The sequence below is a fragment of the Glandiceps talaboti genome, chromosome 6 (genome assembly GCF_964340395.1).
Source record: "Glandiceps talaboti chromosome 6, keGlaTala1.1, whole genome shotgun sequence".
Classification (NCBI taxonomy): Eukaryota; Metazoa; Hemichordata; class Enteropneusta; family Spengelidae; genus Glandiceps; species Glandiceps talaboti.
In genome coordinates, this window is record NC_135554.1 from 18850850 (window position 1) to 18922938 (window position 72089).

General features: G+C 35.8%; 4 protein-coding genes across 4 annotated transcripts; 2 read left to right on the top strand and 2 right to left on the bottom strand.

The window, feature by feature from the left end:
• Window positions 1-2696: 2696 nt before the first annotated feature.
• Window positions 2697-26161, bottom strand: LOC144436556 (protein wntless homolog). Its single transcript, XM_078125374.1, has 12 exons — window positions 26054-26161; window positions 12387-12659; window positions 11230-11366; window positions 10225-10386; window positions 9580-9716; window positions 9014-9054; window positions 7485-7612; window positions 6757-6854; window positions 6278-6341; window positions 4886-5029; window positions 3901-4150; window positions 2697-3149 (listed from the first exon to the last, which is right to left on the bottom strand). Exons 1-12 carry the CDS (start codon window positions 26157-26159, stop codon window positions 3025-3027), a joined length of 1665 nt encoding a protein of 554 aa, XP_077981500.1. The 5' UTR covers window positions 26160-26161; the 3' UTR covers window positions 2697-3024.
• A 3754-nt stretch (window positions 26162-29915) lies between these two features.
• Window positions 29916-44077, top strand: LOC144436256 (sodium-coupled neutral amino acid transporter 7-like). Its single transcript, XM_078125001.1, has 7 exons — window positions 29916-30466; window positions 31575-31773; window positions 34111-34249; window positions 39516-39669; window positions 40572-40834; window positions 41356-41555; window positions 42146-44077. The coding sequence occupies exons 1-7, from the start codon at window positions 30140-30142 to the stop codon at window positions 42301-42303; spliced, it is 1440 nt and encodes a 479-aa protein (XP_077981127.1). The 5' UTR covers window positions 29916-30139; the 3' UTR covers window positions 42304-44077.
• A 3345-nt stretch (window positions 44078-47422) lies between these two features.
• On the bottom strand, window positions 47423-48277 carry LOC144436739 (transmembrane protein 53-like). The gene has a single exon (XM_078125593.1). The coding sequence runs from the start codon at window positions 48275-48277 to the stop codon at window positions 47423-47425; it is 855 nt and encodes a 284-aa protein (XP_077981719.1).
• Window positions 48278-48590: 313 nt separating this feature from the next.
• Window positions 48591-57555, top strand: LOC144436243 (armadillo-like helical domain containing protein 1). Its single transcript, XM_078124984.1, has 11 exons — window positions 48591-49052; window positions 49559-49627; window positions 50419-50585; window positions 51015-51211; window positions 51942-52026; window positions 52582-52701; window positions 53343-53415; window positions 53959-54088; window positions 54853-54930; window positions 55411-55492; window positions 56200-57555. The coding sequence occupies exons 1-11, from the start codon at window positions 48847-48849 to the stop codon at window positions 56217-56219; spliced, it is 1227 nt and encodes a 408-aa protein (XP_077981110.1). The 5' UTR covers window positions 48591-48846; the 3' UTR covers window positions 56220-57555.
• The last annotated feature ends 14534 nt before the right edge of the window (window positions 57556-72089 follow it).

Genomic DNA, 72089 nt, shown 5'->3' on the forward strand with positions numbered 1-72089 from the left:
ATCGTGACTGGGTTGGGTTCTGATTTTAAAGTGGCCATATGGATGAGAATTTGGTATTTATTTTGGATATTTATTTGATAAAACAGCTTCACTACGTTTTTCTCCTTGAAAAAATAACTCAATGCATTGCAAAATGATGCAAAAGTGTAAAAAGTTTGTTATTGTACATATAATAACAAACATTTTACACATTGTTTAATGTTTTGCCGTTTATTGAGATGTGAACATGGACTTGGTATATGTTATTTCACATTATTTTTTTCAAGTAGAAAAACATAGTAAAGCTGTTTTATCAAACAAAAATCCAAAATAAATACCAAATTCTCATCCATATGGCCACTTAAGGGGCAGACTCAAAAATCAATTTGAATGGATACCAGATTATATGTACAGCTACACAAATATGTTTACCTATAGGTGATTCAATACTGTTCAGGGTGTACGATACTATGAGTAAGTCAGTATATCTAACAAATACTTTTTAAAAAAAAACATTCCAGTTGCAGCTAGTGCAGGTTTAAATCTCTATTTCACAATGAGTTGTGCAGGCAAACAACTGATTTTACTACAAATGCCAAGACTGGCAGAATATTTCTATATTTCTCTATATATATATAATTATATATAATATACTATAATAGGAATCTGTAAAGGAGGTGGGTGGAATTAATTGGACAACTTTACCCATCTCTTTCTCACAATCTCATCCGATAAAGACAACAAATACATCCACACTATCTCCAAATATCTAAATAATCTCTACTACATGACAAATATAGAAACAAACAAACAAACAAACAAACAAAAAATGACAGTGTCAGTGGGAGTGTCACTTTAACCTTTGACCAAATTGTATCCACGTCAGAGGAATTGTCAGTTTAACCTTTGACCCGATTTGTACTTATGTCAATGGGAGTGTCACTTTAACCTTTGACCCAAAACTATACTCATGTCAGTGAAAGCGCATGTCACATTAACCTTTGACCCAAATTGTACTCATGTTAGTTGAAGTGTCACTAACCTTTGACCCAAATTGTACTCACGTCAGTGGAAGTGTCACTTTAATCTTTGACCAAAATTGTATGTATCAGTGGAAGTGAATGTCACTTTAACCTTTGACCCAAATTGTACTCATGTCAGCAGAAGCATCACTTTAACCTTTGACCTAAATTGTACCCATGTCAGTGGAAGTGAGCATCACTTTAATCTTTGACCCAAATTGTACCCATGTCAGTGGAAGTGAGTGTCACTTTAAACTTTGGCCCAAATTGTACGTGTCAGTGGAAGTGAGTGTCACTTTAACCTTCAACCCAAATTGTACTCATGTCAGTAGAAGTGTCACTTTAACCTTTGACCCAATTTGTAATTATGCCAGTGGAAGAGAGTGTCACTTTAACCTTTGACCAAAAATTGTACCTACGTCAGTGGAACTATCACTTTAACCTTTGACTCAAGATATGCTCATGCTCAATGGAAGTGTGTGTCACTTTAACCTTTGACCCAAACTGTAATCAAAATCACTGACCCAGTCAGATTGCATTGTCTTTAACACACAAGAAAGTTTATCATCTGAGAATATAGGAGTTGTTCTACCAAGTTTCATGCTACATTTATAAACATATTCAAGCAACATGTCAAGATATCTGGAAAATATGTCCAGTACTTTACATTCTGAAATCTTAATTACATCAAATTACCAAGAGACACTTTGACACACTCACAGCTCTCAATCTGAGTAAAACAAGCAATGTGCATATGTTAACACAGTCACTGAACATCCAAGTCACTCCCCAGTAATTGAGTACCCAAGTCAATAGTCACTGAACACTCCAGTCACTAAACGGCCAAGTAACTGAGCACCTTAGTTTACTTCCAAGTCACTGAACACCCCAGTCACTAAAGATCCAAGAACTGAGCACCTAAGTCACTCCCCAGTCAATGAACACCTAAGTCACTCCCCAGTCACTGAGCAACTTAGTCACTCCCCCAGTCACTGAACACCCCAGTCACTGAACACCCCACTCACTAAACACCCAAGTAACTGAGCACTTAAATCACTCCCCAGTTACTGTGCATCCAAGTCACTGAGTACCCGTCACTTAGCAACCCCATCACTTAACACCCCAGTCATTAAACACCCAAGTAACTGAGCACCTTAGTCACTCCCCAGTCACTGAACACCCCAGTCACATAGTTCAGGTTAAAGGGACATGGACCAGATCTGAACCTTTTTCTGAGTTATTTTTCTTTCATTTGAGGTATTTCATAACGTGATTCTATTTACTGAAACATTACATATAAGTTTATAACATCATATATAACACTGTGAGATAATATAGCATCACTGTTTGTAAATGACAAGTATGTGAACAAGTTTATGAAATATTTCTAGGGTACACCCAAAAAATTGAAGTTCAAATCGGAATAGTAAAGAAAAACTTCTCAAGGATAAATCATTTAATGCTATGCAGAAATTTCATACTCATTTTACGGCAGAACTTGACATAAATTCAAGACTAGATTTATGAGATAGATAGATAGATAGATAAAAGTTCTTGATAAAATCTGTGTCCTATGTTGGCGCATGCCCCTTTAAATAACCTTGATGGCCACTTTTAACATTCAACTTTGGGTGAAATGGTCTGTTCTGCATGCCCCTCCCCAGCAGACTTCCCATCCCCCAATAATCCCTCCTGGTGAAATGGTCTGTTCTGCCATCTCCCTGTCAGACTTCCCATCCCCAATATTCGCTTCAGGTAAAATGGTCTGTTCTGCCCCTCCCCACCAACTTTCATCCCTCGATACCCCAACCAAAGCAACCCATCAAAAAATGGTTTTGTCCTGTCAAAAAAATCTTGTACTGTTTATTGACGGTGGGTTTATTTGGAATAGGCAATCTGGACATTAAAAGTTTTTGAAATCTTTGAAATCGTTTTCTTTTGAAACACTTACAGGAACTGACAATTTGTCGTTTCTAGTGTAGTATCAACATGAGAGTGTGCATGGTCAGTACTCAAAGTGTGGTTAATCCTGTGCTGTTTTACCAGTCAATCTGTACAGTTCTGATGGTTCTTCCATTCCGGCTGTATCAGTCAATGTTGTCGTGTGGCGCATTTCAAACTCATCATTGCTGGACCCACTAACGTTTCCTGTAAAAGAATCCTAGTGTTAGATACTAATAATAATTTAGGTTTTTATAAAGTGCTTTCTCCAAAACTATGCTAAAAACACTGTACATACAGTACAATTATAACCCCAGTTAGATATATCACAGCATTGTACATCTCCTTAACCCCATGGGAAGCATATGATGCACTGCAACCATGAGAAGTGCATAGGATTAATGCATTCATGTTGCAACTTCTGTCCTATCAGGTCCCCAATTATACAGCTGGGTTGACTGGGGCACAATAGTAGTTCAAATTTTACCCAAGGACTTTTGCCATTCAGAACCAAATGACACTGCACCGAGGCTCGAACCCACAACCTGCAGATTCCAAGCTTGTGACTCTAACCATTCACCTATCATGACTCTATACAAATACAGTGTACTGACAGCAGAATCTCTCCTGAAAAACTTTATACATACATGGAGTTTGATAATTCATATTTCAGACAATTCAAGAGGTTTTTTAATTGAATAACAGGTAAATCCAATATGGTCTAGAACTCTATCGAGAAACCAAGAAACAATACATAAATATAGAGAGTCCATACTACGCAAAAATACAAAATGTTGCAAATTTATGCAAAATAACTTGATCGATATGCAAAAGACAAGAACTTTATGCAAATGAATACATAAATTATATGATTAAAACAAAACACATCGGATGACCGATTTCATTGAGTTCTTTCCTTCTGCAAGAAATTCCACTGTGTACAAATAATAGCACTCACCATTCTGAGCTGAAGTTTCATTTTTAGAGTGGTCCTTATGTGATGGTGCATACAGACTCATTACAGCAAACACATAGATGTTCCACATTCCATAGACACCTGTAAAAAAGGCACTATTGATCTCAACGGTGTGCTCGTCTCCCCAGTTCCAACGTCCTTCATTGACTTGAGTGATGATGAAAAAGATGACGGTCATGGCAGCACAGAATAAAGTGAACACCATGAAAAACTTGAAACGATAGATCAAGCCCTGCAATAAGACAAGATTAATACAAGTTTTAATTTATGGTGTGAGCACATATTGCTAGCATCTTCATGTAAATATTTGCATCAAAACTGTGTGGGCACGTAATGAGACTCTGTGGTGGCTAGATGCAATACACCATCCAGGCATAGTGTGGGCTTAGTGCGGGTACTTTGCAGGCACTGACACATGCTTACAAACATATGCACCCAGTTTGGGTATTGTGCAGGTACTTTGCAGGCACTGACACATGCTTACAAACATATGCACCCAGTTTGGGTATCATGTGGGTACTTTGCAGGCACTGACACATGGTTACAAACATATGCACCCAGTTTGGGTATCATGTGGGTACTTTGCAGGCACTGACACATGGTTACAAACATATGCACCCAGTTTTGGTATCATGTGGGTACTTTGCAGGCACTGACACATGGTTACAAACATATGCACCCAGTTTGGGTATTGTGCAGGTACTTTGCACCCAGTATCATGTGGGTACTTTACACATGCACCCAGTTTTGTAAACACACCATCCGGGTATTTGCTGCTTTTCACAATTCTAAACTGCCAAATGGGTAACTTTCATATCACAACACTAAATATCAACAGTATACAGTCGACATGACTGAGTCACAGTAAGTGAATTTTTTTTGACAGTTTTGTACCGGCTAATAAATTATCATGGAAGAAGAATGAGTGGATCTACATGTATGTTAACCTGTCACTATTAATTCTTACCTGGTAGTGTAGTTGTCTAGCCTTTGCCATGGCTGGCAGTGCTGTCCTTTTAACACTGATGTTACGGAACACTTTGTACACCATGTAACACAAAAACATGAAGTAGATACAAGCACAGATGCCAGCTACAATGATGAATGCCATCTGTAGAATATGTCAAGGATCACTGTACATCTATCTCATTCTAACACTCTGCCATGATACCCCTAGTTATGTTGCTATGGGCATGGTATTTATGGTTGCTATGTTGTTTTTTGCCTTATTTTGTTGCTATAGACATGATACAGTTATGGTTGCTATGTTATTTTTGTGTTTCTAGTTTAGTAGCTATGGGCATGTTACAATAATGATTGCTATGTTGATCTACTGTGTCTAACTAAGTTGCTATGGGCATGGCACAGTTATGGTTGTTATATCGGTTTCACATGAGCAATAAATTTCTTGTCATGGCTGCTAATCAGATTATCTTATGGCAATTAATGCATGAAGCTGTGAATAAAATGTGTTAAAGAACTCAATGAGTTATTTAAAGAACATCACAATAATAGTTAGGCATGTTTTGATTACTGGTAGTTGCAAGTATAAAACAATGTGGAAAATGACTGTATGCTGTCTTTTTGTCACGATACTCAACTATTCTGACCCTCACGTCCTGCCACCAAATAGCTTGTGAACAGCACTCCTAGTGGCCAAACCATGAAATCTTTTATCTTTCCTAAAACCTGAATATGGCGTATGTACTTATGTAAATAAAGTATGTCTTTTAATACAGAATCACATATTACACAATGCACATATCTATGACGAGATCAGTTTGTATCAACAATATCAAAACAAAACTTAGTCTAGACACCCACAGTAACATACTAGACAAGAACCAAAGCAATCAGTCACTGTGCAAATCAGAGCTCAGGCCAACCACGTGGTTGTTGTTAGCACCTTGACATTCTATTCCTGAATAATTAAGAGCAATGAATAGTAACGGTTTTCCAGTACGAGTAACGAACAAACCCAAGTTTGATCATGTTTTGTCCAAAATTGTATATACCATGTATAAATATCAACTCTCTGTAACAACACACACAATGCCAAGACATTCCACATATACCAAATTTATTACCAAAATCACCACCTGCTCATCATTGTTGTCATGGATTTTCATAGAGGAATTGTTGCATTGTTCACTGTACACATTCAAGTTTGACAATAACCCTCACGAAGTTAAGGGGCCTTTTATACCCATCTCACCTTTTAAACTGAGAAACCAACAGACAGACATTTTGCTATGTCTGCAATACTAAACACAGTTCAACCTTGTTTATAAAGAAATTGTTGGTTGCTATATATTTCAATCACAAACCAACACCCATCACGTGAATAGTTAAAGGATACAGCCAAATTCTTACCAGTATCAGTCACCCAGATACTGTAAAAGGGATTAGTTAGTTGCACACCTCTGAAAAATGAAAAAAAAAAGGGAGATATTAAAGAGTTGTGGGGTTCTTGGCAGGACAAGAATACTGACAGTAGGTCTACACAAGAGAGCTTTATTATTGGTACAACGGTCTACTAAAAACTCTAAAAATACACTAAGTTTCTCTCTTTACATACATGTATACAGGATTCAGTTTTGGAAGGGAACGTTTTGATTACATGAGTCTGATTGGCTATAAATCTAAAGATTTGATTGGTTACTACCGGTAAGACTAGAAATTTCCTTGGTTGCATAATCAACTTTATTTAGTTAACTCAGCCCTTGTCTTTGACAACCGTCTGAGCACAGATCCCAGGTCTCTTACTACCAACACACAATACTACTGAGTTGATATACAGAGAAATCAGAAGAATATTTTTACAGATCTAAAACCTACCTTTCACACATATCGAAAACAAACAGGCAAATACATCCAAAGGCAATCGCACCAACTTGAGTCCAGTACACAGACAATCGGTTTCTCTGTGTTTGGTCCTGGAATAACAACGTTACATCTTAATTTACAGAAAAATAATCAACTTACAATACAACACACAAGCAAGATTGTGAACACTTTCAAACAAAAAATATTGGTTTATACCCTGGTAGTTTTCCATCAAAACAATTCTATGTATGGTTCTGCAGTCAAGTACAAGTCAAAACATTCTATATCACCATTACTTTTCCTGATTTTTCATAACTCATACTTGAGGGGTATAACCATATTATTCCCAATACTTTCCTTCATTCAGCTGATAAATACTTGTAACCTAAGGGTTTTGTCACTCCTCATCTTTCGACTTGTTGTGACAAGGCTCCTTAAGTCACTCATATTTTCTCTAAACTTTGCCAAATGAATTCTTGTTCTTGGTTTTAGAGTCGTGTTGACTTTTCCACAGCATTAACACAGTATGGACATACTGGATTCTAAAATGTACATGTCCTAATTTTGACATCATTCTGATCAATATTTGATCAAGATTTTTTTTCTGTTCTTAACTAACAAAAAGTTGGAGTTTCCTTGAACAAAGTAACAGCAAAAGATTAAAACTTTTATTTCTAAGGTGCATTCTATAGTAACTTGTTTGGTTTGAGTATGTAAAAGGATGGAATGTGACTACTTACCATCAAATGTTCACCTGTAAATATTATCCAGAATGACAACAGCATGGAGTAAAATATGCCCTGTCTAATATCACCCATCAGTAACATAAACGGTATGTTGGACCACATTGTAAGCCACTCTAGAGGAACTGAAAAATAAACAAGATGTGCTAAATTAGGATTAATACACTCACATGCATCATGGTTGGCACGCTGTTCAAATAATATCACATCTGGTATTCTTTCAGTAACATTACACAGTATAAACCACTGTCCCCAACCAAATTGATTCAAAACCGATTCTAACTGAATGAATTCAAAATTTGTTCAAAACCAGTTTTTATCCCACTGAGAAACCTGAGCTATTATGCATTTGAATTGATAAACCGTTTCAACCCGATTTTAATAGTTTGAAATGGTTCAAAGCCAGCCCCTCAAGTGGTTTTTCAAACCAATTCAACTACATGAGCTCAAAACTGATTTCCATGAGTATTTGCAATTTTGAACTGATTTCACTATTCAACATGGGGACAGGCTTATAGCATGGTCTAGTATATTTTATTCTCTTTTACAAGAAATAATGTATACAAACATAAGTATCTAAAAGTCAACATACACAAATGATACACACCATAGACATACATGTATTCATTAACTTCTAAATCACCAAGTACAAACACACAAATCTATTTTCTAAAGATCACATTTCAAATGCATAAAACACTGCATTATATAATGACAATACACTCTTGACAAATATGATGACAAATCAACAGAATTTATAATTTTTCAATTCAAAATATTGGCTCAATGCAAAAATAGAAACATTATAATACACTACAAATATTTTGTGGCTCAAAATATCTTTTAGCACTATATTTGTAGGTTAGATACTGCTGTAGTAGATTTGTCTCCATGAAGCCCTACACTGCTAATTGATAGGCCATAAAACTTTATGACTAAGAATAGGTAATAAAGCTGTCAATACCAGCAGCATTAAATCTGTTAACCCACAACTTACTGTCTAAATCAATGCCTGCTACATTTGTACCATAATATATTTGTCAAATTTTTTTCTTCAATCTTGGGTTCACCCCAAGGTGCAAGGTCATCAAGTATTTCAGCTATAAATCTATTAGCCTGGAGTCTTTTACTTAATACATACATACGACAAAGACAGATGGACAAGCGGATGGCTGGACAGACAGACAAACATATAGCCAGACAGGGCGGACAGACAGACATGCACACACACTGTACTACTGCACACACACACACACACACACACACACACACACACACACACACACACACACACACACACACACACACACACACACACTGTACTACAAAAACATCTTTCCATGTAAGTTTTACTAAATTAAATCCTTTTTAGATCTTTAATCAAATTTGATTCTATGCCTACACTGTCAGTATTTTTAAACAGTGCAATCAACGTAGGAAGGGAATTTTTATTACGTCTGAAGCATAAAACAGCAATAAATGCAGACAAGGTAATAAGAAGACATTAAATTGACCATAAAACTTACAGTCTAAAAGGATAAGGGAAATTCCAAGTGCCAGAATGGTTCTGAAAAATGAAAAGCAATCATGGTGACAAAAACTCATGATGTGACACTGTCAATATGTCTGTCCGTTTGTCTGTCAAGGTCTGTGTGTGTGTGTGTGTGTGTGTGTGTGTGTGTGTGTGTGTGTTTGTCTGTCATCAGATGTGACCTTTCTGTTCATATCTTAAACCTCAATCTTGACCTTCTGGGTCAAAATGTGAAAAAGTTCATCAATTAGTCACACACAAGTATTGATATGGTGGGGGGGGGGGTCGCTGGTTCTCAGTTAAGTTGTGCTAAAATCATTAGGTTACAAATTGTGGGTGTTTAATTAACATAAGAAAATTATAACTTTTCTTTTTTAACAAATTTCATATCCATACCTATAATTATTTTGTGCACACCAAAAATTATATATTGATGGCCTTTTTGTGGTATGTGAGCTGACATTGAAGATCTGTGTGATGACGGAAGAAGTGGAATTTGGGATTGTTAAAATTTACAATAACAAGAGAACTGTAAGTGAGAGAAATGGAAATATAACTTACCGCTCCATCAGTACAGACTTTCTGCTTAGTTGACATACTCTCCTCCAAAACCATATCGTTATCATTAACATAAATGGTGTTACAAATGTCTTCAAAGCAAACCACACTTTAGTAAATCCTCCATTCTGGTGAATTTCCTGTACAACAAGACAAGGTTACACATCACTGTTACAAAATGTACTACCAACCCTACACAAGACAAGGTTACACATCACTGTTACAACATGTACTACCAACCCTACACAAGACAAGGTTACACATCACTGTTACAAAATGTACTACCAACCCTACACAAGACAAGGTTACACATCACAGTTACTACCAAACCTGATAGACAACAGAGTTTTAATTAGAATGTAAGATATGTTTGACATCTCACACAACATATTTGGCTACAGATCACACAAACACAATACGGCCATTGATAGAGCACACACACATTATATGTTACATTTAATCTTGCTGTGGACACAAATAAACAGTTTTATGTTTGAATCTTCCATATTCATCTGAGTGATGTTGATTTGTGTTCACAGTGAGATCAATTCAAATGTATCATTTTATATCAGTGTCTGTATTCTGTATCACTCTGGGACTCTTGTGTTATGTGGTTCTGTTATAATCACATAGAATTACACAACTTACTACAATAGTAATATCTTGTAACTTTCCAATATTTGTGTTGATATATTTATGTTCATGGACAGGTAGTCTGATATTGATCAGGTAATAAGGATGATGGGCACTTCCTAACTCAAAGAATGGCAGCAAGTCACAGTTGTATGTATAGCCATTGCTCTCAACCGCCTGCAAATGGAACAGAAATGGACATTGTATATTATTACCATGGAAATACATTTAAAGTTTCACTAGCTGCAAGTGGAACACACTTTTTAAAACTGTCTTGTTAGATGTATACTATGTTCTGACTACAAATGTGAGTTTCCCTTTGAGGTGACATAAAGTAGTAAAACTAATAAGCTGGATTTGGGACTCCATTCACACTGAATTTTTGTACTTGACACAGATCACATACCAAAGTCATCCAATATTAGCATAGCCTTCATTTGTTCCAATCATTTAGCAGCAACTCTAAACTTTAACCCTGGAACCCTCCTTATCTAGGAAACTAAATACACTTACATAATCAAATGAAATTTTGTGTCAGACACAAATTATATGTCAACTCTAAACCTCCATTTGCATCTTGACATAAAGTTAACCTGACTCAAAGTCGACGTTAACGGTTTGTATTTGGGGGTTTTATACTAGAGTCAACTCAACTGACTAAGTGAGAACCCCCCCCCCCCCCCTAATGATCATACCTGACTCGATATTAACTGTTGGTATTTGGGGGGGGTTTTATGCTAGAGTCAACTAGAGTCAACTCAACTGACTAAGTGAGAACCCCCCCCCCCCCCCTAATGATCATACCTGACTCGATATTAACTGTTGGTATTTGGGGGGGGTTTTATGCTAGAGTCAACTCAGAGTCGACTCAACTGACTAAGTGAGAACCCCCCCCCCCCTCCTCATAATGATCATACCTGACTCGATATTAACTGTTGGTATTTGGGGTTTTTTTATGCTAGAGTCAACTCAACTGACTAAGTGAGAACCCCCCCCCCCCCCCATAATGACCATACTTACAAGTGGTTTGCTGAATGTACAATCCAATTTCCTGGACTCAGTAGATTTAGCAATCATCTGCCATTCTTTGTTACCGCTTACACTATCATGGTCACGGTAACCAAGGGTTACATCTAATGTCATGACTGGGTCCGGACCTACAAATAAACCAGGTCAAAGGTCAAACAGAAATTATGATAAATTAAAGTACTAAAACAATAGTGGGTGCCTCAGATGTAGATTCACACAAAGCTTTTATGAGTTTGTTTAAGTCTATGGTATACGACAATATTGCTAACTTTCACAGACATAAGCAAACTGTTAAGAAAATGGGATGAACCTACATCACAGACTTGTCGGCTTGGTGTTTCACTCATTGAAAATTACAGCTAAAATGATGTAGGCTTGGTGTTTCACTCATGGGACATTACAGCTAAAATGATGTAGGCTTGGTGTTTCACTCATGGGACATTACAGCTAAAATGATGTAGACTTGGTGTTTCACTCATGGGACATTACAGCTAAAATGATGTAGGCTTGGTGTTTCACTCACGGGACATTACAGCTAAAATGATGTAGGCTTGGTGTTTCACTCATGGGACATTACAGCTAAAATGACGTAGGCTTGGTGTTTCACTCATGGGACATTACAGCTAAAATGATGTAGGCGTGGTGTTTCACTCATTGGACATTACAGCTAAAATGACGTAGGCTTGATGTTTCACTCATGGGATATTACAGCTAAAATGATGTACGTTTAGTGTTTCACTCATTGGACATTATGTTTTTGACACAGAGCTCCTGAGACATATTTCAACTCTAGACTAACAATAACAGAGACACAACCAACACACCAGGATCCTTTGCCCAATTACACTTTGTCCGAACACTGATAAGCATTGCTATTCTTTCACAGTGCAGTAGAAACAGGTTTCTAATGAAAACATTACACATGGACTTGATGATTTTAATGGCTGCAATTGTTTATTTTCTACCTGATAATCATCATTTCAACTTGACCACTACTTCTACATCCCCACTGTGCATGGCACCTATGGAATTGTTTCTTTTGTATTGGAAGGTGTCTGAGGGTGTGTATTAAATGTCATATCTCATGTGAGTGAAACACCAAGCCCACATCATTTTAGCTGTAAGTTACAGTATCGTTCAATACTTACCTAAGGGATTTTCATGATCATACTCAATAGTAACATCAAGAACAGTGACAATATACTGAAACCAGCGTGACATCTGGTATGGCTGGTTAGGCATCTCTATCGCAAACACAATCTGACTTGCTGTGATTTCCTTTTGAATGGCTTCATCAAAATCTTTTACTTTTTCACATTTATTTTCACCCCATGGTTGGTACCATTGACTCTTGTGTCGATGTCTTCCAGTGTCAATACATTTATTGGCAATGTGTGTAAATGCAGATGTCGGAGAAGGTGCTGTTGAAAAATTTAGAAACAAAGGAAAGTACAAAATTAATGTATGAGCAAACCATAAAAGACTGTACTCATGACAATTTATACTTATACATAACGTTACATTGGGATACTGTCTATAACGAATATATCTCGGTGAATGATACATTTCTATATTCTAATATTTCAAAAGATTGAGCTCCCTCTTCAGTGGGTCTCTATTTCTGTCAAAGAAATCAAGTTATAGTGTGACAGAACTTGATTCATCCCGCTGGTTTGACTTGTTTACAATAAAGTACCAAATTTTGTAAAATTTGGAAACAAACATTTAACAAAGAGAACAAAGAATTTTGGTGACTTAAGTACATAATGTAGGAGTTGAACCTAATGTAGTACAGCTTAAGGATAATGGTATTAAACAGAAGAATTGCTAGAATGACTTTATTTCACTTTTAAACAGACTAATACTACACAGACAATATTCTCTCTCTCTCTCTCTCTCTCTCTCTCTCTCTCTCTCTCTCTCTCTCTCTCTCTCTCTCTCTCTCTCTCTCTCTCTCTCTCTCTCTCTCTCTCTCTCTCTCTCTCTCTCTCTCTCTCTCTCTCTCTCTCTCTCTCTCTCTCTCTCTCTCTCTCTCTCCCTGTTTCTTTCTACCTCCCTCCCTCCCTCTCTGTCTGTCTATCTGTATAAATAAATAAATACATTTAAATAAATAAATAAATAAATAAATAATATCAAAAACCATTCAAAATCATCTACATTTTGTAAAGAGGTACAGGTAACATAATTGCTAGAATGGTTTATTTAAAATTTTAGACAGACTATGATAAAATAACATGTTGGAAACTATACTCATACACTGTACATGTACATCAACAGTCAGCTACAGTTGTACATGTAAGGATACAGGTAACACAAGAAATGTTACAATGGCTGTATTTTACATTTTAACTATCACACAGACAGTATTCTCTCATCTCTCTTACTTTCGAACAAAATCTTGGCAACACATATATCAAAATAAAGTAGCTTCAGCACATCTGGGGACTTCTCCTTAATCTTATGAGATACCAAAGCCATTTACATAACCACTGGTGCAAAAAGATGTTACAAATCGGGTAGATTCATATGTTTCCATTAGATCCGACTAATTTCATCTATTTTTCACAAACCAGAAAAGGATGACTCATCCTCAGACTTTATCAGCTTCAGCTTGTCCTCACTCAACTGAGTTTAATAAAAAAAAATATTTTATGTTCCATTGCCCTTCCATGACGTTTGATGCTTTAGGCACTCAGTGTCGGCAAAGATCAAACAATGATACAACCGTACAAGGGGAGACCCGCCGTCACACATCACTAATTGTGATGTCATAAACTCATATCTTTTATAGTCTACGAAATTACTTTTCTTTGTTGCAGGGTGTAACCATGGCAACCAACTTCCCAACGGGGATGGGAGAATGTGATCACCATAGTAATTGGGATAAAACAATACAGTGAGAAGCGTACTCATTATAACTCACAATTATCAGATTTCCTGGCGAATGTAGAGTTTATAACCTCTGTACAGCTTGGAATTCAATCGCAGACCTACACCTACATGTATACAATTTATGTAGATCTACTGCTATAAGGTTCAGAAATAACATGATTATATGCTGATGAACAGAAAGAGAAAACTGTAAAATTCATATTTGGAATTTGACTTAATTCATTTCTTTTGGCTTACATTGTATATTAATTACATTTTTATGTATATAAACATGTATTTTATTGTGTGTGATATAAAGATTAGAGAGTCTGGACAGAGATAAACAGATAGAGATAGACAAACTGACAAACAACTAGACAGAGTCAGAGGACAACTAAGATAGAAAGAGCGAGACAGGAAGAGGGAAAGAGAAAGAAAGAAAAGTGGTAGAGACAGACACACATACATGTATATAAACATATACACACACAAGTGTAGTCAAATAGAAACACACAAGATAGTGGGATAGGCTTACAAAGCCTAATACACTAAGAGAGAGAGAGAGAGAGAGAGAGAGAGAGAGAGAGAGAGAGAGAGAGAGAGAGAGAGAGAGAGAGAGAGAGAGAGAGAGAGAGAGAGAGAGAGAGAGAGAGAGAGAGTGTGTGTGTGTGTGTGTGTGTGTGTGTGCGCGCTCAGGATAGTATCATGAGAATTACTCAAGAATATTATATTCATCAAGTTAATTATTGATAGTAGAAAGGAAAGATAAGTGCATGTTTTGCGGTTAAACTTAAAAGTATTCAATCTCCTACTCAAAAATTTACTATTATAGTGCATGAAATATACTCATAGAATTATTGACAAAATTTGTTTCTGAATCATGGATATAAGAAAGAAAATTATTAACCTGCATAAGATGAAGTGAATTGGTTTATGACAGAATAGAGCATCTTTTGAATTACTGTATTCATTTTTGGGTTCAAATTACTCAAAGGCACTTTCCATTCTACATCATAGTATCTTCCAAATGTCGGGGGTTTTCACACTGAAGCTAATTGATACTGTTTTCATTCAAGTCTCTATTCGTGGATACAGGATTTCCACTCAATTTTATCAGATATCCTTGAAACTCTGTGTTTGTGTGTGTGTGTGTGTGTGTGTGTGTGTGTGTGTGTGTGTGTGTGTGTGTGTGTGTGTGTGTATGTGTGTGTGTGTGTGTGTGTGCACGTGTACGAAGTAAATATGTACAATGTTCATAGGGTTTGATCATGAGGTAACCTCACATTCAGCAGGGTTTGAACGTGACATAACCTCACACGGAGCCAGGTTTGAATGAGGTAACCTCACATGTAGCAGGGTTTGAACATGAGGTACATGTACATTTGTACATGTAACCCCACATGTAGCTGGGTTTGAATGAGGTAATTTCAAACATAGCAGGGTTTGATCATGAGGTATTAAACCTCACATGTAGCAGGGTTTGAATGAGGTAACCTCAAACAAAGCAGGGTTTGGATCATGAGGTATTAAACCTCACATGTAGCAGGGTTTGAATGAGGTAACCTCAAACAAAGCAGGGTTTGATCATGAGGTATTAAACCTCACATGTAGCAGGGTTTGAATGAGGTAACCTCAAACAAAGCAGGGTTTGGATCATGAGGTATTAAACCTCACATGTAGCAGGGTTTGAATGAGGTAACCTCAAACAAAGCAGGGTTTGATCATGAGGTATTAAACCTCACATGTAGCAGGGTTTGAATGAGTTACCTCAAACAAAGCAGGGTTTGATCATGAGGTATTAAACCTCACATGCAGCAGGGTTTGAATGAGTTACCTCAAAGATAGCAGGGTTTGATCATGAGGTATTAAACCTCACATGTAGCAGGGTTTGAATGAGTTACCTCAAACAAAGCAGGGTTTGATCATGAGGTATTAACCTCACATGTAGCAGGGTTTGAATGAGTTACCTCAAACAAAGCAGGGTTTGATCATGAGGTATTAAACCTCACATGTAGCAGGGTTTGAATGAGTTACCTCAAACAAAGCAGGGTTTGATCATGATCACCTCACATGTACATGTAGCCTGTTTATGCAACTGTTGTGTTACTTACTCTGTTAACCACCATAGCCTGTTTACGAGTGCTGACTGTGTTATTCTATCATACCACACATGCCAGCAGTCAGTACAACCTTTAAATAACTGGTCAAAATAGGAGGGGGGGGGGGGGGGGGGGGGGGAGATACATGTACAAAATTCTATTTTAAAAAATGCTCTGGTTACAGCTACTGGAGCTTTCACCAAAAATTTCTTAAAATTGACCATTTTAGTTACATTTTAGCAGAGCATCATGCACATACAACGTTTATGCTACACAGCAGAGACAGGATTAAGATTGAAGATCATGTAGCGTCCTATCTGTATGTACTTGAATAGCCTACAATATCATTGTCAAGTGTTTTGTAGTTATTTAAGACAAGTACATGTAATTGTAAGCTACAAGGATAAAATTGGACCCTTAGGATTTGGACTGGATTGTGAGAATTATCCACGTAAGATGTGGTTTATCGATTGGAAAGTGTAATAACACTACAGTGGATAAAATCGACTGAATGCTAACAAATCCCTGATGTCAAAATCAATGATACAGAATGACTCATTCTCTACCTCACTTTACATGACCTGACTACAAATTCTTATCCTCATGTTTCTGGGTTTTTCCCAGTCAATGTTGCATACATGTATATCTGTATAGATTTATTTAAACACATGTCTGGGATTCTCTGAAGAGTGATTGTAGTATTGGGTAACAGTTCCAAACATACATGGTGAATGATTTGTTTGTACTAAATAATGAAGACAAAATTTGCATAATAATACCCAATTCGTCATATTACATATTCTGAAACAGTACATATTTGTGGTTGTCACTGCTTTCAGTAAGATTACAACTTTATTTCATTTCCAATATTCTGTACATAGGTTGTACATCGTCATGGTAATTCACATCTATACATGTTCTGTTCATTTCTTAATTATTAGCATGTAGAGAAAGCCATCCAACTTTCCATTTCATTTCAATGTAGGATATGAATAATAAATACCTAATTTGCATATCATTGCAATGTAAGATGCAAATAATACCTTATTTGCATTTCATTTCAAAATAGAGATGAATACTAAATACCTGATTTACATATCATTGCAATGTACATGTAAGATATGAATACCTTATTTCAAAGACAATATAAATAATACATACCTGATTTGCATGTCATTGCAATGTGAAATATGAATAATACCTAATTTGCATTTCATTTCAACATAATATATGAATATTAAATACCTGATTTGCATACCACTGCAATGTAAGATAATCAACTACTTACAATTATAAATTGAACACTAGGCTAGTAGGCACCACAGTACTGTTTCAATATGGAATTTTGAATCAGTTCTAAATCAAATCAAAGTGGTTCTCCTGTCCAAACACGCACTAAAACTGGTTTGAACCATTTTAGTTGAATTGGTTTGAAACTGGTTTCTTTCTCCAGAACAAAAATGAGCAATAGATTTGAATAGATTCAATAATTTTAGCTTTTGTGTCCATTTTGAACAAATTTACTTTGAACTGGTTTGAAACCATCTCACTATAAAAGTGATTTTGAAGCAATTCAACTAATATAAATCAGTTCAAATTGCTTTTCAGTTATACATGTACATGTAAGTGAGTCGGCTTCAATTCCATTTCAAATGTATTCAACATTCCAAGGATACTGTAAATTACAATGAAACTACATGTAAATTCACAAAGGGCATATAAAATGTTGGCACCATGACATATGAAATATTTCACTTGGTAAAGAAACTGTCAGATTTAGGAGTTCTGCTATATAAGTACAGCAAGGTCATATAAAAAGAGAAGTCATTTCCTTTCCTACACGTACCTACATGTATCATGTTGAGACAAATTCAGTAAAATTGTGTGCAAATTTCTAATCTTATATTTAAGAATTTCAGACAGTATCATGGTTTTTTTAACTCAGCATATGTCAAAGGTCTAATGATTATGACAAATACAAAGAATATACCAGCAAAAGAAGAATGCAAAGAACAATGAGATTATCTTATGACAATACCAATCTGAAAACCAATATTTTAAGTTTACATTTTTGACCAAATATCACATTTTTAATTCACCAGAGGCCCTTCATGTAACTATGAAAATCCCTACAAAATATCATTCAGACTGATCTGCCAAATGGCTTTCACATCCCTTCATCCAAAAATTCACTCTTTTCACTCAAATTGTAGGGCTATACTTTCACTAGAAACCATTTTCTGAATCTTAATTTAGACTTTTTTTTACTAAAGTACAATGGTATTAGCCAAACAGGTGTCCCAGGTTCTAACAAGAATGCCACCCTACCCTACATGTACCAGTGGATTACATGATTTTCTCACCCACAATCCTAATTTTGTGTCTTAAAACACAGTCATACAGTCTGAGTCACCTAATAAAACACTACTGACCCTAATAGTTGTTACAAAGTATTTTAAAAATACAATATGCACCTTTTACATCTATAGACTGATAGAGATTCCTAGATCTGATCAGTAACACAGAAATAAACTTTACACCAACTTGATAGAATTTAAAAGCTGTAAAACATGACTAAGACATGATGATGATGTAGCCTTGTAAATCTGTCTCAGTAGACCTTCACTGCACAAACCAAAGATAATTAGCAAACAAGACAGGCTTGAAAACTTTAGTACAGCTTTCACTTGCATGATAACTCATTCACAAACATACTATCGTCTTTAGCCTGTCTAATCACTACATCTCTGGATCTATGACTCAGTTACAATCCCTCTCTACCCAGTTTATCCTGGACACAACTTAAAACTGTTATTGAGTTTTCTCTACCTCCACAGAATGAACTTGATCTTTCATTCTTTGTCAACTACAGTCCAGTTCAAGTTACCATTCACCAGCTCTGTTTCATACAACCATGCAGAAACCAATAAGAACTACATGTACATGTACATATTCTACACATCGATAGCAAGATCACAATGTCTTGCTTCATTTTGTCTATTTTGAAATACATGTCCATTGTAAACCTTTCAACACATCATATCGACACAGACACATGGGTGCCAATGTTTTGATGTCAGCATTTGACATCATTGTGATGGCACTTTAGTTCATTTCATTTAGACACAATGTTGCAAGAAACTGTATACATTCAATCTTGCTTTCTTAAAATTTAGCAGTTTTGCATTGGTTTCTGCATGGTTGTATCAAACAGAGCTGGCAAACAGTAACTTGAAACAGGCTGTATTAAATGTACATGTAGATGTATATCATCATGAGAAAGCCAAGCTACACACATTCAAACAGAAAATATGGAATTTATACCCTGGTAGTTGTACGCCACTGCAACACATGTCCACGATATTGGTTCTGTGGTGTTTGAAATAAGCATTCAGAATCACAATTATTTTTGGCATTTTTTCTTCAATTATGCTTGTGTGGATTAGATTAGATTATTCCCAATACATGTACCTTTCATCGATCAGAAAAAAAATACTTGTAACACACTGAATTTGTTACTGCTCATTTTCGACAAGGCTTGATTAAGTGAAGAAAATTATTGGAGAATAATATCTAACTGTATGCTGGCATAATATATTATTCATAATATAACTCTTGAACACAAAAATTGCATTTTAGTGTCACTGTGAGAATATAGCTAGATTACCCAGTTAGAAAGGTATTTTATTGTAACATAGTAACAGTGTCAGGAAGTGGTAATAATGCAACATGTGGGAGTCAAAAATTACAATACTTATGGAGATCAAACAGACAAATAACAAAGTTCAGATATCCAGGAAAAGATTAAGTCCTAAATGTACAAACTAAATTTACTCAGGTTGCAAAATCAAACACATGTATAACTAATGCATGCATTCAGTCCAGACCAACTCAATGAAGTGTGTGTTTAACAGTCGTTACATATAGCAGTCTATATCAAGTTCTATGAATTGTATTGAAATATATCTATAATCTGAACACAAATTTCGCATTTCTACATTTCCTGTGTCAACGAATTTGGAATGTAACAATTTAATTACAGATGGTGATCACTCACCCTTCCCCTAAGAACAGACAACTGTCCATTTTATTACTACCAATCTACACGCTATTATCAGTAGCTCAGTGTTTACAGTCTGGAATATTCTACTATAAACCTACATGTAGATATTTTTAACCACTAGAAAATTTTGTATTTTTAAAGTCTTCAGCTAGTTCTTAAAGATCATTTTTTGCTAATTACCAGATAGGTACATTGAATTCATGTACCAGAAAGTATTATACTTTTGCATTTGTGTTGTCCAACAAAAATAAGCAAAAATGAATCTTTAACGAAAATTTCCAGGTTTACTGTAATTTGGTGTTACTGTTTTAAGTTTACCATCCAGGAATATGTTTGAGTTTTAATCTGAAGAAGACAACTGTTGCGTTGCCGAAACGTTGGTTTTAATAAAGATCATCAGAAGATTATAGTGACTGGTCAAGATTTCTACCTCACATTTTGCCAACATTTCGATGTACTCCCACACCCACTTCTTTTAACTTCAGTTGTCGTAGTTAGACTGAGTCTATCTCTTCAACCATGTTTTAACCTATCTACTACTACCCTGCATATATATGTTTGCAATTGAAAGGTTTCTAAAAAAAATATTATCGACCATAATGAATTTGGTTGAAAACTGCTCTGAGTGTCTTATTTTAGGAAAAGATGAAATTATGCTGATTCTGTGTCACTTTTAATTCCATTTGTAATTCAATATTTGTGTAATTTTGAGAAGAGTTCAAAATTTGTAATGAGGATAGGAAGTGTAGCCGCTCTGTCTGTCATATTGACATTTATTTCTTATTAACTTGATCAATCAGTTACAGAATATGATTTGATACTCATCAATATAGTTGCATCAATCACAGTAAAATTAATACTTGAAATCATAATTTTAATTTTGTGCAAGGTACTATATAAATATTCATTGTAGAGATGAGGTACTATATCACAGTTATGATAGAAAGAAAACAATTCTCAGGAAAAGCATTATTTTAGTATAGATTTAATGGTACTATTTAGTAGTAACTCAGCACAAACACTGCTTGAATCTTTTGACTAGTTTTGCACCTGAGTGGACCTCAAGTTTTTTTTTTATTTTAGATTTGGATTTATTACATTCCTTGATATCACCAATCCTAGAACTGCTTCAGATTGGATCCAGGATACTTGTCAAGCAGGTGAAGATTAGCTTGCCAACTGTCAATAATTCAAGAAGTCTATGGGCTATTAATGCAAGAAAGAGTGGCGCCATGTCGAAATTGCAATTTTTACATGATGATGCTATCAAATTTTGATATTTCAACTAGACGGAAATGTCAATTGCAAGAAATACATTTTCAATCATATAAATATTCACATAAAAATATTACAGTCCCAACGCCAATTTGTGCCTTCAGATCGGGATTTTGTCTTCCACCCTTCTCATGTTTGACAAATAAGAATCATAATATGGTATACACAAACACCAGTATTGAGGCAGTATTACAAATGCATCCAGTATGTATACTACATGTACATGACTGTACAAACTTCTAGCCTACAGACTAGTTTGGCTAAGTTGTCTGGCTTGACATACATATACATGCACAGGTTCAAGAGAGAAAACGTTGTCAAGCCAAGACGGCTAAGTCTCTGTGCTAGAAACTTTAGACATACATGTACATCTATATTTACATGCACCAGTTTATGAGTGAAAACACTGTAAAGCCTGATATCCAAGCCTCCGTGCTAGAAAATTTACATTGTTACACATACACTGTACATATAATGTACATGTACCGGTACATGCAAGGATTCAAGAGTGAAAACGCTGTCAAGCCAAATAGCTAAGTCTCTGGGCTAGAAACTTTAGACACACTTGTACATGTACAGCAAGCGAAATACAGAGGTACAATCAATATAAAGTAATCACAGGTAAAGACACTATGTGTACTTGAGTCTGAGAGTCCTTCACACAGTACTTATACACATGGAATGAATATACCTGCAAGTGTTTTTTGTTTTTGTTTTTTTGTTTTTTTAAATTTGGTATTGGCGTAAAGGTCAGGGTTTCAATCCAAGGGTCTTGCATCAGTGATATCTTATCATTGGAGTCATGTGATTTACATATGATAGAGGATTATTCTTTTATTCTAAAATAAAACTTTCTATAACTCTGCTAGACAACTGTTTTTCAAAATTTTAATTTTAATCCTAAGCTGACGGGACTTTTAACGGTCAGAGGTCAGACACAACAACTTCTATTCTCAATACAGCAATGTGCATGATAGCCCAGAGACTTGTCTTTGTGTTACTGTATCTCAAGAAGCTCTCAACTTCTTGAGATAGTTACACCAAGACAAGCAACACAGCTTCTTGAGATAATAACACCAAGACAGGACTCTGGGGTACATTAGTTGTAGAACTCTGACCATGGAGGTATAAGCAGAACTGACAAAACAATGGTCAGATTATTTTCATTACATTTGTATCATGTGTACTTTATCACCAGGGATATTTCAAGCCATGCAGTTTCTCTCCTTCAGAACAATGGAAATAATGTGGACTACTTTTAAATACTCACACTTTTTTCAAGTGTATATTTTCTTCTTAAATACTGTAAGTACCAAACGAATAAAACTTTGTAAAAAAGACCTCATATGAATGGCAGTAAAAATGAAATCAAAGCAAAACGGATAATTTTCTTGCTTGAAAACCAAACCTCATACAACCATATGATATTGTTTCTTTGCTTGCTCTAGAAACAGCTAAAAAAATGGACAGATATGGAAAAAATATAAAGACTATTACAGAAATAAGTTGCTTTGTCTAGGAATAACTCTTCATCAAATCCACTAACTAACTAACTATACTAAGTCTTTTCACCAATGTTTCCACACTGTTTGGTAGAAATTCTTGATTCTTTTGATGAGCAATCTCACCTGTATGTTAAACTTCACAGACAATAACGAAGCTGAGGTTGTGAATATAAAACAGAATGATAGTAAATAATAAGAGCTCACTGGCCTGTTCATAGACAGATAAAACAGTGTTATGAAAGACAGGTACAGCATTATTAATAAGGTTACCATTTCCTTGCCTTTCAACAGATGATTACCCCTACATGTATATTGTATTTCGTAACAATGGTCTGTGGAATAATGAAGGACCACCATAATAGTTACCTGGGTATGTATAGTATGAAAGACTAGATACAGACTAGATACTGTCAAAAAAACACATCACTGAAGACTTGTCGATTGTTTTGTACATTCAATTTTTTTTTATTGCAAGTGTATATGTCTGTCTTCAAATGCAGGAATTGGACATTTTCATTCTCATACATGATATTTTTAGCAGTTCATTCTCCAGTACATCATTGTTTCTGTTTTTGTTTGTTTTTGTTTTGCGTTTTCATTTATTTTCCTTTGTGATGTGTAAGCTTAACTATTGTTTTTTTTCATTATCATTTTGTACTAATGAGCATAAATTACTCAAAGTTAATAAAGAATTGAATTGTACATGCTGATGGGGTTCTATATTTTGATAATCATTACAATCTAGCCATCAGTAATTTTTATTTTTTCTTCAACATCCAAACATAGAGGATGTATACATTTTTACTTTATTTTTTCATTAGGCCAAAAAAAATTGTTTTTCACACCGACCCTATACTTTTTTTTATGTATTCGAGAAAAATAATAATAAAATCGTGAAAATCATGAAGTCTCACAAGAAATAGTGAGTGCGGTAACTGACATCAACTCAAAAAGACAATATAAAATTGTTCTTCCAATCTGTAATGACTGTACATCTGATAGGAAGAAATAAACAACACGGAGACCATTTGGAAAACAATGGAAAACCTGAACTAGACACTCACACATGAAAAAAAATATATAATAAAATAAAATAAAAAATCTACCTACCCCACCTATTTTTAAATTGAATGTAAATGGAACCACACAATTTTTTTTACGCCTTATTGATACTATTTTTTTCATCAGAGCCAAAATCTAGGGTCAATTACGAGAGAAAAAGACAAAAATAAAAAAGATTTTAAAAAAGTCATAGGTAAGACAGTACAGCTGAAAACAATGTGTCAACACTTACCCAACTTTAACATGGTTTATTACCTTGATGACAGAAGACATACTTAGTTGTTTTGTGTCCACATATTTACATTGTAAACTTATGTATGACCATACAGTACTCTACTTGGAGTGGGTAAGGTCACTTTTGACACCTTCTGACAGTTTGCTCTGAAAACTTAAGACCTACACTTAGAGAATCAGGCTACCTGGATTGACTATGTAATTTGCTAGTACTGGTAGGTTCAGCCAGATAGCCAAGTCTCTAGGCTACAATAGAATGTCTTTGTTAAATTTCATAAAAGACAGTTCATCACTTTGCAGTATACAATGTTTAAACCCCATTTTGAAACCTCCGTGTTATTTTGTACCTACTAAATCTATGTTGTATGTACACTAACTATACATCTAAACTATCTTTATAACAATATATTTTAATGTTTAAACTATTTTTTTTTACAAATTTATTTAGTAAGTCATTATTAAGAATTAATATTTAAATTGCTGTTTTTGTTAACTGTCATTTATTATAAACTCAACAAACAGAAATCACAATGGAATAAATTCAAAATTTACATTTGTACCTACAAAGTATGAATTGTAATAAAATTAGTACACTTTTCTCATTTACAATTCGTTTTCCACAAATCATTCACAAACACTTAAATTTGAATGAAAACAAACTTCCTACAGGGATTCCATGAGTCATCCTCTGGAGAGAGTCGAAGACATCAGTAAAAAAATTATGACACGTTTTTCCAAGGTTATGGGAAAACTCTGACTGGCGGCATTTCACTTTGACCTAGAGATCGGTTATTTTAAGGTCACTTGTATGATTTTATTTTGATGACTTCCTCTCGATATTCAATTCTGAACAAAGTACATTCTTATTTTGCCTGTGGTTGTACATGGCTTGGCTTCTGTGATTATTTACCAAAATGTGTAAACTAGCTGTTTTCGCAAATGAGTTTGCCGCATTTTGAAAGAAACTGCAGGAATGTGAAGAATCTTGCCATTTTAAAAGTAATTCTATTGTTAGTAAGGATGCAGTTGTTCACAACACTCGGCTATAGTGTCGATAACTTGAATACTATCGTTTTAAATTTCAGACAATTGCCTACGGAAAACATCACAGCGTCATCAAGGAATTTCACAATTGTCGGCTTTAATGTCGTTTCAATGAGACAATGCACCACTAGTGAATGAACAGACACATTGTATCGCCAACTGCTCACTTCAACTCAAATGTCTGCAGGAACGTTCCGAAAGCTGTATAAATCGTAAAGAAGGCCAGACGGATTACTTGGCCTAAATCGAATATGCAGCAATTCTACATTTTACGACGGTTTTGATTAGATTGGATATGCTACATGCTTCACTGGTTCACCCAAGAAAATTAAACCAACGCTGTATCATTTTCCAGAAATTGGGAACAGGCATTCGTGTCACGGTGTGTGATGGAGTTTACTCACGAGTGTAAGTTATAGACTGGTTACGTTACGTGGTAGATTTGACAGCTTCGGAGTAAAGAAACGGCACTGTTATGATTTGACATTAAATTCAACCATCCAGTACACTAAAACATTCGAATTGCCGATTACATACGTGGTGTTTACCTTTGCAAAGCACGCGACGTCTAGCTGAGACCGAATGTAAGTGTGAAGGCGACGCCGACACTGACGTCGACAAGACACAAAACTTTGTCATTGAAAGAGTTCTACTGTACTCACCGATTAGGCCACCAACCATGAAGAACACAATTTGTACCACAAGCAGACCGATCCCCAACGCTATCAGCTTCTTAGTACTCAGATTTTCAAGCACGGCACCTGCCATATCGATGATCGTTCTATGTTATCTCCTTCTTTCACGCTGTTGTAAAAGATACGACCCCAACTCCAAAGTTCACCTTCTTATAGTCTGCGATCGCGAATGCAATGAGCATGCGTCTTCGGGAGCTGGTATAATCTTTGCATACATAATTAATTTTCTTGGCATCGCCTCCGATCCGCGTTTGCCCTGTGAGAGCTCGTCAGACTCAGACTAGACGCAAGTCGTATATATTGTACTAGTAAAACCAGTAACTATATCAAGCTTTTATTGCCTATGAATCAACATAAAGCGATCTTGAACTACTGTAGGAAGGAGCAGTTCGCTGGGGTCAAGGCACATCCGATCCGCTAGCTATATACAGCAAAAATTCAACTATTGAAGAATTTACTTCTAAATTCAAGCTTTAATATAGTATTTTAATAATTTGTGTATTTATTTTTTTGGGGCGTGGGGGTGTACGGGGTGTACGATATCTACTCTTAGACATTTCCCTCGCGATAGTACACTTTCCAATACAACAAGCTATATCATCCCGGCTTAAATTATTCCTAAAAGCATAATTGATATACTTTATATGAAATGTAATCATTCGTGTTGTGTATTGCTAGTTGTGCTCTCGGCTCGCTCGGCTTAATGTCTTTGAATTATACTTTACACACTTATAGCATATCATATCATAGGCATAGCATATCATATCTATCATATCATATTATATATCACATATTTCAGAGAGCTTTTTCATCTCCTTTCTAACTCTAAGCGCCACTGAACATTGTTTTCTTGGATATTTGGCGCTATATAAATTTATTAGATAGATAGATAGAGAGATAGATAGATAGATAGATAGATAGATAGATAGATAGATATCATATCACATCACATCACATCATATCATCTATCTACATTCAGCGGCGAGTAATCAGGGTTTTTTCATGTTATTGAAATCTTGCCTTCGGAAAGACTTTTGATCTAATACATTTGCCATACATCCTTGCAATTTGTGACAATTATCCACATGCCTCTATAAAGTTGCCAATGTATACTTGTCGGTGGATCCGGAACGCACGCTTATCATGCATAGCATTGTGAAAATACGGACATGTAACATGCATGGCGTAAATATAATAAGATTATTATTCTTTGAAATGGGGTGACATATTTTGGTTAGAATGTAGTAATGTCAAATTGCGGAAAACGCAGCTGGTCAAATGAAATTTGTGACTCGTACCACAGGGACACGTTAAGTTTGTATTAGAGGATATATATATATGTAGTATTACATTACTAATTCAAACAATATTACACATGTACCATGACGTGTCCCTGTGACTCGTACATTGTACTCCTGATAACGATTGTTGTCTAGTATATCTTGTTTATACACGTACGTAACAATCATCATGCTTTAAGTATATTTTCAGGAATATAATTATGGTTTATCTTGATGACGTCGTTTCCATTGCTACATTAATTTTTAGGATAACAGAACATAAAACAATCACTACAAACCATAAAAATCATATAAACACAATTAATATAACGTTTTCTTTTGTTTTCGGTTATGATTTTTATTAATTTGTTTGTTTCCGTTGATTTTATTTTGTTTTTGTTGTTGTTGTTGTTGTTGTTTAGGGGTAGCCTGTTTACGACGGTGATCTGTGTGTTCCGATAGCTCTTATCGGAGTTACTGATCAGCGACGTCAACATGCGCGTGTCTGTCTGTCCGCCTGTCTGTCTATCTGTCTGTCTGTCTGTCTGTCTGTCTGTCTGTCTGTCTGCATGCATGCATGCATGCATGTATTTATGCATGTATGCATGCATGCATGCATGCATGCATGCATGCATGTATGTATGTATGTATGTATGTATGTATGTATGTATGTATGTATGTATGTATGTATGTATGTATGTATGTATGTATGTATGTATGTATGTATGTATGTACATGTATGTGTGTATGTACATGTGTGTGTGTGTGTGTGTGTGTGTGTGTGTGTGTTTGTCAGCCTGTACATCATGGAGTTTATTAACTCATTTACATGACTAAACTAGACAGTACACCAACACAGAATCACCAACTCAGTATAATTCAGTAAACTTATTAAAGGTATATGCCTGATTTTCAATTACACAGTTTGATGTTTTTCTTTCCAATTGTCTTGCCTATTCCAATATCTTACAACAATATATTAGTATAATTTATAATCATGTTCATATATACATCATGCACATACCTACAGTAATTTCAATGTACAAGAGGTTTCATATGATCGTGGTGGTGGTGGTGGTGGTGGTGGTGGTGGTGGTGGTGGTGGTGGTGGTGGTGGTGGTGGTGGTGGTGGTGGTGGTGGTGGTGGTGGTGGTGGTGGTGGTGGTGGTGGTGGTGGTGGTGGTGGTGGTGGTGGTGAGGGAAAGAAAAGAGATGCCTTTAAAATTATGATGTGATATGGCAGCGGTAGTATAAAGTGATTACCATAGATTCTAATACTCGCCCCTTTTTGTATTTGGCAACATTTTAACATGTATGAAATGGTTGAAAGTCGGAGGATCATGCTGCAGAGAAAGGAAATTGAGAGATGGACACTTTTAATGGAAAACGAAATCTGGAAGGGTCACATTTATAAAGCGACAGACTCCAGGTCTCTGGCCTTGTAATTACTGAAGACCCCCTTATTGCCTCGAATGATCGAGTCACTAACCTAAGTGACATCGTACCTGCTGTAAGCGCCACGCAAGTTGGGCTATATTAATTTCATAAAAAGTAATGACAAAAGATCAATAGAGAATATCTCGCCAATGCTTACACTGAAAAGAATCACGGTACATACATGAATAAAATAAATAAATACATTGTACATAAACATTGCTACTGTCTGCCACTATAAATAAATTCAAAGTTGTAGACACTTTTACAAAACAAGTATCGTACGCAACTCGAAATTTGTTGTATGTTTTCAACTTAAAATAAGACCACAATGACAATAATGCAAATTAAAACAACAATACTTTAAAATAAACTAATCTTAATTTGACTAGAGTAAAAGGCAAAATTCCTGCACAGAAAGTTACCACGTATGTAAAGTAATCACATTTGTCTAGTACAGTAGTAATATTATTATCATCCATGAAGCTACTAAATACACCCAGATATTTGAATAAGTCGACAAACGAAAGTTTAAAATAATTAATATCCAAAAGCAATAGCAGGTGTGTTCAAAAGCCTAATATGTTTGGGCATGACAACCATACAAACTCCTTTTTGCTAATTATAGATAATATCGTGTTCGATACCATATAAATCTCACAAACATGAATAAACTTACATTTGTAAACACTTACTAAAAGGGCTAAAATTTATATATATTATAATACAGAGGCCGGTGACGGTGCTTTCTGAATCTTAATAAATAACTGACAACGTAAATGTTTTTGTGTACTCTGACCATCCTTAAATCGAGTTTTCCTGGTCTAGCCTATGCAAGCGACTTTGACTTGGCCTGGAAAGTTTCATGTTATTCAAGTTAGTTTTCAAATTGCATTCTAACAATCGACCAATTTCACATATTTTTTATGCAGATTTTTTTTTTTTTTTTTTTTTTAAGTATGATTTATCCAGATGGTCAGACAGCGATAAGTCTTTCAATTTCAATTTGGAAGAAGAGAAATTCCAAAGGGCGCCACCATCGCCAGTGTTATTAATATTTTGTGATGTCGACTGACCCTATTTGACCTCTCTCTAGTCCTGCATGTTCACGGAAGTCATGTGAGAAATGTGTCATACAAGTTACGTGATGCGATATTTTCCACCGTAGTTTCCGTTTATTCTAAAGTTCATTAAGCAGTATGTGATCGTTATACTGGGTTGAATCAAGAGGAAATTCAGTAAAAACAGCGCGATCGTCAACGCCAATCAACGTGAAAGTTTGTTTGTATACTAATTTGTTACAACGCGTGTGTGTACTTTCAAGTTCACCAAGGTCAGCATGTCTGTACAACAAGCTACCTTGAATGACTCGGTGACCAAAGTTTACGGAGAAGAGTCACCCTTGCTCGGAAACCTGAGAGTCGGTAGCTACGACCGGGATGATTTATTGTGGAGTAGTAGTGGGGGATCGGCGGAGTCAACGCCGGTACCTCCACTCAGGCTTCTGTCGTCGACTTCAGTTGATCCATCGTATCGAACCGGAAAGAACTCCGTCCTTGGAGCTTGCTTTATAATGACGAAAGCATGTGTTGGTGCGGGTATATTGGCTTTTCCCGCTGCCTATGGGGCTGCAGGTGGTATTTTGTACTGTGTCATCATGCAGGCAGTAAGTTGGCTTTTACATGATGTAGTGACATTATATTTTAAATTTATAATACCATCAAAACAAAAATAGATTATAATTATTGCTCTCTGTAGTGTATGTATCTAAACTCATATAAATATATTTAAAATCAAGAAAATAGTTCTATTTATTGTAGCCTATTTCATTGTAGTGTTCTTTAATAGCTTTATTACACTTATGTACCCAAATAGAATTCTCAATTTTCTGTGCAGTTGTAATAAAGGTATATTTAATCTAATCTAATCTAATCTAATCTAATCTAATCTAATTTAATCAATTTTGTCAATCATGATTTGAATATACGAATATGACACCCTGGTTCCCTACCTGCCCACCAACCACCCCACCCCCACCCCATCTGTTTACTCCATTTTAGGGAAACAGTGACCTCAACATTTTTTAAGCATAGACATCTTTCTTCACTGTCTCAGCAGCTTTAGACATGGTTGTTGTGAAGCTGCTATTTCTATTGTTTCCCAGAATGCCTCACCCCAGTGTACAGCATGTCTCTTCTGAGCTAAATTTGCCAATTTGAATAACTATGTAATAGAGATGTTGCGCACTGTAGGACTGACAAAAAAAACCAACATATTTATAGGGCCCCTATAACTGAACAACCATGTAGCTAAGATGCAGTCTGCTTTGCCTTTGTTCTCATATATGAACCAACCACCAGTATCACCCTCCCTGAAGGTTCAAAGCTCAACAATTCACAAATGAAAAGAAGGGATTGAAAATGTATGCCACCTCTTCTTGTGCTTTAGCCATTCAACACTACAGAACAGAACATTCCCCCTGAAATCAACACTATAGAAATTTGATTGATTGATTGATTGATTGATTGATTGATTGATTGATTGATTGATTGATTGATTGATTGATTAATTGATTGATTGATTTATTGATTGATTGATTGATTGATTGTGATCAGTTGATAGTTAGCATCACTAAATATGTAAAACAAAGGTGACTACAACTTTGTTGTTACAAGTGTAGCTAGATCTAGATAGTTCAATTGTTCTCAATTAATTGTCCTTTTCATAACTTTTTGTTTTTGTTTTCATAATTGTTTCCTTTCTTTTATTGACAGATCTGTGTATTGTGTGCTGGAATAAGTCTGATTGTTCTGGCCTACTCTTCAGACAAGCACCAAACTGTAACATTTGAGACAGCTGTAGCATCATTGTGTGGTAACAAAGTCAAGATGGCCTGTCTTGTAGTTATCATGGTGTATGGTTTGGGTGGTTGCATCACTTTCCTTGTTGTACTTGGCGATCAGTTTGACAGAGGTAATTTAAGTCAGATACAGTACTAGCCGTGATTTCTAAAATATTATTACATATGTACGGCTTGCACCAGTACATGTGCATATAGCTACTAGTGGTATTTTGCATACCCATATTCAAATGATATGCAAATGATATGCATATGATGACACAATCATTCATTTTACACAAAAGCCTGTCATTACAAAGTATCGTTTTTACAGAAATTTGCTGTTTTGGATAAATATGTAATAATAACAGAACAGCATACAGTATGAGTTCCAGTTCCAGAACTTGTGCTTGCTGTTTTTTCCTGAGCCTCCATTTTTCACAGAAAAGTACAGCCACAGACAACACTGCAAGGACTTGTGCAAATACCACAAGTACATCATACTTGCAGTCACACGTCATGGCCCAGTATACCCTCTATGCCAATATCACGTGCCACTGACGCACACAATTTCTAGTGACACACCAAAAGTTGGTTTTCTCCTATCTCTTACTATGTGGTGACTCACAAGAAATGCCAGTTTTTATCGTTTCAATCAAAACAAAATTTGGCTGTCACTAAGAGGGTACACTACATCATGGGTTCTAGATCTGTCATCAGTGTTTTATTTAAGGGCGGTAAGTAGGTAAAATCTACCAGGGTTCCCACATCATTTTACCGGGGTTCCCCTCCTAAACTATGATACATTGCATGGGAAGCACTACCAGTTTTACCTCTTTCCCCCTTTCTGTTACCGGGGTTCCCAAACCTTAGCAAAAACACTGGTCATAATGTGCATCAGTGCATGTGCCATGTACAACATACTTTTGGTATTTGTCCAACTGTGCAATACTGCAAACATTATCACATACCTGTATGCAAATGAATGCATGATTGATCTATGTACATAAACACACATACATAATTAAAAAAAAAAAAATTTTGGTAAGATGTATTTGCACGAGACTTGCTCATGAAAATATGGCCACAAAGTACATGGCAAGCACTCATGCAAAATCAGAGTAATATCTGCCACACTTGCAGTCATGTGTCATTGGGTTTCAGTTCCAGTTGACTTTTTATTAACAATGGTTTGTTTCACAAAGTTGAGGTTGCTGTGAGATAACTGTAGTCAAGTGATAAACTTAATATTATCTTCAAAAGGGGTTCATTGTTACATACAAACATCAAATCTTTTGAATTTCTTTGATTTGATGTAATTTAATTTACTTGAGAATCAACATCAATAAAAGTAGTATTTTATGTATTTTGATTCAAAATAAATTATTCTTGTCCCAACAAGTTCAAGTTCATCATTAACTGTGATACAAAATAATTCTATACACCTGCCTGAACTAGTTACCACAGGCATGTTACCATGGTTACAACAAAAGGTTTCAAATTACTACCATTTTAATTAGAGACATTTTTTGTGATGTAGAAGTAAGATGGCCATGTGTATAAAACAACACACAGTGCTTTACTCTCAAACTCTGACGGTATGTTGTGATCAAAATAAATTGTCAGAGTATGCCACCAGATACATAATTGCAGACCTTTATAAGAGATACACAAAGAAAGACTAAAAAAATGCAGTGTAAATCGAAAGGGAAAATTAGCCATTTGAACTGATATGAAAGGTTATTGATATCGTTGGCTTTTTGACCCTTTGTTTACTAAAGATTGAGATATGATATGATATTATGTTAATGCATAGAAGTTGGAGAGAAACTCTTTCTCTCATGTCTATGGTTAATTAATACATGAAACGATTTTGAGAATAAATGTCCCCATTTTGGGTATTTCCTGCAAGGTTTTACAGGAAGCATTTTGGGACTGACAACATCAATACCAGGATACCCCAATTTTTTTGTCTTCACACTTTTTGTAATTTTATGGCTAAAAACATGTCAAGTGTAGTTATAGACTTCTTTACACCATTGAGTAATCATTATGTTACCAAGGTGCTCTGATATTTTGTTACTTTATCACCCAAAATCATGTTTAAGTTGACAACAGTAATCAATACAGGTGTACTGAAGGCAGAAATAAGTCCTACTGTACTTTCCTGTTTAAGGAGCACACACAAAGCTGTCATTCTCACTGAACACTGATAGCCCTTCTAATAGTGGACTCACAATGACATTTGATTGGATTGGATTTGGCAAAAAATATTCAGAGATCCACAAACAAAAAGGGATATACAATTCAGATATACAACTCTATCACATTTGCAGGAAAGACAAAAAGATACAACACTGAATACCTTTGGCGAGGATGACACAAACAAATTTTAGCAATTGTGGTTCTGTCATTGATTTTTCTCTCTCTAAGCAATAATATTTAATATGTAATATCTGTTTGTCTTTCAGTGATGGAGCTAATTTTTTCAGACACATACTACTCAGAACATTGGTACATACAAAGGAGATTTACCATATCAATAACTTCAGTTCTTTTCATTTTGCCACTGTGCTTTCCTGCAAAAATTGAAGCTCTAAAATATTCAAGGTAAGGAATAGGCTGAAAGATTTGTCACTGTCGGTGCTCCTGTTGTTCATTTGTTGGTGGAGGGTCTATGTGTGAATCTAATCACCCTGTGATCAAGATAGTGTAAACATTGGAAGTCCCAAAACAGTACACGGGGGATGTCGGTGACTGAGCGGTTAGCTTGTATGCCTCTTACCTCTGCAGCCTGGGTGCAAACCTGTTGTTCATTTACCAATCAGTTCACACAACAACAAATCTCACAGTGACGGTTAGGATGTACAACTCAGGTAATCGAGGTCTTGGTTTACTGACATAGACACAAACTAAACCTATTGCTGTTGGATGTGGTAGATTACATAAGTGGGTGATAGCGTTTCCTCTGTTGTGTGAATCTAATCACCCTGTCATCAAGATAGTGTAGATATTGGAAGTCCCAAAACAGTACACTGCAAGTTTAATTATGGAACACATTTTCAGAGACACCTCCTTACTGAGACTAATTAAACTAACATCATCCATTCAATATCTTAGCTATGGTGTATCAGTGTGTCATGACAATAGTTTTAGTTTGTGTCTATCTTAGTAACGAAGCCTTGATTACCAGAGTAATATGTTAAAGGTAAAATGATCCTTTGTGGATGTAAAAACGCAATCATTTTAATTGCATATGAAGGGGCTGTCTCAGTGTATCAGTATGAGATAGTACCAAATGACAACCAGAAAGGGTAAACAAAATGATATACTTCTAAGCAGTCCCATTGAAGTGTTTATTACCTTCAGATGAATGATGATTGTCCTGGAGCTGCAGTTTGATAAGACGAGAATAATAGTAAACCAGTTTACTGAGGGTCAAAAGGTGAGACCCAGGTCACACTGCAGATCAAGTACTAGATGGAGACTGTCAGTGAATCTGACAAAAGTGTCAGCTTTATAGTTTTCCATATTTGCATATGCCATCTTTGTTGAACATTGTAATACATAAGATAAGATAAGATAAGATAAGATAAGATAAGATAAAACTTTATTTCAACCGTTTAGAAAATTTTACATTTCTAATTTGGTATTTAAAAGAAATAAAGTTAATAATAATCTAAGTAAATAACTAAGTTATAAATATGAAAGTATAGAATAGTTCTAATGTTTGTCTATTTACTACTATTCAGGTATATGAAAAGAGCAGTTATAATATCCTTATGTTTGGATTGTAGTATATATGTAAATAGCTCTACTCCATCTAAATGTATAAAGTTTGGGTTTACAGTAGTAATAATATTAAACATTTTTTGTACTTGTTTTGTATATAATTTACAATGAATTAGATGATGTCTTTCATCTTCTATTTCTTTACAATGTTTACATAGTCTGTCTTCCACTAGTGTTTTGGGTTTTGTATGTCTACCCTTCTCAATGGCAAGTTGATGGCAACTCAATCTAAATTTGGCTATTGTTTTGATGTGTTGTTTATTGTTCATTACTTTAATGTATTCTTCTTGTTCCAGGGAATTACATTGTAATACATGTCAATATCAACCAAACCTGGCATGAATGTCAAAAACTGTAGTTAAATATGTACATCACTTTATTTCATTACCTTCATGGGGGGGGGGGGGTTATGTCTTTTCAAATTCAGGTTGTACAAAACTGAAAACTTGGAAACCAAACCCTGTAGAAATATCCTGTCTGACAAATCCCAATTTTTCAATCAAAGAAATAGAATCATTATTTTCCACTGATATAATCCCAAATGGTATCTCGCCCACTTCAAGTGAATAAATCACTAAATTTGCAAAAATGATACTGGCAAGACACTGCCTCCTGTACTGTGGTAATGTATATAATATACCTATGCCACCATGAGGTTTGATGATTGCCCATGAAACTGGTTCATTGTTAGTGTTGTAAACTGCTAGACTCTTCATATGTTGAATCATAGATGAGAAATATGATACAGGAGGAACCGGCCAGTGTTGTCTGTTTTCTTGCAGTAGTAAAGCATGTTGACTTTGTAGTGGTGCAAGCTTCATTCCAGTTGGAAGTGGCTGATGAGCAACTTGGCGGACCTTTTCCTTGTCATTGAGTGTATAGATATGATACGCCATTGGCTTATGCTTAAAGGAGTACTTCGCACCAATATCAGTGACCATTTTCAGCTGCGAATTTGATGTGATCTCAAAGTGTATAGGATTGCTTGTCCAGTCTATGATGTTACATTCCTCAAGTAACATTGTCAGCATGTCATTGTTGGATGCATAGCAGTAATAGTTTCGACCTGTTGGTATAGTGTTGTACGTACCACAGCAACACAGAATTGTGGTCACTTTATCCATGTTATGACAATCCGTGTAGATTTCAATCGATGGCCATTTCACTTCATGGCTGTACTTGATCAGCTGGTAGACTTGCACACTTGCTGGCAGCCATTTTGTGAGTGTCTTCAGAAGTGATGGGATCTCCTGATGAGTGATTTTGTATGCCATGATCTGTCGATAATTACCAAAGAGTGCACTTTTCAGCTAACAAAACAAGGCTGTTTGTGACACACAAGCCAGCTGGGTTGAATGCTTTGAACAAAAATATGGTTTTTCGTACCGGGGGTCGTTCTACATCATGACAACTCATATCTATTTCACTGGTTCTGTGGTGCTCAAAATATGAAAACATTCCAAATCACCATTTCTATTACTGAAACCCTAGCTTATGGAAATAGGAAGCTATTGTCATTATATCAATTATACCATGGCATGAGCCAAGTTTGACAAAAAATATGGAACATATGCTCTTGTCGTTCTACTGGTGCGTCTGTGTCACGTCATGACAACACTGTGTATGTCACTGGTTCAGACCAGTTCTCCAGTGTTCGAAATATGAGTAAAACGTTCAAAATTGTCATCACTTTCCCCGATTTTTCTTTAATATTACTGACGCTGGTATAATTATGTTATTCTCCAATATTTTCCTTCATTCAGCTGGAAAGTACTCGTGACCTAAGGGTTGTCACTATTCATCTATTGACTCGTAATGACAAAGGCTCCTTAGGTCACTCATATTTTCTTTGGCTGAACAAAGAAAAATATTGGGAAATATTACATCTAATTACATGGCATAATACAATTGAACAGACTTTTATAGCAGTATATATTTGCAATCATTCACTGTAAAATATTTGCTTCTAAACAGCACTCCTGTACATGTCAGTGTAGTAGCCGAACTGTCAGCAGAGGCAATGTTTTTTATAATTGATATTTGCCAACATTGTCAGCATTTAAAGCAAAAAGTATCAACCGGCCGTGATTCCAGGTTGATTATTAGTGAACTTCATCAAAAAAAAAATTTTGTAACAAAAAAAAAGCAGAAATAATTTGAATTGAAGAATATTGGAACTAAATATTTGTTTATTGCAGTCACTTAGACCATATCCAAATGTTTAATACAAAGATTATGATAAAACATCTTTTTTCATTCATTAAACATGTGTTGAATAGCCAACCAATTTTGCACTTTCTCGGTTATTTCACTGAACCATGTATGCGTTGACATCTAGACAGTAATACCTACAGTAGGAAACAGTCTCAGGAATAAAGAAAAGAAGATAAATGTAGAACTATGTATGTAAAACAAATAGAAGCATACACAATCTCTATTAAATACCAAAGAACGTTGTAAAAACTGTAGCCAGTATTCTGACCAAAACAGCATGGTCAATCCATGTAGCCAAGTCTTTGGGACTAACAGCAACTGCAACAACAATTTTGTGGTATACTTACCTTGAAAATGTTTAAATAAGTATTTCTAGACAGATGACAGATTTTCCAACTGATTTACCATGTCTAGTATGCATAAATCTATTAGTGTGACTTTATAATACTGTGAGTATACATGTCTGTACATTGATCAGTTACAAAACCAGTTGCCTTGACCTTTCACCTTTAAAGGATACAGCTAGGTCAATTCCTTTGTCAGTGATGGTAAACAAACTATTTGTGCATATGATAATGTCAATATAAAAATGTAGTAGTATAGCATAGTCTATGTATTAAAGGTATAGTTGCTGTGACAGGGTGCCCTCACATTGGTAAGCCCCTTTCACATCTGTATAAGACCCTTTAGTTGATACTCTGGGGTAAGTCCATCAATGGGGGCTTCCTGGTATCTTGCAGTCTCTTCCTGGTATCTTGCAGTCTCTTCCTGGTATCTTGCAGTCTCTTCCTGGTATCATGCAGTCTAAGTTCAATAAGTACATATTATACAGTACAGTACAATACAGTGAAGTACAACACAGTACAGTGCAGTGCAGTGCAGTGCAGTACCGTACAATACAGTACAGTACAGTGCAGTATGGTACAGTGCAGTACAATACGGTACAATACAGTACAGTTCACTAGTACTGTACAGTACAGTACAAAGTAGTGTTACAGTACAGTACTCTATATTTCATTAGTCAATGCAAAATCCACATATGAATAATACATAATTCATGTCCAAAAATAGAAATACAACAAAGTAAACACTGAAAAGTGTAATAATAAATATGGTAATTTATAAACTATGAATACAAATCATTATAATTTAGTAAACAGCAAAGTGATGAATTCCCCCACACTGGCTAGCAATAAATCTAATTCCAAGGTCCCTTATAATACTTAAAATATTTGTTCATCTGATAGATTTTGAAGGTTTGCATCATATATGAAGATTTTGTATATCTGGCATTAAGTATGTTGACATTATAGTACACTTTGGAGTTTATCACAAACAACCTCCTGGTCAGTACACATAGTACACATGTCGTTCTTCTGGCGGTATATGTATCTTAATTTTTCAATGGGTGAATTGAATTTTTTTTAAATCCAAAATAATAAACCTTTTCCATCCAATGTTTAATGTAATACAACAGAGTGGAATATCAAGAGAGAGAATACTAAGTTGTGTATTTAAAGTCAGGTGAATTGTCAGTATTTTTGATAATCAGGTAAAATCTACCAGAGTTCCCTTGTAATTTTTAATACTGGGGTACGTTCCCAAACAAAATTATGGTATAATGTATGGGAAACTATTTAACTTTTACCCCATGTTACTGGGGTTCCCCAACCTTAGAAAAAAAACACTGTCAGTGCAAATTTCCATTTGTTGATTGGTTGATATTGCCCATGTGACTATCAGAAATCAGTCTGGGCATGCTCAGTGGACAGGGTTAAAGGTCAAAATTACTATGACTATTAATGAATATCAGATACAGACCCCATAATTCTATGTTGACTTAGCTTTAAAAAAATCTTCTTTTTTTCAGTTTTTTTGGAGCTTTGGCAAATATGTATGTGACACTGATCATCATAGTTCAGTACTATACAGGAGACTATGCACCACATGATCCGGTGAAGTCACAACTGTCATCTTGGACAGATGTCTTTGTAGCTGTTCCTGTTATCTTCTTTGCATTCCAGGTGAGACACAATTTGTAACTTTAACAGAACACTGTAAACTTGGAAACCTTTGCTAAAGATTTATTAGTCTAGTCTCCAACAGGCGAAGCCCAAGAGGGACTAAATATTACATTGGGGTTTGTCCATGCATATGTGTGTGTATGTGTGTGTGTGTGTGTGTGTGTGTGTGTGTGTGTGTGTGTGTGTGTGTGTGTGTGTGTGTGTGTGTGTGTGTCTGTGTGTGTGTGTGTGTGTGTGTGTGTACATCCATCCATATCTGCCTGTATCTCTGAAAGTTGACTTCAACCAAACTTGGCACAAATGTCTGGTACAGTTGGCATAGTACCTTATTTGTCTTAAAATTCACAGTGCAGACTTAGAAATTCGTAAATATTAGTCTGTGGGAACTAGTGGAAGATGTACAATCTAAGGTTTACGGTAATGACAGCATCATTTTAGTCTAGATCTTATGCCATCTAATAAAAAAGAATAACTGTTGCCGTGTGTCAAAATATAAACAAATTTAATTAAAATTTCTTGAAAAGCATGCTAATGTGCGAAGGATTCAAGCAGTTTGTGCACTCTATTACGGCTGAATATAGAAATAATATAGTTTTTCTTGTGAGACAACACATAGTAAAGGATAGGGGTATAATATTTGGTACATTGTAAAAAAACTGATATACATCAGTGACATGTTGAATTAGCATGGAGAGTACATTATTGCCAATAGAGGGTAGTGGTCCTATAATTTTTAAGATTTGTCTGTCAACATATATACTCATGTTTAGACTTAATTCTTGTCATATTGTGTTCATCAAGAAAATAGGCACACATTTGTGTGCAGAATTACCAAAATGGTACTTTCTATACATTTTGGTTAAAATTTTATTATTATATTTTTGGTCACATTTTCTTTACAGTGTCACCTGAGTTCAGTTCCTATTTACTGCTCTCTAAAGAAGAGAACTGTGGCAGAATACACAAAAGTGGTTGTTTTGAGTTACATCGTAATATTTTCCGTCTACACTTTAACTGGTGTGTATGGTTATCTGACCTTTGGAGACAATGTCAATGCCAATATTCTGTTGTCGTACAGATCTGGAGATATTAAAGTCACAGTTGCTAGGATAATGTTGGTGATATCAATATTGACTGCATATCCTATACTACACTACTGCGCAAGGTATGGAGAACTAGTACAGTACTAGTTTCCGTTTTCCCACTATAGCATACTGGTAAACATCTTGAACATAAAAAGTAAAAGTTTTGCGTTCAAAAAACTCCTCTCTCTCTGTTAAAATCAAAATTGTCAACGGTCACAATAAAAATTTTCTTTACAGAGGTTAAAATTTAGCCATATTAAAATCCAACATGGCCATCAAATACTGGGAAAATAACAGATTGGTGATTTCCTTGATAACAATACTGAGACCCGTCAAATCTCTTTTATTATTTCAAAGGGACCAGGAGCAAGATTTCATATGGCAAACTTTTTGAGAGAATTGAAGAGTTTTTATTTTAGGGAAATTCAACCTTTAAGTGCATCTAAATTTTAAACACTGAATATTGTTGTATAATTTTAAACAGTCACTCCATGATAGAGGGCGCTGTTTGTGACCATGTCACAAAGTGCATCTTTTTCATGCATAGAATATATACAAGCGAGGTTTTAATATGAAACATTATTTTCCATTTACTTTTCAGAGCTGCATTACAAGGAATACTAAAAGACAGTGGTGGGATGTTTACATATTTTGTCACATTTAAAGAAAAATATTTTAGAATCAGTGCAACTCTTCTCTGGTTTAGTGTGACATTATTAGCTGCATTATTCATCCCTGATATCCTTAAAGTTATATCCATTGTGGGATCTTTTGCCTCTGCATTTATTTTGTTTTTCCCAGGTAAGGATGACTCTTGCATTCTAACATTTATTTGAAATACTATGTGATCTTGGGACTTTTACCTCATTACACATGCTCAAACAATACTGAGGCTATTGTTTCAAGAGTTATGAAGCTCCTAACTGTGTTTGTTTCCCAGAATGCCTCACCCCAGTGTACAGAAGACCTTTCCTATGCCTGATTTGTGAATCTTTATAACCCTATTTTAGCGCATATTGTACATTATTTTCTTAAAGACAAATGTCCCGTCAGACTTCATTCTGCCTTATATACATTTGTATTGATTACTGCTATCAACTTAAATATAATTCTGTGTGATAAAACGACACCTTGGTAACTTACTTGACTTTTAAATCTAGTAAAGACAGTCTGTATATACATTTGGCATGTGTTCAACCATTTTGATTATTTCCTACAAGGGTTTATGGGAAAACCAGTAGTTATTACATCACATTTACTACAATCACTTTGTCTTGACAAATAAAAAAAATAAATGGGAACTGTTTTGAATTAAACGATAATGATAAAGTTCTTCTGACTCGATGGTGTTTGATAAAATTTGAATAATAATTTTCACTTTATTGTTGTAGGTTTGTGTCTTGTACAGTGTGGACTTCAAAGTAGTGCCAAAAGCATACACGTCAACAGGTTTCTCATCAGTCTTGGCTTCATCTTCACAGTTCTTGGTGCCTTTATCTTTGGGGAGAGTCTTACAATGGCTATTATGAAAAACATTGAAGGAAGTTGAACTGATTCCAGTAGTCCTTCCCATCATGTAGTTCAACAGAATGATTTCATTAACTCATAGCTGGCACTCAGCATTGGTGTTGGGTGTAAGAGACATCATAGGGTACCAAAAATGACAAAATGATGAATCTTTCCATCTACCCAATGTGCAACACATGAAATGTTTATTACTCAAAGCATACCACCATATGAAAAAAAAAAACTGCATGACATGTACTTGGATGAAACAAAAAAGTAACATTGTAAATTAAATAACCATAGATTTTTGGTCTAAAATTGTGTATGAGTGTTGGGGGCATGGGTGGTACACACTACCATTGCTGAGTACAGGTAACCCACCTAGACTGTACTGATGTTATCAGTCCAGGCTTATCAGCCTGTCCTAATAGACTGTAGGCAATGTGTAAGCACGGACAAGTAAGTTTCTTACTTGTCTGTGGTGTAAGTTAGCACAGCAGAATCAAAGCAAAAGATTCCCACCCACTGTGACCTAACAGACACCAGATTAGACAGCGCCACAGCGGCTGATCTGTTAGTCTAGTAACCACCCCCCCCCCCCTAGAAATTATCGTGCTAATTAAGGTTTTTACCATTAAATGGTGACGTACATTTACAGTAAAATAGAATATAAATGTATTGTCCATTAAATCAAATTTATACAATGAAAATTTTCTTTAAGCATAACAAACCAACACATCCAGCAGAGAACACACTAGTCTAGATACTATATGCACAATATTCCATTCGTACTACTGACAGCAGTAGTTTAATACTATTGGAGTATTGATACATGTATAAATATGATGATGTTATCGTGTCCTCACGTGACCTACTTTCAGACTGCAGGCTGAATTTGTAGTGAGCTGTGTACTGTATTTTTTGTAAATAAACTGGTCTTCACGAGAAAGGTCATTATCATTATAAATATGACACTGTGAGAATATGACAGTAAACTAACTGATGAAGATGTCTGAATTATTTTACTATGTAGAACAGTGTATTTGAGATGTTGTTGTGTGCATGAACATCAGATATTAATGTGTCGTTTGTGAAACAACAGAGAACGTCCCAATGCTGTCCCAGGCACAATTAGCATATTGTAATCTAGTTGTTATCTGTGGCATCAAATCTCAAAATCTCTCTTCACCCTGTCTAGCTCAATGAGATATCACAAACCAAAAGTTGTTCATGCAAATGAGTTAACCCCTAACTTTTAGAATGATGTAAACAATAGATAAATAGCATTCTGATCTGACAAATGTACAGTGCACCATATTTTGACAATATGTAACACACCCCCACCCCCACCTCCTCCCCCCATAAACACTATATTATTCATATTGGACAGAATTCTGTGATTGATTAACAAAAGCATGATGTTAATGACTGTGTGGATGATGACTTTTTTGAATATGAAATTCCATCTCGGTACCTCATTCAGCTAGATGTAAAAAAGATATTCGAAGCCACACATAACCCCTAGACTAAGCATATTGAGGCTGGACATAATACTACACAGTATACATTTACATGGTTGAAAATATTTATTTTTGTATTCTGATTTGCATTTGGTTAGATTGCCATCTTGTAAAAATCATTATTTATTATAAACATGGACAATGGTTTAGAGGTTTTTTTTCCTCCAAAGTTGACGAGCGATGTAAGTAGGTTCACTTCATTGCCCAACCTACTGTAATTAAACTGAGTAGCTGCAACCTGAAATTTTCCCTTGAAATGAAAAGACAACTGGAACTTCACGATCAGTTTGATTCTTTGCAAATAATATTTTATTTGAATATCTGTAGTAAAGTTATGATAGCACTTTGACGAGTGTTTTGAGTTTTTCTCTGTTAGTGTGGACCGTTGATTTGTATATTCTAGAGTGGAATACACACACACACATACACATACATAGTTACACACACACACACATGCACGTGCATGCATGCACATACATACATACATAGTATGTACTACATACATACATACATACATACATACATACGTACGTGCCTATGTACATACACATCCACTCAAACATCCTTGGTATTTGCACTCATAATAGTACAATACTGAAAAACATTACTACATATGATACATGTATGTAATATACTTAATACATGTATTCAATCAAATCACGTGTCAAGTGACAACAGTGACAACCTCACTCCTATAAAGTAGGCAAAAGCCATCTTCACATCTTGACTAAATTAGGCAATGGGAGTATAAATTGTAGTCAAACATTCATTCAATGACATTTTCCTGTGTTTTTTATTTGTTTATTACAACTGCAAAGACAAGACAGAAAACTACAAATTTGTTTTTCAGGCAAATATTTATGATATTTGTACACTTATAAAAATCACTCTCAACACAATGTTTTGAATTTGGTCAGTACAGAGTACACTCCACCTTATGCTATGATACAAATTTACATTGTATCAAGGCAAAAATAGAAAATAAACACAACCACATATATGCCACAAAACAAGGCACACGAGAAATAGTCATAAAAATGATTTTGCATAAAACTTTATACAAGAATGGACGGATCAGCTTATGAAGTACTTTATAGCCAAAATGATGTAGGCTTGGTGTTTCTTTCATGGGACATTACAGCTAAAATGATGTAGGTTTGGTGTTTCACTCATGGGACATTACAGCCAAAATGATGAAGGCTTGGTGTTTCATTCATGGGACATTACAGCTAAAATGATGTCTGCTTGGTGTTTCACTGAGTCATGGGACATTACAACCAAAATGATGTAGGCTTGGTGTTTCACTCATGGGACATTACAGCTAAAATTATGTAGGCTTGGTGTTTCACTCATGGGACATCATTTTAACTATATATCTTAAATTATGAATAGCATTTGTAAAGCTGTACTAGATGCAACTGGGTATCACCTGTGGGTAAACATAATTTTTGCAGCTGTAGACACGACACATCAAATCAAGATGACTTTAAATCCACACCCAAAAATCAGCACCCTCAACGGTGATCCTGAATTCAACCTGTTTGTGTACTACTTATGAATAATATTGACCACTGTTTAACATGTAAAACCAGTGTTGCAGCCAGAGGGGTTTTTTGGGTCATTTGACACACATTTTTTGGACCTGGCCAACAATTTTGGAAGTGATGGGTCATAGATGACCCACACTAAAATTGTATGCAAATATGTTTAGCAAAATGATGACTACGCCTATACTATAGCAACAACCAAATGATCGCATATACTGCATAACAACAAGGTTGGATAGGCAACTGGCATAATCTTTCAGTAAATATCTAGCATGGATCAGCATGTGGGTAAATATATTTTTAAAACTGTACAGTTGTGCTACAACTCCATTGGTGCTTTTTTATAATGTCCCAAAAAATCTATGATGACCCAGAAAAATGAAAGTCTTGGGACACTGTGTCCCACTCTTTAAAAAGGCTGGCTACAACACTGTACAACGTCTAATTATTGTTTCAACAACTTTTAGTGAATATGTTGTGGTTGTCTGATCGAAAAATCATACTACAGTTTACAGTTTTACCTTGGTCACTGATTAAAACTGAGCTTTCGCTGAAGACTTAAACTTTCCACTACACTACCTAGTAGTATAATACTGACCCCTAATTAAAAGATATATCTTTGGTTATTTGACGAAAAAAATGTCCCAATTGCCGCTAGTGCGGCTATAAGGTCGATCAGTAGAAACCAGTACGGATTCAGTGGGAGATGTTATAAATTCTCCTCATCACCTCACTAGAGGGCAGTGTTCATAAACATAACAAATGGAGACTTCCTTGTCTCCAGAAGCAAAATTGCAATCAATCTATTGCAATCAATCTTTTCTGTATATCTTTCTTTTGTTCTCTAGCCTGTATTTGTTTATTTTGCTTCCTTTTAGAAAATTGAAATAAATATCTTTAAAAAAAGATTACAAAAAGATCAATAAGAGACACTGAATTATCGGTTGTATGACTGGTCCTACCTTTTCCACACATATTCAACAAAGTCTCTGCAACCAATGTAACATTACATATAGGCACACTTGGTAGAAACTAAAAGCTTCAACAATGTTCAAGTTTTGAGTAACTTATCAGGCTTTCATATTAAGCCTTGAGAACTGCTACTTCAGTAACAGAAACACAATAAAATACATCACTGTTGGGTCGTTATGCTTTTAAAATGAAAATAAAAAATGTGAAGAATGAATAAAAACTGTTTTCATAAATATATGTGGCCCACTGGTGAACTATATACACAGCAAACAAAATGGAACACTACAGAGATAGAGTCAAGCAACTCAGGTTTATACTCTTTGCATAAATTAACCATGGGGAGTGAAAAAAATTGCATAATATGCAAATATACTTTTTAATATGTATATATGATAACATTGGTGATATGGATAAGTGTAGCCTGTTACAGCACTATGATACGTTTGCCTTATCCACTGGGGTCTATGGTTAGGTTTAGTTTCCATATCATAATCGGTCTTATCGTGTGGATACAAGAGCTAAAGGACAGGAGTAACAGAACAGTGTCATAAACAGGTTGGGATAAGTGTAGTTGTACACTTATTGAAGTTCAGGGAAAGATATGCATTTAGTCATATGTAAAAGATACATTTTCTCATAACAAAATGATTATTCACAATCTCTTGAGTTATAACTAAATAATTTCAATGTTGTATCCTATTGGTAGTCTATTCCATGGTTAGTGTTTTAGTCTATATTACCGGTAAGTTTACCTTGTTTTGCATTTTACTACATTCTATATGTATGTTTTTGATGTTTTTGTGTTGTTGCAAAACAAATTCAAATGTAATAATAATTTATCACACTTTATCTCAGAATACTGCAAAGTAAAATTAGTTAAACTTATACTGCCAGCAATTACATTTCTTAGAATGGAATGGAATGGTGTCAGTTGTTTTTGACTTGTGAACTGTTTAAATATTATTTACAAACTTCTAAATGAACACATGAATTAAATAGGACACAGACTTGGCCGGCTTACACAGTGTTGTTACAGTATAATCGTAAATGGAATATCAAGTCTCTGGTCTGTCGACTGTCTCCCCTTATGCCTCCATGGCAGCAAGTAACTAAGTTTCAAAGTTTAAGTTTGTTGACACTCTGTGATAAACTGGGCGCATTGGTTGATGTATTCCTCTCTGTGCTTCGTTAAGTGTGCGCAATGTGGTGTATCCTCCCAGCAAACGAGACGAACTGGCACTCCGCTCTTTCTTCGCTGTTCAGCAAAGCTCTCAATGTCCGCGAACGGAACAATCTCGTCCGCCTTCGAGTACAAGAAGAGTTGAGGATACCGACCTTTGTCTTGCTCAAGTGCAGGCATGTACTGTCGATACTCCACATCCCATCGATGTACCGCTGGTATAAACACACCAAGAAAACGTACACACATTGCATTGACAACAAAGAGGACAGCACATGCATATCTAAGAATAAAATTGCTACTTTGCATTGCGGTTACTATAGCGCTTGATGCACCGGTAACAGTAGCTGGGGCCGGTGAACTGTCGAATACAACCCCGCCGACCTTGATTACCGATAACTTAGGATCTTTGCGATGGTCGTGGAGAATTTCGGTGATGCATCTATACAGAAATCCACCGTTGTTACTAAACACGTGGAAAAAGATTACATTTTTCTCTAATCCGAGATCAAAGAATAAATCGACGATTTTCGAAGCGGTTTCTTGAACTTTTGCCGGTCGAAGAAAGGCATCCACCATCGGAAGAATGTATCTTATTGTGGCTAACCTCTGTTGTTGATATATAGCAGCGTACTTAGCAAGATGTTTGTCCTGGCAACCACTCCATCCAAGAAGTACAACGACCGGCTCATTTCTACTTTCCACGTTACCATCGTTACTGATACCTGTACTGTCATTTTCCGGTGGAAGTGCCGGTGGAAAGGTAACGTAGAATTCCAGGTCTTCTTCGGCCGCCATTTTCTGGAGCCTGCTACTCTTACGGACGAGTCTATTATCCTTAATTAGTAGTTGAGATACTTACTTAGCATACCCATATGCCCATGGTACACATATGTCAGTAAATCTCTGAAATATAAATATTTATTGTGGTACAATAAATCATATTGCCTCTTGAAATTCATAGTCATGAAAAACAACGTCAAAGCATAATAACAGTCTTGTCAAACGTGTGCCACGATTAGAAAATCCCCCTACAACAAAATCGTTTTGTCTAAGGAAAAGGGGTATCACCTTCCCATAATGCATCAGCCCTCGCGCATGCGAAGTACAAGCGATAGCAACAACAAAACAAACTCACGAAATGTCGGACGAAATTGAGTCTAGTCCAATGTAAATGATAGTCAACAGGTGAAGCGATTGCAACAGGGTCATTAATCTGTCGAGAAGATAATACAACTTAAAAATTGGGAAATAGTATCCACGACCAGTGCCACCAATCTACGAACTCAGTGAAGTTCTAGTTCTTACACAGTACACTACCCAGACGTACTATTACAACTGCAAGTGTAATCCGGAAGTATTCAAAAATGTCCAGTGCAAAGCAAGCCACTGCTGTATCTAAAGCAATGTCAGTGTTGCAAGAGTGGGATAAAGGCTCAAAGACAACCAGGAAACAGATCTTGTTAAATTTTGTGACACAGAACTATTCGAAAACAGCACCCGAATTGGAAGCAGAATTTGCACAAGCTGCGAGTTTATTTCTAGCTCGACTGTCTGCCTGGCTTCGATTAACGTATCCTTTTCTGACCAACTCCGTGTGTTCGTTTAATTATTCTGTTCATTTTTTTAATATAAAAGTTGCCTTACATAACTGGCAGTGATTATATTCCGTTGTTGGGTTCTAATTTTGTAAATTAGATTCTCAATTTCACTTTATTTTACAGCATGCTATTACAATTTTGATATATATGCACCTCAGCCTTCAGGTAAAAATTGTTCATTATCATGTCATATGTGCATAGATTAATTCTGACTTTACATGTTCAGATATCCCTGGCCTCTGTTCTCAGCTCTAGTACTAGTATGTAAGTCATAAGGCTCCTGACTTCAGACATCTCAGCATGGTTGATGATGATACCCGTCAGATACCATGTTGTGTATGTGTTACATTTTATCTGACAATAAAGTTATGATGTCACACGTTCCATAGCATAATTGTAAGATGACAATAAAGCATTGTTATTATGTTCATGTTTTATCAGTATTGCAAAATTATAACCTTAACATGTGCTTCTCCAGATACATGGTTGGGACATGTCTTAATTTACAGCTTCAAGCTATCACTATATTTATATCAGCATCCAGTGGGTAAGTCACACTTAACATTACCCCTTCTGCCACTATTTTTCATCAGAATTGTCATGCAAGTGGATGCCCCAGACCAGGGAAAATAATGATTGAGTACTCATCATGGATACTAGGCCATTCCAGACTGCGAACAGGAAATTGAGAATACAGCACCCTTGCTGAAATTAGGGGTATCATCACCTCATTGTACTGTTTCTTAAGAGCTTTGTCCCTTAGTATTCTGTAGAAGTGCAAATCAGGGACGTTTTTTTGTATTGTTCAGACACAGAGGAAAGCAGCAGTGCTCTATGATTAACCAAGTAACCTGTACCATGTATACCCCCAAGGTACACACAGATGGGATGTAGAGTGCCACGATGGCAAATTTTGGAAAGGTCTTTTGCATACACCAAGATGTCAACAAAATTCATGTCAAATAACTTCTTGGGATGCGTTCCTAAACAAACTTTGTTACATCATTCTTAAACAAAATGAACCGAATTTCTAAAACTGATCAACCATGTTATTGACTTTTAACTTTGAACACCAGAAGTATTTTCAATCTACATCATTACAGAAGATTCTAGGCCTGAACAGCGCACCTAGTGGCCAAACTGTACAATCTTTTGTCTTTCCAATATCTCAAATATAATATATGTTTTTATTATTCAGCTTTGACTTTTCATTAAAGGCACAAACTCAATATAAAGTACATTTTTTGGAACTTTTTTTTCTTTCTACTAACATGTGTCAAGTCAGAAGAAAAGCACCATTCTAACTAGTTTATTCTTTCCTGCATCCTTTTTTTACAGGCATAAGTTTCTGGCAGAGTTTCTTGAGGTGGGTGGTGTACTAACAGTGTTAGAAATATTAGGACTGAAGCAAGCTAAAGAAGAAGACAAAACCCAAGCACTTAAATTACTGCAATGCATTGGTAATGCAGGCAGAAAATACAAAGAACTTATTTGTGAAAGTTATGGTAAGTATCAGGTAGAATGACACGCCTTTCTGTAAAGATATTGGATAATAATCATGATTCCCTTGTCTGATATGGCAAAGATGTGCAGCAAAGCAGTTTGCAGGAAATTATATGTCTAAAACAACTGCTATGGTTCCTACAAATTACATTATTGAAAAGAAAATAAGCAGAACTATTTGTAGCAACTGAGTCTGACAATATTATGGACTTCAGAAGTGAAACATTTGGAAATTTCACAAATGAGGCCTTGGTGCAGCATTCAACTGTCGTCGTCAACACTTCCAGCTACTGATGCTGTGAAACAGCACTCCTAGTGGCCAAACAAAGGCAATCTTTTGTCTTTTTGATATGACATATGTTGATATGGGTAAAGAATCAACAAATTGCTTTAAGATTATTAAAGTCATTTGTATTTGTGTGTGAAATCAGGTATCAGAGCTGTTGCAGAGTGTCTAGCAAGGTCCAAGTCGGAGGAAACCCAAAACCACGCCAGGAATTTACTCCAAATGTTAGCTCAAGGCAACCCTAAATATGAAGTCCAAGTTTACAAAGGTCTTATTGCACTCTTACCGTCCACTTCACCCAAAGCACAGCAGATGGCAGCTCAGACTCTAAGGATTGTACAGGTATGGACACTGTCCTATCATATTAACCCCAAACTCCACAAGTTTTCACACAGCACCTCAAGATTCACTGTCTGACTTGACTAGCATCATGTAAACTCTTTAATAACACCATTTTACAATGTAGCATGACAGTGTTAACCAGCATGTGTTAGCAATTGTATTAGATTAATGCATGGAGCAGTCCTATTATAACACCAGACTAGCTAAGTAACTTTAACATCAGAATGATACTGGGCTAGCATATTGAAAAGGAATTTGTGAGCTCGACTATAATACACTTTCAAAGAAATTGTAGGCAAGTTGATTTTTTTTTCACATGTATGCCATAAATGCTTTTAAGTTAGTGGCTGACAAATAAACGTAATCAATCATACTTTTCTGCAAGTAAAATACATGACTCCTAAATACTTGTTCCCTTCAGTGTAAAACATCTATAATGAATATTCATTGTTCAACCATGAATAATCAGTTCTGCTAACTCCCATGAGGTAATTTCACCCATAGCATGCAAAGAAAGCCTATAAAGACACAAGATCAAATTGATGTTTCTCATGAATTGTTGGTGATTGTAAAATCATGAAATGACTGTCCAGTACCGGTACCATAGTTTATTAAAATGCCTTTATTTCCTTATTTTACCACACTTATTATTATTATTATTATATGAAACATTACAGTCACGGAAGTAAACAGTCAGACTGTTTATAACATATTTCTACTTTACTTTCAGCCAATAGTGGGCCAAACTAACCCTAATATTGTTGACCCTCTGTTGAATCTGCTGAAGACTTTACACTTAGAAGTACAGTATGAAGGTAAGACACATTGTAACCAGAAATTTCAGCTATAGTTCATTATACCATACATGAGCCAAGATGTTGTCTTTGAACAGAATTACCTTGGTCTTTCTACATCACAGTAACCCATGTATACATCACTGGTTCTGAGGTGCTTGAAATATGAATCAAAACATTCAAAATCTTTCCAGATTTTTCGTAAATTGTGTTTGAGGAGGTCTAATTATATTATTTCCTGATAATTTCTTCATTCAGCCGGAAAATACTCCTGACCTAACGGTTTGTCACTATTGGCCTAGCAACTAGTAGTGACAAGCTTGCCCCTTAGGTCACTTGTATTGTTATTGCAGAAAACTATTGGGGGAATAGAAAAGAACCTTGTGAATTCACTACATTTGGATGTTAGATAAGAAACATATTGTTTCATTCACTCTCACTTATCAGTACAGAGCAGGCATCCATATTATGATATAGGCCTTGGTAGAAAACTGCTGTTATACATAGCAAGTGACCACAAGAACTAATCTGGCAGTCTACATCACAACCGTGCTATATCTCTTTCTTTTTTTTCAGCTATTGAACTTATCAAAGACCTAATGAAGTATGAAGTTCAAGATCAGTTGCTACAAGGATTAGTTCATAACCTCGTCCCTGCTAAGGAAGATATGATGAGAAGACCAGAGATATTAAATGGTAAGTTATCAAATACAGGAAGATAATTTTTACAGGGTTCACAGACTAGTTATTTCTGTATGTACATTGTCAGCTTGTATTGGTTTATACATGTATATATAATGAGGAGAGTGAGTCTAGGCATTAATCAGAATCTTTTCATAACACAGAGCTTGATAAAAGCAAAAGCACTAGCACATTGCCTGTGTGAGGGCGCTAACATGGCTTACGGCAATATGTGCAATGCTTCATATTCTGCTGTATTTATTACAGACACAGACAGACAGACGGAGGGACAGAGAAAGAGAGAAAGAGAGGGGGGACAGAGACAGAGACTAGAAAGAGAGATACAGACAGACAGACAGACAGACAGACAGACAGAGGAAGGCATACACAAATACATTTGCATAGCTGTCACCCAAGTCATCACTGAATCTAGATTTTGGAAGATATTGCATATTGATATTATAGATATTGTTTTTTAACTTACACAGTAAACAACCACCCCTGAGGTCTAGTTTGGTTCAAATCACAAGCAAAATATCCCCCCTCCCCTTTCAGACCGTCAGAATTTTCACAGCCCCCCCCCCCCCCCCTTGAACTCTCAATTTTTTTCACCCCAGCCTAAACAACCACTCTTCTGTATTGTTTGACTCTTACAGATCCTGATGCACCAGAGATGAAGCAGCCTCTACCAGTTTTTGTGCAACAAGCAGCTGCAGCTAAGGTTGTTGGGTAAGCATATAATAGTACATGTACTAGATGACCTGACCCTAATTTTACCCACCCCCCTAATTTTGTTTGAGTTACAAAACAGACGAGGGTATGCAATTTTTTACTGTGCCCAGTGTTCATCAGTGTATACTCACATACCCCTTAAACCCTTATGTTTCTTGTTTTGTTTACTCTGGGTTGGGTTACAAACAAGCTGGAGCACACAAAATACATATACAGTCCCAGTGTTCAGTCTTTCCGTGATATTGTAGAAATCCCTAACCCTAATGTTACTTGTCAACCTCATTCCGTTTTGAATTACAAAACAGACTAGGTTACCCATCATGACTGAGAGTAGTGTATATCAATCTTGCCAACTACCAAATGCTATATTTTTTTATTTTCTACAATCATGCGTAGGATTTGATGCCCCTGGTTGTATTTTGAATGTCCAAAAGTGCAAATATCAGCTTGAATGTGTGAATATATGAACATTTATTTAATGATTTGTAGAAGCATCCTATGATGAGGTTTCTAAATGTATGCACATTTTATTGTTCACAGTATACTTGTCAAAGAGTTTGATAACTTAGGAGAGAAGTTAATCCAGATGCGTGTAGTCCATAATCTAATGATAGCTATGGGTAATGAAGACCATGCAGATAGTCAGAGACAAGCCAGTATAACATTGGAGGTAAGTTGTTATCTTTAATATCTGTCATTATATTATGTCATATTCATAACTAAGGTGATCTAAAAGTCTACTATTAAATGGTAAAACTGGTTTTAATAAAAGTTGTCATCTCTGCAATAAAACCAATGATGGATGTAATTAGAATCATTAATGGAAATAAGAAAAGCTTGGATACAACAAAAGCTTGCTGATAGATGGCATGGCTTGCCTTCTTTCTGTTTATCTGTTGCTCTCTCTGTGTCTCTCCGTCTCTGTCTCTGTCTCTCTCTCTCTGTGTCTTTCCATCTCTGTCTGTGTCTGTCTGTCTGTCTGTCTGTCTCTCTCTCTCTCTCTCTCTCTCTGTGTGTGTGTGTCTCTCTCTCTCTCTCTCTCTCTCTCTCTCTCTCTCTCTCTCTCTCTCTCTCTCTCTCTCTCTCTCTCTCTCTCTCTCTCTCTCTCTCTCTCTCTCTCTCTCTCTCTCTCTCTCTCTCTCTCTCTCTCTCTCTCTCTCTCTCTCTCTCTCTCTCTCTCTCTTGTCTCTTTTGCCCACTTCTTGCTCACTCTCACATTTTCTCATAAATTCTGTCACTCACTCATTTTCTCTGTTGTTTTGACAATTAATCTTCATTTTTGATAAAGTAAATAGATAACACTTAATTAGACAATATTGCAAGAGACAGTTTTTTTTAAATCTCTGCATCTTATTTATCCCAACAATTGATAGTGTGATTTCTAACATTGCTATAAATGACAATTTCATACAAATGCTGTCTTTTTTATTACAGTTCCTAGCATCCTCATACCCATTGGTGGATGAACATGTCAGAGATGCCATGGGCGAGTCCCTCTATCAGGCCTTCCTTGTAAGTACCAGTAAAAACTTGATAAAAGAAAATGCACTTTGTATCAGTAACATCAGCCAATTCCAAATTTACTAGTATATTTCTCAAATGTGGGTTCATCTGTAGAATGACATTTGGAAATGATTGAATTACCAATGCATTTATGTTATATAAGTGAGAAATTCAAAAAAGTTATCTTTCTTGTTATTTTTGCTGCTTTCTATGTTTGTGTTTTTGGCTTTCCCAACCTTTTCTTTTACAAAGAATGTCAGTATTGTTAGTAATACAATAGTAAGACCTTGAAGCTGCATTTTGTTGTTTGCTGAATAAAGCTGAAAGGTGCAGGTGATGACTACCTCTGTTTGGGAACAGCACCCTCAGTGGCAACCTTCAGTCATTTTTAAAGTCAGCAGAATGGCTCAAGGGGTCGAGTGACTAAACTAGTAATACAAAAGTTGTTTACGTGATTTCATGCCAATAATAATCATTGTTCTGTTCTAGTCTGACCCTGAAGCATTGTACCTCAGTATGGATGCAGTACAGGCCGATGTACTCAGATCAAATAAAGTCAATATTCCAGGCAGTGAGTAGTCTATCCTCTCTCATTTCTACCTACTATAACCAATAGCCCACTGGCTTGGCTATCTGCCAGGCTTGACAATTGAATGAGCCACTATGTTGGAGACAGATAGGGCTACGTACTTTCATTTTAGATAATACCTTCAACTTCTGTACAAAAATTTCCACACCATTTATTGTAGGACAGTTTTATATTACGAAGTTCAAGTCCTTTGAGTAAAATAAATGAAAATCAGCAGAAGTTAAGTTATAATTTTATAAAAAGACACTGATACTGTGACATGTCACCCTTTCAATAAGCAGGGAACTCAAGTAGATTTTCCCTACTTTTTATCATGGTGAAATCCCAGGGGTGAAATCTGTGTGTGTGTGTGTGTGTGTGTGTGTGTGTGTGTGTGTGTGTGTGTGACAACAACTTGAATACCAATAACATCATTGCAATGAAGATTGAAAAATGGTGGACAACCCATGACCAAATGACAAATCGCATCATAAGAAATAGATGGAGATACACACCTATGTATAGCATAGCACAGAATAGCATAGGTACTGTACATGGAACAGCAATAACAGAACAGAACTTTATATGTATTCACCAAGTGTGTCTTATATGATATCCCACTTCTCTGTATAATTGGGTTGGAAAACACACCCAATGCAGACCATTGATGATTCTTCATCGGAAATTTTCTTTTTGTTTCCTTACTACAGTTGTTGAGATTGTGGAGTAAGAAATGGGACAATGTCAGGATAATACTGCATGGATACCAACTACTTGAATACTTGGTTTGGTGTTGTTTCACCTTATTTATTTGACACTAATGTTACCATTTGACAAATTCCATACTACACTTATAACAACAACAACAGATGTTAAAATGGTGTGCATGGAACCAGGAAATCAACTGTTGGACGAGTGGCTATTGAAGATTTTACAACCATTGTGTTTGGAGTTCAAATAGAACCAAAGAATGAACTATTGGAGACATGAAGTTTTTATAGCAATCAGAAATGCTCCATATAGTTACTTTTCATTACTGTCATTACTGCATCATTTTGCCATTCTGAACACATAAAGTAAATTGGGTGTGTTTTAAGATTGCTTCCTTGTGGTACCTTGTTTCCCATGTCTGGTCCAAATGTGACTTCAAGTCAGAATGTTATCTGCCTTCACATTATGCAGATTATTTATTTGATCCTCATGTACAAATGCCCATATTTGGGCAATAATATATACAGCACAAACAGAGTTGCTGTGACATTTCATTTATGTGGTATGTCATCTGTTTCATTCACTCAAAGTACTTCAAATTCAAAATTATAAACAGTTCTGCAAAAACATGGAGGTGTCCTACACAGACAAGTAAAAATCAGTAATTGAAGCTATTAAAATCATCAAGTCTATCAGTAGAAGCTTGTTTCTACTGCACTGTAATCAAGTAACACTGCTTACATGTATCACTTTTCAATGAGATAAGATAAATGATCCTGCTGTATGTGTTAATGTGTCTTCGTGTTTGTTAGTCTGGAGCTGAAATATTTCTATCTTTATGTAAAAAAAAAACCCAGTATGTCCCATGAGTACACCAAGGTAACCCAGCTGTTTTTGTTGCAATACTCTGCAGTCGTTATCACAACCAACCAAACAAAGAACAAAATTGCGACAAATTTGTATATTTCAAAACACCAACAATTAATATGTAAATTTGAGTAGATTTGTAGATTCATTTACCATCAGCTGTAAATATACTGCTATAAAGCCAGCGATAAATATAACACATCTCACTGTCCGTCCAAAAAAATACAATTGACTTGTGCAGTTACTAGTATTAGGTTATTGAAAAATTTGTGGAAATTTCCCAGCTGTTGACCTTTCAACTTTTATATTGTAAATACAAAGGTCATGAACTTTGACATGTTAAACACATTACTTTAATGTTTTCTAGTGTTTTTTTTTCATTCAGTAAAATATTTGAAGGACTTTGTTTATATCTGAGATTGATACATGTACATTTATGTATATTTACTGGTTGATTTAAAATAATTGTAATAAAAGTTTTCATGTTATGCGACTCCAAATTTGGTGTACTCTGGTTTTTGTTAATAATTCCTAAATTTCTTGTTCTATAGCTGTAATGAATTTAAAAATATGTCCTATGTATTTTAGGTTCAATGCCACATGTTTTTCTGTAAATGAAAAATTTAGATTTCCCATTGATTTTCCTTCATGATGCATGTGATAATAGCTGCATGGTTTTTTTTTGGAAATGCATGATGAGGAATTTTGTAAAGTCAATTAGTGACAATTAGTGTCATGTTGACCAGTCAGGAAATCACACAGATTGTGCCGTCAAAAGAAGAAAATGGAAAAAAAAAATTAAAGTGGTTGACATGAGGTGAAGATTATAGGAACAGAAAGACATGCAGTAGATCTACTTGATGATAATCAACGTCTCCACCATAAAAGCCATGGATTGTGATAGCACCCTCTACCAGTAATTGAAGGAAACAGTGCCCTCTCATGAGACTGTTGGCATGTTTATTCAGCTGTTGTATATGTGTAAAGAGTTTGGGTGTTGTAGTTTTTACCTTACATCCACCTGACAGTTTTGTTATCCCAAAATTCTAATTATATGATGTACAAGTTAGTGTAAACTATTGCATTATTTTGGCACACAAAAATGTTAGCTTAAAGAAAATTTTTTACATTTTGGCTTCACTTTATTTTGGCAGATAAACATATTTTGACTACAATGTACATATAGTGATTTTTGTGACTAAAGTATCGATTTCCTTATTTATTACATATAGTTATTCAGAATAATATACCAATAATAATAAAAATGATTCTATTTTGATGCTGATTTTATTTTGGCACAAACTTTTTTTTTCAGCTGCATACGCTATTATTTCAACCCAAACTACGTATAAGTTCAGAGACCATGGTTTATCTCATACTATAGGTTCAGTGAACTATTACAATGCAGTAGTGGTATGATTTCCAGTACAATGCACCCTACACACTGATCACTAAGTGTCATCTATGTCAACTGTGTTATCAGACTTCAATCATGAAATGACTTCATGGGAGACAGATAGTGAACAAATCTCTTGCAGGTGACAGCAAAACATCTGCTGTGGCCCTATAAACAAAACAAAAATGGGGACAAGTTTTGACTGATACTGTGATAGACAAGATATCTGAAGGAAGGGATTAATGTCTTATGCATGAGATGATAGAGTAATTCAACATAATATCGGGGAAAATGATTACTAGAATGTCTGCAACAGCTGACAGTAGTTTGCATCAACATAGTTGTTCATCTCTGTCAAATGATGCACACTGTCTTTGTAAGTTTCCAAACAATTCAATCTGATTGGCTATTTAGATGTTGCTATGCCAAAACCGGAAGTATGCTAAATATAGCCATCTTGGATTTTGAGACCAGCATATAAGAAATGAATTGCAAGGCAATTTTTAACTTGTAAATCATAAACAGGGGCAGTGTAGATTTGCTGCGATCACAATTTACACCATGAATAAACACATCATTAGTCGACAGATGGGGTCAAAGTCTGTAATAGTTTGGTCTAGTCGCCACCGCATTTCTCGTATTTTTTTTGAGTGTGCGTGACAAACGCGTGTGGCACTGATCGTGAATACAAAGACAAGATCAAAGTGCATGTTTTTAGTCTAGGTCATTCTGACTTTTCGCTTGTTGTCACCGTTCGGTTTTGGTTCATCTAAACTTAGATATCGATATGATGTATTACTGTGCAACAGTCATACTGTATAAAAGTATGTTTTTTTAAATCACAATTTTAACCCATTTCTAGAAACATTGTGTCCTCTGATAAAAGATAAGTTTTTTCATTCAGTGTAAAAAAACTGGGTATTCTTAAAGTATTCTTAGTCCGATAATGTTGAAAACATCTGACATTTCAGGATTAACATTCTAAAGAGCTGAGTCCTCACACCACTGCAGCTATATGGGATGGGATATTGTGATGGGTTTTTAATAGTAAGGGATAGGAGAAAATCAAATTCTGACACTTCACAACGAATTGCTGTATGTCAGTGGTGCCATGATATTTCAAATTGGCCGTAGAAGACATATTGCCTACCCTGTTCTTTTTCTTTCTTTTTTCTTTTTTTTTCTTTTTCTTCATATTGCCTACTGTGTTCTACCAGTGTCTGCGAGCAAACGTGGACCCAACTTTGAAGAAGAAAATGCTTAGCAAATGTGATCACTTTTAACATAAATTGTAATACCCATACATAAATCAAGCAATACATGTTATTCTTAACTTATCTCCTTAGCTGTTTGTGATAAAAAAAATATGCAGGAAATTTTTTTTATCTAAATAAAACATTTTGTCTACCTAAATTTTGTGTGAATTGCATGTTACAAATGAGAGGTGAATAGTGTGTATAATCTCTGACCAAGATAGGGGTATCATTTAGCAAGCCCTAGATTCATGCTGTTTATCAGTTAAGAAAATATATGACATCATTGTGAGGAGCATTAGTGTGGTCACCGTCAGTACTTCACACAATAATCTACAACACTTGAGATAACACAGTCAACTCCTCTGTCCTGTTTATGATATGATAAGAAATCATTTTGTAGTTGACTGTAGCATCCACTTGACTTTATAATAGTTCAACATACCAATAAGTTTTGCTGACAACAACAACAACAACAAACCTGTGTTTGCCCTTTAAAGCCAGAATACCAAACAGAAATGGGATACGATAACACATTCTATTTAGTAATTTTCTACAATATGCTAAAAAGAATGATATAGTTATTATCCCTGCATATAATACTTATGACCCCTGCATATAATGGTACAACCTGTGACCTTTGCATATATGAGAGGGGGGGGGAGTTTAATGGTACAACCTGTGACCCCTGCATATAGTGGTACAATCTGTGATCCCTACATATAGTGGTTCAATCTGTTATCCCTGCCTATACAGTGATACAAACCGTTATATTTTGTCAACTCTCTGAGGTGTTCCCTTCACACAAGAACCATGTCTTCATGACCCTAGAACACCTTGGTGCCTTTTCAAATAACAAATTAAATTAAAAAGATAAAATATGGATACATTGGGAGTTGAGGAAGACTGTGCCATTCTGATCCGAGCCAGGGGTAATAATTGTAAAGCGCTTTGAGCACGGAGTGGGAAAGCACTTTGAGCACGGAGTGGGAAAGCGCTATATAAGAAACCAACATTATCATTAATATATTTGTAACTTTTTACAGACAGCATAGTGACTTTTCCTGTTTGTTGACTGTTGAAAAATTTGATGTTTTCTTTTGCAAAGTTATGTTAATAAAAATAGTTTTATGGTGGTATTTTGGATGGCATGGTCACTTTTAGACAAATTATTTATATTTGATATCCAGGATAATTTCAAACAGAATGCCTTTTTGTTATTTATATGAAATACAAATATTGAGAAGTCTGGTCTACTTCCTGGTTTATCATGATATGAATATTTGCGTTCTGAATAATAAGTGAACTACATGAACTAGGACCACCATTGCCTTACAACATAGTATGCAATTTAACTTTGTTCCAAACACAACTTGAAAATTTTACCTGAAATTGTCGACTGCAAACTTCAATCTTTGTGAAGTAAAATTTCAGATAAAATTTTCCACTTGTGTTTGGAACAAAAGTTGAATGGAATACTATGGTTTACCAACACAGATGAATTTCCATTTGAAGGCCTTACAATGTGTTGTATTGTCAGTGTAGAAATAGTCTGTATGCCTATCTCTGAACTACAACTGTGTACACAAGTGTATCCAAGTACCATCTCAACTGACTTGTTGCTATTACAATGATTTATCACCAGTTCTCAACAATATAACTTGTATTACATGATTTCTGGTCAAATTAACACCATGTAATGTGTCACTAAGACTTGTTATACTGTTTGTCATATCATATTTAATATATTATACCAATATGACAAACTTGAGGTATGATTTATTGTAACTTCTACAAAAATTTAGAATTTATGACTCAGCTGGTTTGTTAGCAAACATCGGGTTTCTAATCAGTTCAGACAACTATAGGTATCTATATGTGAGTGATGTTCTAGTACCTTTGTATGGATATGTGTGTGAATGGAGTGTGTGTGTGTGTGTGCGTGTGTGTGTGTGTGTGTGTGTGGTGGGGGGTGGATGTGTGTGTGTGTGTGGGTGGGTGGGTGGGTGGGTGGGTGGGTGTGGATGTGGTGGGGGTGGATGGGTGTGTGTGTTGGTATGTGTGGGTGTATGAGGTAAAGGCATTGTAAGTGGATATATATGTATATGGTTTAGGTTTATATTTGCATGCACATAAAATGTGTTAGGGTCACATGCTGTAGGTTGGTTTATGGCTGTATGTGCGCTTGTCATACACTGTGTGATAATTTTGACAGACTTTTGGCATTTGATAAAAACAAAAGACATTAACATACTTTGAAGGAGTTGTGATAGGAAAACTAACACAAGACAGAAAGAGAGAGAACAAATATTTTGACATAATTTGGCAGTGAGCACTCAAATTTGAATCAACATCTCAACCCCCTCAAAAAGACAGAAAGAGCGAGAACAAATATTTTGACACAATTTTGGCAGTTAGTGAAATTTGAATCAACATCTCAACCCCCTCAAAAAGACAGAAAGAGAGAGAACAAATATTTTGACACAATTTTGGCAGTTAGTGAAATTTGAATCAACATCTCAACCCCCTCAAAAAGACAGAAAGAGAGAGAACAAATATTTTGACATAGTTAAATTTGAATTGATATTAATATTAATAATGTTGGTTTTTATGTAGCGCTTTCCCACTCTGCTCAAAATGCTTTACAATTATTACCCCCGGCACAGATCTATAGTGGCACAACAGCCCTTTAGTCTTCCTCAACTCCCTGGGGAACATGCAATCCATTGCAGCTTCTATAAGCACATAGGATTAAAGCATTCACATTACAACCTCCATCCTACCAGGTTCCCAAATATACAGCTGGGTTGACTGAAGCGCCATTGAACATTGCTACCTAGTGGAGTTTGGTGCTATATAAATCTCTTTGATTGATTGATTGATTGATTGATTGACTGAAGCACACTTGTGGTCCAAATCTTGCTCAAGGACTTCAGCCATTCAGAAACAAATGGCAGCGATGAGGCTCGAACCTGCAACTTGCAGATTCCAAGCTGGCCACTCTACTTACCATTCACCCATCTTGACACCACAACCTGCAACCTTCAGCTTTGTAGCTGGCCACTCTTAACTATTCGACCATCATGACTCCACATGATTCATAAATTAATCTAAATTGGCAGACAAGAAGAAACAACAGAAAGTTGGCAGCAAACCCCAGACCAACCAAATCAATTATTAATCTGGAAAGACAGAAAATAAATGAGTGTGTGATAGTCATTGTTAATTGAATACACAAAAGATACGTCAATGAAATAATACAGATAAAAAAAATGAAATGACAGGTGAGTTTTGGTTTCCAACACTAAATTGTTGGTGTACATACTCGTCTATGTAAAATGTATGTAATAGAAAATGTCACTCAGATTGTAATGAATAAGGATGCCAAAGTTTTTGATAACATATTCCTTAAATAATCTAGTCTAGTCTTGGGGAGGGGATGAGGGTAGAACAAAGCTATTACATATACACAGAGGTTTTACTCCCCTTTGCCAACTCATGTAGACTTTTTTTTAATTCTTGATCTTTTTTAAAGCATAATGTATAGATTTGATTTTGACCCACCTCTTTGAATGCACATATGACTTTTGACCCAATTTGTGGACTGCAGTTTCTAAGCTGATACAAATTTTACAAAAATTTCCAACACTTTTGGACAAGTTGCCTTCTATCATTTCTGTCAGAATATGGACATGTGACCCCTAGTTTCTGGCTTAATTGTAGACTTTTATTAGTTTTAACCCCTAGTTTTGTAGTATTTGTGTTTGTAATCTGATTCCATCAGGGTACACATGTACCCATTACCCAGCCAAGTAACCCCACACCTCAACCCTACCCTCCTCTGTTTGGTGAGGTACTAATTGACATTTTCAGCATCATGTATCACAGGCCATTCAAAGTCACCTTAATTTATCATCTTGTCGTATCATCAACTTGACAGCCAGATTCCTCAGCTTTGAGATGATAACTATTGTTCTGTGTGTCATGTCTTCAGACTGACATTAAGTAATGTGTGTAACTTAATACTATCTGACCTAGACTTGGAGAGTCATCAGATTGTAATTTCATTAACTTTGATCTAATTTGACAGTACCCTTGATTGGCAGATACACAAGAGTCTCATTGTGTTAAGATCTGGGACATCAGTTCAATGAGAGACAACTTTTGCCAATGGTGGTCATTTTACTGTCTGATATCCCCTCCTAGTACAGAATATTCAGAAACAAGAATATGGGGAGGGTGTCGTCAAGATATTGAGAATTTTTTAGAATTTGGAAATCAACTTCTTCTTTTTTCATATATTTTGTGAAACCTGTGAGGAAATGATCTTTTCTACCTTAATATGATAATGAAACATTGATTATTATCATTCAAATGATATTTATTTTTAAAAAATGTACAAAGTTCCTGTTTTTTGGACATTGTTTTTTGGACAAGATGTGTGTTGTCCTCCTATCCAGGGATCCCTATAATTCAAACATGCCATTGTTTCTTTAAGCATTTGATCTGTGTGACCTCCCCAGGGTGACCTTCGCTCTGTAGTGATAAATACTTCAAAGCAATAGATGTATGTAATCAGGCCATCGACATCCCTGGCACAACTGGAAACCACAAATTACGACCAGGCCACATAAAAGAAATAAGTAGTTTCGTGATTTGTATGTATTAAAGAGCTGAATACACCTTGTTCATAACTGTAATAACAACAAATTGCAAACATAGCAATAGACAAGTATACTAGATTTACACCAGTTTTCCTTTACTCATATCGTGTTACAAACAACATTACCTGAAAACTGAAGATCATATGCAGGCCACTTGACAAAAATATTTTGAACTTAGCATTGAGGTATCCATTTATAGGTGCAGTCCTCACAACACTCTCGACCACAATTTAATTGCAGGCCACATGAAAAAATCATATAGTTAAACCTCTGCATAAGATATTACAACAAGATTGTGAGATCTATCATCATGCTAGATATCAAGGAGAGAAGTGGGGGGGGGGTGAAGGTGGCAGTGGGGGTTGGGGTTTGGAAGGGGTGGGGGTGCAAGCAAAGGAGGGTACCCCAACACTGCTGTGGATTTCTCCTTTAATACTGTCAACATCAAGAGTTAATGGGATCTCTTTCCTCTTTTCAGAAATTGTCAAAGTTTTTGCTTCAGTTTTCTAATACATGTAAGGGTACCCACTTATTTGTGATCACACGGAACCCAGGCATTGGTGGAAGTTATTCTTCTCAACGTATATGACATTGCTATTTAAGTTCTATTTGTATATGCTCAATAAACATGAAGGGAAAGTCAGGGTTGTATATGTGTACGTGTATACATGTTTTATAAGTATGCCTACTGTATGCAAAGTGAATGTGTATGATTCCATTTTTAGCGACTGAATTTAGAAATGTGCAAACTGCTGACTCAGCATGCTAGGGTACAATTTCTGTAATATCATTGACATATTTAGCTATAATTTATTGGGTGACCTCGACAGGATAGTTGCACATTGTTAAATATGACATAATCATGTAAAAACGTAACCCCCTTTCTCCCCTTTCCCCCACATATATCCCACCTGTCAGTGTCTCAGATATTTCCCCCACACACTGTAACTTTATCTTGTAGCTCTTCTGAAGAATCCACATTGATATTCAGTTTGTACCATACCATAGGTATATCAACCATACACAATTTAGGTTTACGACATGGGGCAAAATGTATGCCATTGTCCAACTGAACCTCTGACTAATCTATTTCAAAGTCCGTGGCATTATATGAATGGAACCACACATCAATTTTAAGTGAGTTATTGGAGTCATCACCTCCAGTAATTTAATAACCCCTGTAAATCTCCCTTCAATTACTCATTGTATGTAGAGTAGGTTGGTCATAGATTATACTGCTCTGTCTTTTGATATATATTTTATTGTGGGGAAACACAGCTATGTAGTAAAACATTGCTATAATGATACTTTTCTATATCATAATTGATCTGATAAGAGTATGGTCCCATGATTTTCAATATACTGTTTACTTGTGTTGACTTGTTTGTCAGGATTCAATTTTTGATCTGGAAATCAAGCAAATGAAAAACGGGTATAGTTTTCTATTAATATATACATACATGTTTACACACACACACACATGCCTGCCTACCTACCTACCTACCGACCGACCGACCGACCGACCGACAGACAGACAGACAGACAGACAGACAGACAGACAGACAGACAGACAGACAGACAGACAGACAGACAGACAGACAGACAGACAGACAGACAGACAGACAGACAGACAGACAGACAGACGTACGTACATACATACATACATACATACATACATACATACATACATACATACATACATACATACATACATACATACATACATATATAGTACCTTCTCAAGATTTACGACGACACAACAAAACACAATCTTTGTCAGTGAAATCACTAATATTCAAACAGGTGGTTACTCTAATTGTCAGGGTACGAGTACATAGAATGAACAAAGCAAAGTCGTTGACCCAGTCAGTGAGTAATCAGTAAATTCATCATTTCCACTATCACTCTTATCTCAAGTACTGCTTGATTATCAGATACCTATCTGTCAATCATTTTGTTACATTGTAGCAATGAAGTATTTTCTCTCCATTTACCTAGTACCTGGCGTTCTGCCTCTGGCGTTCTGCCTAATATGATGTTATTTTGTCGATTTCTCAGTAACTTGGCCACCTGCCTATCTCTAATAACAAGCTGTCAATCAAATAAAGCCATTGTTGTACAAGATTGACAGCCCTGACGTTTGATCTTATTTGAACGAGCAACTTGTGATCACCACAAACAAGAACAATATAAATTGATTTGTCACCTACGTCAAATCTTTGAGTCACCTTTATTCGTAAAATTTTGAAGAGGTTTTTGTAACATTCAGCATTGCGTACCGAGCTAACCGCAATGTGATACCAACGGTGTTAGTAATTTATGATATCACATTGTCCGAAAGCCACACTCGCCACTACAAGCATTTACACACGCTCAATTAAATTCAACTTTTGTGATATAATTTGGCATAACAGAATATTCATTTTCATTCCATTGTCACTGTAGTGTATAAGAATTTGATGCAAGAACGAGAGAGGTTTTCACTCAAGTATCCCCCCCCCCTTCAACTTAAACGTCATACTTTGCACACAACTCACATATAAATCACATTTGAAATAATTGTTACATTTTCCAGATTTTTTTTATGAGTTTCAACGATTTTCTCATCCCTACCAAGATCCCGGGGATGGATGATGGAGCTAGACCCGTCTCGTGTTATCCTTCAACGAATCGCAAGATCTCTCTTTACAAAATTCGATACCACGTTGTAGACTAGGTCGAGACGGTGAGGAAGTTTGCGATATGGCCGAGAAATGGGTATCTGTATTTGCTACTTGAATGGCAATGTGAAATAACATAATAGACCATAGACCTGGTGGAGGGCCTATGCATAGACTAAGTCCGTGTCAGAGTCCGTGTTTGTACCTCACCAAACGTTTATTATTGTACGTACAGGAAGTGAAATGTAAACAAAGTTGTAATGAAAAGGGAGAACATTGATTACCCAACGTCTATTGTTTGATAAATGCCAGGAGTTGTAAACACAGTGAGTTCAAAACTCGAAGTTGGTTGGTTTACTCCCTGGACAATTTTCATTTGTAGAGTATCCATCGCAAACTTGGATACTTGAGCGGCCTTTATTGTTGTCGGTTCATACACCTTGTTTATTTATGTATCTCTTTATTTATATCTTTATATATTCATTTTATTTCGCTTTAATAGAAACGGTTTTAGCTAAACAACCAACCTTCCAACTGTTCGAATGTGAAATTTTAGTGGTCTGAGGAAATATGCACAAAACATAAAAAAAAAAAATGCAAACCGAAAATGATGAAGACAATGACATATATTTACATGTAAAGACATTTTAAAACCAACCCATAAGCGAGAATAACATACAGTCGCTCAGAAAGAGACAAAAACATACACATGCCATGATGTGTACAAATTGTTTACAATCACGTGTGTTTGCAATATGGGGCTGGATTGTCATTCCATCGAATGTCTAGCAAGTTATGTCATGTTTGACGCTTGCTGTCAAAGCCCCAAGTTGAACAACACTGTTCAGTAGTAATGACGTCTGACTGTAAAGTAAATATTTTGATATTCATGCGTTGGATTGTTTTTGTTTAAGTTGTTTTTCCGTCGATCAGGTTATGGGACTACGTGGCCTTCAACCCCCAACATAATTGACTTGTTTTAGGACACGAATTGTGGTGCGCAATCAATGCTGAAGTTTGCTTCTGACATGTCGGATGTTTGACAGTGGAATGATTGTCATCGTGCTGCTGAATCCAATGCTAATATGGCGATAAATCGTCTAGAACCATTGCGAAGGCCATGATTAAAACTTGGATTGGAAAAATCAGTTGACTGGCAGATCTTTTTAATAAAATGTTGGTCACAAACAAATTATAACGATCGATCATGTGGTTTTTACTGATATAAAGAGAACACTAAATTGAATGCAAGGACCGTACCTGGGATAGGAACATGTCAATGGGACTCTTAAGGTGAAATGCATGTCGGAAATAAACAGTTTAAATTTTTGCTGCTACTTTGTTCGAGAAAATTCCAACCTATTCTCTGTTAAAATCAAGAAAAGATTCATACACCTTTCCACGTGTAGGGTCTATGGTTAACTCTATGGGGAAATACAATATTGTTGATTTTCGTGAACCCCTGATGGTAAACCCCCAGATTTCTTTTATTATTTCAAAGGGACCAGAAGTAAGTGTCCATAACTTTGGAGAGATTTACGATAAAACCTTTGCTTTTCAGTGAAATTTGCTAAGGCACATTCTACCTTAAAGGGGAATGCCACTTCAGATTATTCATTAACTTTGGGTGATGGAGTTTTATTTCATGATTGTACACCAACATATGATTTCAGAGATACAGTAAGTTTAAGTTGACTTTCATTTCGGGTTATTAATGTCTTTGCAGTGGGCCACATTCCTTCATAGGAGTCAACAGAAATGCTTATGCAATAGCTGAACAATGAATATTCACGACCTTTTCACTAAAGGTAATAAGAATTGGGAGTCATGAGTATGCCTTTCTTTCCTGGAGTGGTGTTCCCCTTTAAAAGTTTTGGTGCCTCATGATCGATATTTGTAATGCTCCCCTAAATTTGATCTCTCTCTCTCTCTCTCTCTCTCTCTCTCTCTCTCTCTCTCTCTCTCTCTCTCTCTCTCTCTCTCTCTCTCTCTCTCTCTCTCTCTCTCTCTCTCTCTCTCTCTCTCTCTCAATGTCATTGGTTTTGATTCCAAGACTTTTGCGATTTCATTTATTACTAAACGCAAACATTCACGATTTTCACAACGTAGAATGGGAAAGAGAAACAAACACAGTGAAGATTAAAAAAAAAGTCTAAATGTGTGTGAGAACTATAGAGCATGGACAAAGATGCCACACTGATTACATCCCCAGGTACAACTTGAATTACACTTGGACGTCGACCCCGGATTTGAACACACGTTATTCTGACTCAGACACTCGCAGTCTGTGTGGAAGCGATTACTTCTCTATTTGGAAACAGATGATACATTTGTAAGATAGGAGACGTAACAAGAGAGGATAAGACGATACAGTTTATATAATAATCTGTGTTCATGATAACGACTGTTATGTGATGAAACTATAATTAAAATGTAATTTTGAGGACACAATTGGAATGCATGCATACACACATATCAAGCTTTGTGCATCTCTGTTTTGTCTTTGTACATATATTGTAGTAAAGCTTGTAGTAACATTTTATATGTGAATGTCAAAATTTTACAACAAAAGTGACAATACAGATAGCATTATAGTTTAAATGTCTGATATGGTCTCTAATCAAAGGTTGAACGATGCTGCTCACTTTGATATCGTTTCAAGTACAAATTGATATAACGAAGCGGAACAAGACGTACAGAGACGTCGAATTTTGTTCATTGGTTGATACAAGTGTAGACATCTTTCTTCTCAGGTGACGGCAGGTGGTTTGATTTGAGATAGTACATGAGTGAACATGTTTGCAATACACATGCAATGATGTTATACAGGGAAGAGTTGTTGTTGTTGTTGTTGTTGTTGTTGTTGTTGTCGTCGTCGTCGTCGTCGTCGTTGTTGTTGTTGTTGTTGTTGTTGTTGTTGTTGTTGTTGTTTCACAATATGGGTCACCGACTCCTCATGTTTGTAAACACATCAACATGATATTGACTGCCATGACTTTTCAATATCCATGATTTCTAGCTATGAAGTCTTTGAAAACAGATTGATGATTTCATCTATAATTCTAGTATAAAAAAAAACTTTTGCTTTACGATATTTGTAAAGAAATAATAATACATAATATATATAATAAATATAATGTTGGGTTCTTATATAGCGCTTTCCCACTCCGTGCTCAAAGCGCTTTACAATTATTACCCCTGGCTCGGATCAGAACAGCACAACGGCCCTTTAGTCTTCCTCAACTCCCCGGGGAGCATACAATCCATTGCAGCCATTTAAGCGCATAGGATTAAAGCCTTCACATTGCAACCTACATCCTACCAGGTCTTCCGTTATACAGCTGGGTTGACTGAAACCCACAATTTGGGGCTGAAATGGTTCGAGTGAAGGAACTTGGGGTTGAAGATTTTGAAAGTTTAATACATCCATTATCTCTTTTCAAAATCTTACCTTCAACGTCTGGTTTTATCTGTCCATCGTGTCTTGGCGTTTGCAACAACAAAATGACTACCGTGAACGTCAAGTCAGTGGGTTAACGCTTTTTAGTATTTAAATTGCAATGTTTCGAATACAAATTACATCCCTCAACAAATTTCAAAATCAGTTAAATTATATTGCTTTGTAGTGAATACCAATGCACAATAACCAACTCGGATTACAAATTATGGACAGGAAAATGTATGAAGACATATTTCATGAGACTTTTAGTAAAATTAGATTATATTGAGAGAAAATATTTGACAAATTGAGAAAACAGGACTATCATAATGTTTAGTATCAATCATACTAAAGATGGGATGCACCGAAAATTTATAGGAATAGTGTTTTTGAAAGTTTAAACGTAGGGTTGGTCTCATCAAGGGAGACTTATAGTTATATAAGGTTTTACACTTCATGTGCCTGGTTTGTTAAGGGTATGCGTACTTAGTAGAATAGACAGATCTAAGTCAGGTTGTCTTTATCCTTAATTCGCAACGTCAGATTGCTTTTATTGATCGGGACTGTTTCATTCGTTCCTTATGCACTTACTAGTAGAATAAATGATACACTCAGGTGATCATGGCCATTACGTCGTTTAGCGATGCAGACATGGACGTACATTCACAACGATTTAGGCTAACAATCCCGCCATTTGTCAACATCTGACACGACCTTTAAGTTAAGGGAGAATAAGAAGAGCACGTGCACTGAACTCTAGACAACAATCAGAGACGTTACAAGTTTATCGTCTGGTCGTAGTCCAATTTGTCCAATTTTTTTTCTGACATTCAGAAGACAAAGCTTATTAAGACCAAACAAAACAGGAGAAGACACAATAATCAATATTTTCTTTAAGACGTCTCAAGAGATAACAGATTTGGGAATCTACAGATAGAAGATAGTTGGGATGATCGTGTCGGGGACACGATTAAACTGCATTTTACAATCTTATGCTTGTAAACACTCAACTCGTCACCTTGTTGATTTTTATATTGTAATATTCTTAACTACAGTTTGTGGCTTCTTAGCTTTTATAATACAAAGTATTAACTTTTGCTTATTCTCTTTAAGGATTCGGTAATTTACATACATACATACATACATACATACATACATACATTACATACATACATACATACATACATACACACACACACACATTGGATACACTTTATATATGCTATTCTGAAATTCATACTGAGTCAATGCACCAAATAGTTGACTCAGTTTAAAGATACATCTGTCGAGATTAAATAATTTCGATGTTGCACTAAGCATCCAAAACTGATTTAGAGCAAAATTCATATTATTGGTAAATTTTGGTATATCAATATTTAAGATAAGAGTCACTACAACGATCGTTACTTCTCAATCAATACATACACTGGTTTATAGATAGTTTATAGATAATCGTATTTTGTAAACAATTAAAAAAAACACCATGTAGCTTTATTCCCATGTCAACCTACTAACTAATTACACTACATATGAAACGTTTTCCACTTGGATGGGGTGGGGTGACAAGAGGGCTAGTCATAGCATGTCAACCAACAACCACTACTTTGCTA

What these genes read in the sequence shown, in the direction of transcription:
- LOC144436556 (XM_078125374.1), bottom strand. Translation starts at nt 26,159, where the DNA reads ATGGCAGGTGCCGTGCTTGAAAATCTGAGTACTAAGAAGCTGATAGCG. An exon ending in GTACATTCAGCAAACCACTT is followed by an intron (nt 10,387 to 11,229) that starts GTAAGTATGGTC and finishes TTCCATTTGCAG; the next exon opens with GCGGTTGAGAGCAATGGCTA. An exon ending in TTACAGGTGAACATTTGATG is followed by an intron (nt 6,855 to 7,484) that starts GTAAGTAGTCAC and finishes TTGTTATTCCAG; the next exon opens with GACCAAACACAGAGAAACCG.
- LOC144436256 (XM_078125001.1), top strand. Translation starts at nt 30,140, where the DNA reads ATGTCTGTACAACAAGCTACCTTGAATGACTCGGTGACCAAAGTTTAC. An exon ending in GAAGCTCTAAAATATTCAAG is followed by an intron (nt 34,250 to 39,515) that starts GTAAGGAATAGG and finishes TCTTTTTTTCAG; the next exon opens with TTTTTTTGGAGCTTTGGCAA. An exon ending in ATACTACACTACTGCGCAAG is followed by an intron (nt 40,835 to 41,355) that starts GTATGGAGAACT and finishes TTTACTTTTCAG; the next exon opens with AGCTGCATTACAAGGAATAC.
- LOC144436739 (XM_078125593.1), bottom strand. Translation starts at nt 48,277, where the DNA reads ATGGCGGCCGAAGAAGACCTGGAATTCTACGTTACCTTTCCACCGGCA.
- LOC144436243 (XM_078124984.1), top strand. Translation starts at nt 48,847, where the DNA reads ATGTCCAGTGCAAAGCAAGCCACTGCTGTATCTAAAGCAATGTCAGTG. An exon ending in TCTGCCTGGCTTCGATTAAC is followed by an intron (nt 49,053 to 49,558) that starts GTATCCTTTTCT and finishes GTGCTTCTCCAG; the next exon opens with ATACATGGTTGGGACATGTC. An exon ending in AAGACCAGAGATATTAAATG is followed by an intron (nt 52,702 to 53,342) that starts GTAAGTTATCAA and finishes TGACTCTTACAG; the next exon opens with ATCCTGATGCACCAGAGATG.